We start from the raw sequence: 72,089 nt of genomic DNA, 5'->3' as shown, positions 1-72,089 counted from the left end.
TGGGAGAGGATTTAGTTCTTGCTTTATGTATTAAGTCAACATAACCTCTGCCTATACAAACGTTTCCCCGTTAGAGTAAAGGCTTGGTTTCTGAGAGTTTGCAGAATGAGCTCTACTCACAATATCACTTTTGCTGTCAACAAATGTCACTAAGGTGAGAATGATCTATTTCTATTCTATTTCAGCCTCGGTCTCAGCAGAAAACCTAAGAGAAAATGCATGAGCAACCTGTATCAAAAGGCCTGTTTACTGAGTATTCTGTACCTGCTTTCTGAGCCTCTAGATTAAGTTCTGTAGGGTTTTGTTCAAGCTTAAGGTTGAGCATCTATTTGTACTACTTTGAAATTGTGCCGAAACCGGTTTGGTTCAGTGGATAGAGCGTCGGCCTGCGGACTGAAAGGTCCCAGGTTCGATTCCGGTCAAGGGCATGTACCTTGGTTGTGGGCATATCCCCAGTAGGAGATGTGCAGGAGGCAGCTGATCGATGTTTCTCTCTCATCGATGTTTCTAGCTCTCTATCTCTCTCCCTTCCTCTCTGTAAAAAATCAATAAAATATATTTTAAAAAAAGAAAGAAATTGTTACAGTCATAGCTTTTCCAAAACAACCTGCCTATTAGGCCCAGGCCTTTCTACCCTCCTGTCTTGAGGGAAATAATCAGAACAACTTTCTTGTCTTTTTTTTTTTCACTTTATTATGTATATCGAGGTTGAAAAAAATATAGGATAATGATTTAGCTTTAAAATATGACAGCACTATTTCTTGCCCACAGAGTAAATAGCATAGATTTTCCCAGGGCACTGGTTGTGATACTAGGTGAAGTTGGTCTTAATGAATTGGTTTGAGGCTACATGACTCCTCTACTCTTTGTAGGAGTAATTCATTTTTTGTCTTTACATATATTCCTGCTGGCACTTTGGTGGGTTTTTTCCTTTTAAGCAGAGTACGCAAAACCAAGTTCAGTACTAGTTTTATTCACCCAGAATAAGTAAAAACAGAAAAAAATTAAAAATCTATCAGAAGGCATACAGCAGCAACTCTGGCTTTACCTTGGTTACTATTTAGACATTAGGAACAACATTGACTATTTGTTATTATTGTCATTGGAGCTTTTTGAATTTTAATTTTAGTTTATTTTGGTGACATATCTAAGAGCAATATTCCTACTTTTTTGTATAATATACCCAAACTTGTTAATCTATGTTATAGAACATGAATTTTCAGGGCGCTCAGGCTTTTGTTGGGCAAAGCTGAGCCACTCTTCTTGGTATTGGGAAAATAACATCTTTAATGCAGATGAACATATAACCAAAGCAAAAATATTTTCTGATGGTGGCTTATAGTTTCCAGTGTTATTAACATATTGACTAGCACATTGAAGTAAATGACTTTTTAGCAATATTAATCCCAACTGAGGCCAGAAGAGTTCCAAGGCACCTCTGAACTCTGAGGAAGGAAATCATTTTCTCTTGTTTGAAATAAAATTGGTAGCATTAAATGCAGAGTTTAAGAGCACAAATTTTGAAGTCAGCTGGATTTTGCCAGTTAATAAATGTTATTTAACCTCTGTGAGCCTCAATTTTCCTGTCATTAAAGTAGGGATAATAATAGCTTGTTGGAGATGACTCATATGATATAACATGTGACTTGGAACACAGTAATGCTCAATAAACTATTGATACTACATTGTATTTTCTAAACATTTGCCAAGAGCATAGAAGACTTTCTCCGGGTTTACTGAAACTGGATAAAACCTAAAGCTCATCATTCAATAACACAATAACCAGTGGATGTTCAAAGCATTCCTTCAACTTCGCATTCTCTACGGATAGAAAAAGGAATCTCTACAGATAGAAAAGGGAGCCATCAGCCTGCTAACATTCCCTTTTATCCATTTTCTGCACCCCGGACTGAACTCCACTTTGAACTGTGGTTACTGAACAGTGACCAACTTGAGACTGTTCTGCACAGTGACTTTCCTCCACGTTCAAGTTCTTCCAAGTTATGGGGTTGATGTCTAGTAGGAAGGTCCAGCGACCCATCACAAGTGAAGATTCCCACAGTGAGAACAGCAGAGACCATCACAACACCAACCTCCAGAAAAAGACCAAGGTCCACTGTGTCTCCTCTGGGTTCAGAGTCCCCAAAGAGAACTCAAAACACAAAGTGCTAATTGGGATAAGCTTTACTCACAGAAAAACAAAATACATACACATAGCGAGTCCAACATCTGCAGTTTCACAGGTTTCCCCTGACCAGCAGATGCCTCCCGATGGCCAACACAGGGCAGTGAACTGTAGTTCTCCTCTTGTTGTACTGCAGGTGAAGTCCCTTTACCTTGGGGGTGGGGGTGGGGGATGGACTGGCCAGGTGCCACATGACACACACATAAGCAATACGAGGAACTTACCTGTGTTACCAGAACATGGGGAAGGTGCCTTCTAGTCAGAAACAAGAATCTGGGGCCTGATGATAGCTCAGCACCTGTCTTCCATATAGGAGAATGTGTCAGGCTCAGGGCACCGAATGGGCAATCCCAGAGAGAGCTGGCAGGTTGGGCAATGGCTGCTTACCCCAATAGTTTGTTTAAAACAAAATGGTGCTGGAAAGATGGAAGTTCTATGACTTAGAAGTGAAAGTCTTTGTATTAAATTGTCAAGCCTTTGAAATAATGTCTTATTTAGGATAAGCAACTTCTACCATCAAATTTTATTTTCTTTCTTTATGATCATATTTCACCCATCACTAATTCCCTATTTCTCTTGATTCTCATTAACTGCTTGTTAAATTTATGTTTGCTTATCACTCCTTTGCAGAAATTACTCTACAAGATGTTTTAAGCAGTAACAAGTTCATATTTATTTACTCACTAAGCAATCATTACAAAAGTTTCTAGTATATGCAAAGAAATATGTTAAGGATGGGCAAGTATACCAGGATAAACAAGATAAAGTTGCTGTCCTTAAGGACTTCACATTTAATAGGGAAAATAGAAAAGTATACATACCCAAGAACAACGTAAGGCAGATTCTGATAAGTTCCATAAAGTTATCATGATTGGCTTATGGAAATTGATTTCACAGACTCTGATCTTGACTTGTTTTAATGTATTCCTCATCTTAGAGTAATATCGGTCTTTTAAAAAATTATATCATCGCTTGCCTTAAAATTATTCAATAGGTGCCTTCTGTTGTCAAGGAAAGCTTAAAACTTCATAACATGATATGATCTCAGTTTAACTCTCCAATCTTCTGTGTTGTCTTCATCTATCCCAACCCCCAACCCACTTTGGGTTTACTCAGCTTTACCCCAGAAACAATGTCCTATTTATCACCCTATTCTTAGTATTTAACAGTATATGGCTCATTGAATCCAATTGATAAATATTTTCATTAAGGGGAGAAATAATGTATCTTTTAATATTGAATTCAGAGTTCCAGCATAATATTCAGACCAAGATACCAAATAGGTAGCTGGAACTATTGGATTAATGCTTGAGATGGAAACTTAGGCTTGTTATAGAGCTACCTGCAGACACATGATCTTTTAAAGTATAGCAACAAACAAGAAATTGAAAATAGTGCTAGATGTTGAGTTAACCACAAGTTTCTTTGTTCTAGGATTTAAAAAATATCTAATATGCTATGTTAAATCTTCAAGAAGAGGTTATAGCCCTAGCTAGTTTGGCTCAGTGGATAGAGCATCGGCCTGTGGACTGAAGGGTCCTGGGTTCGATTCCGGTCAAGGGCACATGCCCAGGTTGCGGGCTCAATCCCCAGTATGTAATTTATAGTATTTTCCACATGTGTTTGACCAAAGAACACGTTTCTCACTGACCATGATTGGTTTAAAAATCTTTTGAAAGAGAGAAAGAAACCAAGAAATGATCAGAAAGGCAGAAAGAAAATTAAATGAAGCATCTTGAAAATAAGATCAGTTATCAGAATAAAGTGGTGCTCGATAAATTAAGCAATGTTGGGAGGTCAAGGAAGATATCCTTGGGATAATAAGTGTTTCTAAGAAAATAAAATATAACCAGTTTAGGAAGTGGGATAGAGTGGCAGTAAATGGGAAAAGGGTAGTAAGTGAGAAATGTAGACACAAAATGAGACAGTGTCATACAAGGCAAAACAGTTGTGGCACTTCAATCCAGCCATCCCAGAGTGTCCTAATGATATGAGTGATGTGAAACCACTTTTACTTGCCAGCTACATGAACCACACCAACCTGGGCCAAGAACTCTGCAGTCTTAATTCACTCAAGACGTACAGACATAGCCCAAAATAGAATGTGGATGATGGTTGTGCCTGTTGGAATTATATAATTGACTAGAGGCCTGGTGCACAAAAATTTGTGCACTCGGTGGGGGGGGAAGGGGGGTTCCCCAGCCCGGCCTGTGCCCTCTTGCAGTCTGGGACCCCTCGGGAGATAACGACCTGCTGGCTTAGACCTGCTCCCAGGTGGCAGAGGGCACACCCAATCCCTAGGTGCAGCCCCTGGTCAGGCTCAGAGCAGGGCCGATTGGGGAGTTGCGGTGCCGCCCCCTGTCATGCACAGAGCAGGGTGGATCGGGAGGTTGCGATGCCACTCTCAGTCACGCTCAGGGTAGGGCCGATTGGGGGGTTGGGCACCGCCCCCTGTCACACTCAAGGCAGGGATGATGGGGAGGTTGCGGCACCACCCCCGTCACTCACAGAGCAGGGCCGATCAGGGGGTTGGGGCGCTGCCTCCTGTCACTCACAGAGCAGGGCCCATCAGGGGGGTTGGGGCTCCATACCCTGTCACCCACAGAGCAAGGCCCGTGGAGGGGGGTTGGGGCGCCACCCTCTATCACCCACAGAGCAGGGCCGATCAGGGGGTTGGGGAGCTGCCCCGTCATGCACAGAGCAGGGCCGATCAGGAGGTTGAGGAGCTCCCCCTGTCACTCACAGAGTAGGGCCGATAGGGGAGTTGGGGCACCGCCCCCTGTCACACACAGAGCAGGGCAGATCAGGGGGTTGGGGCGCTGCACCCTGTCACACTCAGGGCAGGGCCGATGGAGAGGTTATGGCTCTACCCTGTCACACACAGAGCAGGGCCGTGGGGGGGGGGGGGTTGGCGCACCCTATCAAACACAGAGCCACAGGGGCGATCAGTGGATTGGGGAGCTCCCCCCTATCAGGCACAGAGCAGGGGCTGAACAGGGGGGTTGGGGCGCCTTCCCCTGTCACGAACAGAGCAGGGCAGATAGTGAGGTTGTGGCCCCGTCCCTGTCACACACAGAGCTGTAGGGCAATCAGGGGGTTTGGGCGTGCCCCCTGTCACGCTGATCCTGGTGCCGGGAGCCTCGCTGCTCCGCTGATCCCAGTGCCGGGAGGCATATTACCCTTTTACTATATAGAATAGAGGCCTGGTGCATGGGCGGGGGCCGACTGGTTTGCCCTGAAGGGTGTCCTGGATCAGGGTGGGGGTCCCCACTGGGGTGCCTGGCCAGTCTGGGTGAAGGGCTGAGGGCCGTTTTCCGGCTGGCAGGTGACTGAGGCTCCCAACTGCTCCTTTTTTTCTTTTTATCTTTTCTATTCTGGGCCAGCTTTAGCTCTGAGGCCTCGCTGCTGAAAGCAGGTTTCTGGCCTTTACCTTCTTTATTTGATACAATGTTGCGGTCAAGCTGGCTGAAGCCCGGCTGACTGAAAGCCGTTTTCTGGGGTTTTGTTTAGCTGCTTATTTGCAACATAGTACATAGTTGCTTAGAGTTGCAGCTGAGAGGCCGACAACTCAGGTGGGGAACGTTGGAGTCCACAGTCACTGGAGCAAGCAAGCTTCCCTGTTCGCTTCAGTGCATGGCTGCCGGCCGCCATCTTGGCTGACAGTTAATTTGCATAAGGATATGCTGATTAGCCAATGGGAAGGGTAGTGGTCGTACGCTAATTACCATATTTCTCTTTTATTAGTGTAGATGGACCGTAAGCCCCAAATTGAGCTTATTTATTTATTTTTGACAGCCTAATTCATTAGGACAAGCACATTGACTGTTTAATAATTCTAGAATCATTTGCTAAGGAACAAATATTAGCCCAGAGATATGAGCCCAGAGAGACTGCTGACGACCAATATACCTGTGCTTATGCTGCACTCCCCATGCACTCACCCCACTTCCTTTCCATTTTGTGTCATTTCTCTGTTTTACTTCACTCTTTCCCTTTGGAATCGAGCTTTAAGTGAGTCTCATTTTCTGCTTATTTTCCACCCTCCTTTTTTTCCTCCTTCTCTGTGACCAATAAATGCTATATAGCAGACAGACTCATTCATTTCTAGAACCTTATCTCGGGGAGCATATGTTTCTTTTCTTTGAGGTCAGATTAACTATTCCTTATATGAAACACAAAGAAGAAATATGCATTGGCAGCAAATTCTGCTAAGGTAAACCATCATTTCTGTCCACTCTGTTAAGCCAATTTAACATGCTTAAACATGCCTTTTGTCATCGACAACAAAAGCAAAATGCAGCTGAACTCTGGTTAATAAATCATTTTCTGAGGCGGAAAGACTGCTTGGGAAATATGATGCCAGACTTTTAAGACTATTCTCCGAAGAGTTTCAGTCATGAGTTCGCTCAATTTCCTCATGATTAAAACTGTTTTAACAAAAAGACATTTAAAAGAACATGAGGAATAACTAAATTTGAAAACAACTTACTAAATACTTGAGGCAGACTTTATATTTGCAGGAAGGTTTACTGGATAAATTGTTATTCCACAGAGAGAGTGAGTAATGGGAAGATATTATAGAGGTATTTCATGAAGATATGAATTCTAAGAAATGTTAGCTTGCATATTTTTCCAAAAACAACCCTAAGCCTTCAACCTTTCCCTACTTGAGCTTCTAATTTTATTAACTTAAATAAAATACATTCATTCACTTTTAACAGGGTATACGTACAGTAATAAAATTAATGTGGTTTTCTCTAAGACTACATTGTAAAGTACTGACTATAAAAGGCAGATATCTTAGCAGAAAAAAAAAGATTCAACTTGAAATGATGATAAAAAAAAAAGCAAATGTCTGGAAGACTATATGTTCACCTAAAATTATTTGACCACACACACACACACAAAGATACTATAACTATGGTGGCAAAAACTTGCCAATGTCAAGATCTATAATTATCACTGCCAAATATTTGACATGATATGCATAAACAGGATTAACTACTCACTCACTTGTATTTAATTTTATTACTCTGTGGGGAAAAAAATTGTGCAGAATTATACATCTATTCATGTTAGTTAGTACATGCATTCATGAGAGGTAGAGCATTTTTAGGTCAGTTGATACATTTAGAAATACATTTTCAGGTGATCTGGGATGAAGTTTTCTAGCCCAATTTTATCTTCTCCTCCCACCCAGCTGGTGTATGACTTTTAGAGCTTGGTCATGCTTCCAAACTGAGCAATCTCAGAGCAAAGGAGAATAAAAGCTTTTGAATGCACAGGTGCTGCTGAATGCAGAACCCCTTGTTGCCATGCTTACTGATGAATACAGGGGAGTTACAAACAACCCTGGCCAAACAGCATAGGCATCTCCAAGCTCTGAAAATGACATTGTTTCCTAATCAGATGAGTAACATTGCAAAACACCATCATCCATATGGACACACAGAGGAAAACTGGATTGAATGGCTTTTAAGGAGATACAGCAAGCTCTGCTTTGAAAATATCTGTCTAGAGCCAGTAGAAACAAGTAGCAAACCTCTGGCTAATGTATACCTTTCTGCTATCTCTCTAACAACATGATATATTTATATAAATAATTTAGCCTCAAAATAATCAGGTCCTAATTTAGCTAAATGCACTTATAATAACCATGACACTCATGTGCCAGTTACTGTACTAAATGCTAAGTATTTATTATTTATCTCTTATAGGAGAACATTGAGCTGGTATCCCAAATTATTTAGCACATTTTTTGGGATTGTACTTTTATTAGCTTTATTTAATGAAAAGAACACTACTGTGAGACAACTTCTAAGTCTGAATTTAGTTCAACTCCATACAATTAATACTACCCCCACCATCTTTGTAAGCAAATATTTATTGAACACATACTATTTTAAAGGCATTGTTCTAAATCCCTTACTCATTTAATGTTCACAATAAAATCATGAGATATTATTATCTCTATACTGATTAGAAAACTGGAGGGCAAAGAGTTTTGTTGTGTGTTTTTATGTGTGTGTGTTTTTTGTGGGGTTTTTTTTGTTTGTTTGTTTGTTTGTTTTCCAGCTGTTATACAGACTTAAACTCCGGCATTTGATTGTCCTTAATCACTTTAATATATTGACTCTGTTAGAACATTGGAATAGCTCACTTCTTAGATTATTTATTACAAAAATTGTTGCAAGTTTTTAATAAAATAATGTTAGTGAAAGGAGTTCTGTATCCTGAAAAAAAAAAGTCTGCAAATGGTGATTTATTCATCCATTGATCCATCCATCCATCCATTCATCCATCCATCCATTTACTTATTACTTCTTTGTTCTACTAAAGAATGAAAACCTCTAAGTCAGTAAAATGTTATTTTACCAAATCTCTGTATTTTTTCAGATGCTAGATTAACTTATCACTTCCCGTCTAGCAACTAAGGTGAATAATAGATTGCTACCTATTCATTTAAAAACTATACCTTGCCAATCCAAATGTAGTTTTACATTTTCCAGCTCTTTTTGGATCATTTTTAGGTATGCTTCAGACATAAGTAATTGAAATATTAAAATATATATCAATAAGATGCTCATTTTAAATTGTGTTTTAACATCACCTGCCTCAGTTTCTCTCAATTTCCTGATAAAGATTGAGAAAAAAACCTTTTTCATTAATGTAAATGTATCAGAAAAAAATAATAACAATTTAAGAAATAAACTGTCTGTGATACCCTATATAATTTAGTGAGTCTACTCTAGGAATGCATAGGTGGTTTAATATCAGGAAGTATATCAGTATAGTTAATATTTTTTTAAAGTAACCATCAGTAGACTCCAAAAATCTACTAAAAAGAAGTATTGAAATATTGTTGCTTAATGATGTACAATGCAATACCATTTATAATGATATTGGATAAATAGAGCAATAATGTAAGATAATAGTCTTACAGTAGAAGTATACCACTAATACACATCACATTTTAAAGAGTAATCATATGAGAACTCACAAAATAAAATTAAGTGAAAGTAACATAAGGAAGGATATATTACAGGATTTAATTTTCTAAAAAATAAAAAAAAATTATTTGTTGAATAAATATTTTTCAGGCTATTTTAAAAAGCTGCAAGTCAAAAAGAAAAACATTAACATGCTCATTGGAAAAATGGAGAAAAGACATAAAAGAAACAGTAAAATTAATTAATAAACATATTAAAATATACCTTTTAAAATCACATTTACAAAAGATATAACCTTTATATATAAAACTAAAAAAACTTTAACACCTTAATGTCAACAGTGGCATCTCCAAGTATTGCAGTTCTTATAATCTTTTTATTTTCTTTGATTTATTTTCACTATTTTCTCATATGATTATAAGCATCTATTAATATTATAGTATTTTAAAAGAAACAGTTACTTTGACTAAAATAAAACAATTCAACCTAACTGAAACAATAAGGATATTTATTATACATAATAATAAGGTCAGAAATAGGTAAGGTTCCCAGGCTGATAGATTTAGTAACTCAAGTACCCAGGTTTTACAAATTTCTGTTATCCTTTATCTGTCAGCTTTCCCTTGATTTGGGCCCTCATGGTCCCAAGATTGTTGCCACAATAAGTGAATCGCTGTCCTTTGTTCACATCTTGTGAAAAACAGAGAAATTTCTTCCCCAATCATGGACTAAAATTGGGTAAACTTAGTTCACATGCCCACTTCTGGATGAAATTTCACCAGGGCAATGCCATACATTTATTGGCTTAGATAAATCAAGTTCTGGTGGCTAAATCAGCTTACCCTAAGTCACATGGGGGAGAAGCAGACACAAGAACAAACTTGGAGTGTTACAACAGAAAAGGAAGAGGTGAGACATAGAAACTAGAAAGGCAACTAAGACAGCCTGTATGAACCTTTATTGGCACTAATTAGAATGCTTTGGTATTTTTGTTTTTTTAAGAAACATAGAAGCAAACAAAATATGGTAAAATGTGTCTAATCAAGCACAGTAATAATGCCTTGTGCACATTTTTACTTTTCATAATTTATGTATTAAGAGACTACACATAAATTTTATTCCAGTCCAAATGATAAATATCAACTTTATGTGTGCCCTAGATTCACAGGCTCGTTCTGGGTAAGCAATAAAAATTTACATTTTAAAGTATACAGAGCTGCTCTGTATGCTACACATTTGATTCAGCCCAGACATCTATGAAGATCTAAAAAAAATAATAAAGTGGAATGTTAAAATGAGCATCCATTTGGTACAACAACATGGTGCAAATAACCTAATTAAATGCACCCAACCTACTTTCACAGCTGTATATGATAAAACTAATGCTTCTGCACAGATTATAAGCTTGTGTCCACTTGTCTCTAATGCACAAAGGACAGATTTCCTGACTTTACAAAATTAATACAATGGACGAGTGGCAGTATTTACAGTGCATTCACAGTCAGCTGCACATTAAAACCTTAGGAATTAGGCCTTCTGAGGACAACCAGAAATCCAGGCCAGGTTCTTCAGTAGTTTAGTGTGTTACAGAGTTAAGAATTTCCTTTATATTTAAAGACATCAATTCATAGTCATATAAATTTGGCTGAAAGATATGCATAGAAATAGTGTTTTTTTTACAAAATTTGTATAGTTGCTTGTGTGGGTGGCTTGATTAGTTATTTGCACAGTGTAATAGCTCTAAATTCTTCCTGTCACTGAGGAATTTGTTGATATAAAGGGTTGCCACATTTTCCTCTGGTGTATTTGGATCAAATGAAGGAGCACTGTTGTCAAAGACAATTTCAAGATTCTAGCAAGATCAACACATCTTGGATTTTCTTATACTTTATGCAAATAGGAAAAATGAATATTAGTTTTTACCCTCTCCTCTGGAGTTTTTCCATGCAAACTCAGATTCCTAAGAGATCTCTCAAGGAAACTGATACAGAACATCCCTGGATTTGGATATGTTCTCAGAGCATCTTACCCTCTCTTGGTCTTTGAAGTCACATATATGACTTCAATCTTTTACTTCAAGCTTCAGCATTAAGCCAGGGGCGGGAGGGTCAGAAATGCATACATTTGCGAGGGCATCTAATTCAAAGGAATTGTACTTCTTCGGGGATCATTGAGGAGTGGTGCTTAATTGCACGATCCAATCAGATCACTGGGCAGTGAGCCAGTGTCCACAGTGCCTCTTCTTACAGTTACATGAAGGGATTCTCTCAACTTAGTGTTGGGGAATGGAAAAAAAATACTTAAGAAGAATAGATTGCTTATTACGGGATGAACTGGCTTTCATCATATGTCACAATGGCATAAATATGTACTATAGATATCCACAGGCTCCACATGATTTTAATAAATCTAGACAAGGAGAAGAATAAATAGATCCTGTCAAGTTCTAGGAAATCATTGGTATATATTAATAAACATTTTCATAAATATTCTAGTGAAAGGGGTTAATATAGTATGCAACATATCTTTAGGCAAAATATTATTTTTAGTGAACTAAATATTTCTCTGAATTTTTCTGGAAGAGGCTTCCATTTTGCCTTTTTTCTTCTCCCTCATTGGACCCTAAAATCAAATGTGATAACACTAACATGCTGTCATCATCCTAGGGACAGGAAGACTCAATCTAACAAGGCTTCTTTTGTACAAGAAAGTAGTAAACTCCTATTTTGTTTATTTTACTGCCATTTAAAAAAATGCAACCACACCTAAACCAACAACTATAATAGAAACCGGGAGAGATAAGGGGAGGTGGGGGTTCCTGCCTGGGGCACAGATGAGAAGTTTTCTCTGCATTGCTGTCTTGGAGAGCAGATGAAACTGACCATATCTGCTCTCAGGAATTCACCATAGAGACAAGAAATATGCTGAGCAAAAATATTGCTTCTTGTCTTGATATCTCTAATATTATCTTGAAGGTGCAATAACTCGGATTGGCTTGGGTTCTTTTTGCATAATAAGCTAGAGACTGATCTCACCTGTCAGGTTTATCATTATGTACTTTGTCCCACACGTTCAAAAAATGTCAACAAATACTTTCAAATTGGATTTTATGTAGTAAAATAGGAGCATATAAAAATAGGAGCATATAAGGAAAATTGCACATATTCAAAGAATTTGACAAATGGTAATGAGAAATTAAACTTTCAAAAAATATTAGTAAATGGAAAGCACATTTAAAAACAATGAAAATAATCTTTCAACCACTTATACAATATGATTTATTTTAGGGAAGGAATCTTAATAAGCAAACAACAAAATGAAGTAATTCTTAGGATTATTTTTTTTAATTTGCTTTTTGGAACAGATGTTTCTTAAATATTTAAGAGCCAGAATTACTAGATTATACTTTCAGTGTGTGAAATATTTTACATTATCTTCAGAGTAATTCCTTAACTGAAATAATATGCATAACTTTAGCAACTACAAAGATATTTTTCTGCTTTCTGTTTTGCCTTCATTCCATAATGTGTGTGTGTATATATATACATATATATATATACATATATATATACATATATATATATATATGCAAAATCTTCTGTAATAAAAAACAAAAAGTAACCATATATTTATAAATTCAAAACAAGCATGGAAGATTTCACAATCCATGGATGTGAAAAGGTACAAAGTCCAAAGGCACTGATAAAACCAGAAGAGAAATGTAATAAATTGCCAATCCAGTTTGCCTTCCTTAAGGTTTATAAATTTATTTCTGAATATCTGCAAAGAAAAGGTGCAAAAGAGTTTTCAAGGATCATCTTACAATCCTTTTCCAAATGCCATTTTCTTCTGTCCTAGAGTAAAGCTTTAATTTAGAATTAGCACAGCCTCCTTGCTTAGATTTAGTTTGGATACCTTCCCTCTTTACGGAGCTGACCTTTTCTACAAATAGTTAAGGGTCCTATATGAAAAGCAGTTGGCAGAGGGAATTCCTCCCCCTAGTGTGTTGAGTACAAGGGTCTATCAATGTCAAATGTAATTGCTTTCAGTGTTTTCCACAATTGATAGAGTTGAAGCCAACAAGTCCATAACATATCTCATCATTATAGCTTTCTCACTGTGGGGTTGATTGGTGCACCTGCCCGTGTCTGACCAAGGACCATTCAGATTTATTTTGTCTCTCTGCTGCTTTTATAGAGTATGGCTGCCTCCTACTCCAAACATGGGTTCACCTATCATTTATATGAAACCTGGATTCATTACAAAATTCATATACCAATATGACAAAAAATTTTATTGAATTTATTGGAGTGACATTGGTTAATAAAAACCATAGGTTTCAAGTATACAACTCAATAAACATCATCTGCATACTGCATTGAACACTCATTGCCCAAATTAAAGTATCTTTCCATCCCCATTTATCCCCCCTCTGCCATAGATATAGATTTGGAAAAATGATATGGGGAGGAGAGAGAGAGAGAGAGAGAGAGAGAGAGAGAGAGAGAGAGAGAGAGAGAGAATATATCTTAATCTCTATTCCAACATGACAAAACTTAAACATAATACAGACAAAAAATCCTAATCTTTTCTGTATAAAAGCCATAGACAAACTATAACATAAACTAACCATACCTAATAAGCCAGAGATCAACTTAGATGAAACAACACACCATGGAGAGGTGGTTAAGGAGCACAGAATGACAGCTCTGATGACTGTAGAATCCAAGTGTCATCAAACTGCAGCCTTAGAAGTTCATGAAGATAAATTTATGTAATATCAAATAAAAATGAAAATCACTAAGCTCATTCTGTGTTCTTGGTGCTAAGCTAGATCAGATCTGTGATCCCTTTGAAAGGGAACTATATTAAGAGGTATGCACTGATATGGTTAATAGGCATAGCTTCAGAGGTCATTTTTCTTAGCAGAGGAATGATTGCTTATTAGGACACTATCTCACAATGTTCAGGTAGGTCATAGTACAGTAAGTGTAAGCACACACATGTGTGCATGTGTCTGTATGTGCATGTAGTTATAGAAAACTACAACATTAGCATTATCTCTTAAAACCTGGCAGCATGTAATTAATAATTTTCATAAACCTTATTTTAGAATCAAATATCTGAGGATATAGGTATTTTACTGTAAATGTGAATTCTAAAAGTATAGCATCTTAATAAGTAACCTAAAATCATTTTTAGCATAAAACTTAAGATTGTAAAGAAAAACACAGGATGAACTAACATTTTACAATTTTTTTCTCCCTTTATTTGGCTTGTAATCTTGATTTTAACATCAACAATTAATCAATGTAACTTAACGTGGTCAATTGGCTTTTCATCCCAAAGGCCATTATATAGGATGGCAGTATGTTTCCTCTTGGAGACTGTGCCAGGCTCGCTGTGGAGCAGATGGCAAGTCAACTGGATTCAGGTTGGTAGTCTAGATAATTCCATATTAAGTGACATCTTCCAGCAGGAAGTCAATTTCATTGGACACTGCTGTGCCACCTTAACACAAGGCTAGCCGAAGCTTTCCATCAGACCTGTTGCCATTGACACATGAAAATAGGGAATCTTGGGCAGTCTTTGGGATATTTAAAAGTGCATTCCTGGAAACATAAAAAAAAACCTGGCTCCCAGTTGAGTTTTTTCCCTTTAACTGTTCAAACAGAGGTGGGAGTATGGTTCTAGACCAGTGGTCGGCAAACTGCGGCTCGCGAGCCACATGCGGCTCTTTGGCCCCTTGAGCATGGCTCTTCCACAAAATACCAGCTCTTCCACAAAATACCGACTTCTGCGCATGGGCCACGAAGTTTCAATCACACTGTATGTGCGCACCCACACATGGTATTTTGTGGAAGAGCCACGTTCAAGGGGCCAAAGAGCCACATGTGGCTCGAGAGCAGCATTTTGCCGACCATGGTTCTAGATCATCTTCTGAAAGAACTATTATTGGGTTTAATAGATTAGAATGCATCTGCTCCATATCATCAAATACACAATCCACAATTTTTTTTCTGGCTGAAAAAACAACAGTGATACTATATTCCCTTTATCCCCTGCAATAAAGTTGCCTAGAATAATGGAAGATCAACAATTTTACAGTAAAATAGTAAAAATATGAATAATATAAAATCTCTTCATCAGTATTATATGTTTACCAAATGTGAACATATCTGAGACCCAACTCAGTCTAAATACAGGTTGGATTTGGAATGAATTTGTACATTCTTAGCATGAGGTTGGAGCAGAAATAATTTTCTCTTCTACTTCCCTGGAGCTCTGACTTTTATTTGACTTTAGCTCAGCACTTCCATGTTTATACCAGAACATGAACCCTCACTGGTACTCAGTGCCTCTGAGTTGAAATAACGTCTCAGCCAACAGGCCGCTTCCAGAAGGGATCATGTAACTGGCATGGCCATGGCAGAAGCAACACCCTCCCCTGCCAAGTCCCCGCTTCATCTGCCCTGGGTAGCTTTATTGTTGTTCGTGTTTATGGACATGAATTTACTTGTCTAGAGATGATAATACCATAAAAGCATGTCTCTGCCTCTGAAACAAAAACTAAAGCTTTAGAATGCGGTGCCTTTGATGGGAAAAATTGTAGCTGGGCAATTTACATCCTAGAGTAACAGTACCCGCATTTTTGCAGATTGTAATCAGTTTTTAAACGGTCTCTATTTTTATCACTTGAAAGAAATACACAAATTGCCTTTCAATAGCGTCTTAAAGTTACATTAGTGCCAACTCTCTTATTATTTTTTAATAGAATGAGTAAAACTTTTCCTGCTTTCTGTGCTTAATTTTTTATACCATGAAGAAATTATTGTGAATAGAAGCTTTTTTTTCCAGTCTAGTATGCCTGAGTTCACACCATAAATCATCAAGAGAAGGACTAAGAGAAAGAGAAGAACAAAGCACTTTTAGAGAGAGAACAAAGAACTTTTAGAGATAGAAGCATAAAGCATTTTTCACTGGCATCTTTTTGGGTTCAGCTTTATAATCCATCTTACATACATGTTCCATGAGTCTATGGTTTGTAACATTCCACTAAAATGTATCTGTCTTCAGGCATAGGTTATAAAAACCATGCCCTGCTGAAAGAAAGGTGGTCATTTTGATTTATGAGTTTCCTGACACACTTCCAACTTATCCTCTACCCCCAATCAAGGCTCAAACTAGATTTATTTCTCTACTTCTTTGCTTGGCCAAGAGGTTAAGGAAACCACTCAAGATAGACAGATGCAGACACTGTATTAGGCACTCTGTCTATGTGGTCTTATTTCATTCTCACAAAACTATTTGAAATAGGCATTCTTAACTCAGTTTTATGGTTCAGAGAACAGAAGCCAAGAGAGTTTAGGTAACTCTGTAAGTTGAATTATTCCTCTATTTCTTAACCATTTAAAATGTGGAGAACTATGTTACCATTTTTATTAGATTCCTATCTTTTCCGAATGTGTTAGAGACATACTGCTATGTCTCTAACCTCATTTTCCTCATAAGCTCTGTGATCTTCACTGTGTGTGTTGAGATATTAGCTAAACTACTCCAATGATATTGCTGCCTTGGCATTTATTTTGTGTGGCCTGCAGGGGGCTATGACCTGACATGAGCCCCTCATATAAGTCAATGCCCTAGAAAACAGCCTTACAGAGTCACAAGTAAATGTAAGTTCCTGACATGACACCAACCTCCTTTGTGATAAAAACTCTCCTCCTCGTCTCCCAGGGCCTTCCCCTTGTATGCCTTTAGATAAGACTACCCATCGAAGCTTACTAAAATTCCACTCTTTTTGGTTTGAATTGACCAACCTGGCCTTAGCCCTGAAACCCCAAAGCACTCCACCTGTAGATCCTAATAAAGACATGTACCCTAGAGGTCCTGCTGTGCTCTCTGCTTGCACCCTGAATTGACTTACCCAAATGGCCCCTCAAGATGTAGTGTGAAAACTCTTCCAGTGCTGCTGTGGCTGACCAGTGGACCTTTAGCGACAGATGAATGATTACTCTGATACAGGTTAGCTGTGAAAGAGAGGGCTAAGGGACTGCCTGGTTAAAGGAACCAGACAGCCTTGATCGCCTACCTTGTTAGGCTTTTATTGTAACAGCAGTTTGAGATAAAGTTTATCTTTTAGATACCATCAGCAGGGTAAGTAATCTTGGGAGGACACATGTGTTTGTACTGTCCTTTAAGCAAGGACACCCAAAGATTAAGCATAAGGATTCCAGTAAACACCTGGGAGTCTGCACATGCACAGACTTGTTTAGAAAGGTCAAGGAATAATTAGGGCACAGCCTTTGGCACTCCCCTAAGTTGAAATTCTGATAAACAGGGCAGGCCGCCTTCAGCACACTTCCCTTATCTCGGAATGTCCTCCTTACAAACTTTCCAACCAAGTCTCGTGTGCTCCCCAACACAGTGCCCATTAGTAATAAACTCAATTTTAATTACTTTGTGGTCTTTTATTGAACCACTAGAGTCCTGGTGCATTAATTCGTGCAGCAGTGGTGCCCCTCCGCCTGGCCTGCGGGATGGGCTGAAACCGGCTCTCCAACATCCCCCGAGGGGTCCCAGATTGCGAGAGGGTGCAGGCCAGGCCAAGGGACACCACCAGTGCACAATTGGGGCCAAAGATGGACACAGGAAGTTGGCCAACCAGGGAAGGAGACATGGGAGGGCTCCAGGGCGTATCCGGCCTGTCTCGCTCAGTCCCAATCATCTGGACCCCAGCAGCAAGCTAACCTACTGGTCAGAGCATCTGCCTCTGGTGGACGTTATAGTGACTGGCCGACCGGCCAACTGTCTACCCCCTGGTGGTCATTGCTCATCATAGCGAGTGGTTGAGTGGCCTTAGCATATCATTAGCATATTACGCTTTGATTGGTTGAACGGCCAACTGAATGACCGGACACTTAGCATATTAGGCTTTTATTATATAGGATGGCTCCCCGTTCAAAACCACAAGGCTGTACTTAACAAATGTTATTTAACAAATTCACAACAGCATGAATTGTGTAGTTATTTTTAGGAACCCATGTATGTCTCATTATAGTAGCACTTACTGTACTTGAAATACCCAGGTTAGACTTTGATAAGGAAGCATTGAAAAATTATACCTGGAAAGAACGTAATTCATTCAGTGGCAAACCAAAGTGGGGCAGCAGGAACAGTCCCACTGAGTACAGACAATGAAGGGATGCACATTGGTCTGCTTTTTCTTGTCACTGTGTCCAAGCACTCTAAACAATGTTGATGGTAAACTAATCCTTCATGGAAAAGATGTTCTTAAATGTTCTAAATTTTGAACAATTGTTGCAGTTACTGTTGAGTTGCGTAAATGCGTACAAAATAATGTTCAAGTAAGTTTAACATTAGCACATTTTTGTTGCTTATCCTTTAATATTTTCTACCTTAAAGTTATTTCAGGCAAGTTCCAATTACACAAGTGGCCTTGAACAGGTGAGCTCCACTATATACAAATTCATTTCAAGTGTAATTTCATAGCAGTTCAGAATGTTTCAAGGTTATTTCTGGTGCCATTCATTTCTCTCATGCCTATAGAAAAGCCCTGTGTTTAATAAATTAAATTAGAAAAAAAACATATTTTTGTATTTAATTGTTTAGGTAGAAATAAATGAGTAGAGCACAATGACTATAGAGATAAAAACAACAACTTGAGTTCCTTCATTTCTGTCCATTCATGTGAGCATTTGGAGTTTTTATTTGTGTTTAAACATGAAACGGTGAAACAAAGGGGAAGCTATCAGATATAATATTTAGATTTAACCCCTGAATCTGTGAACATGTTACCTTCCTCAGCTGAAAGGACTTTGCAGGTGTGATTAAGTTAAAGATCCTGCGATGGGGAGATTATCATGGACTATTAGCTTAGGGTCATGTAATCACAAGGGTCCTCATAAGTGCAAAGGGAGGGAAGAGGGAAATGGGACTCGGGAAGCAGAGGTTAGAGTGAGGTGATTGGGGCTTTGGAGAGGAAGGAGGACAGCCTCTAGGAACAGAGAAGGCAGGGCATTCTGCTCCCGAGTTTCCTGAAGGAACATGGCCTTGCCAACGGCTTGATTTCAGTCCCATGTGACCCAGTTCATACCTCTAATGCCCAAAACTGTAAGATGATAAATGCTGTATTAAGTCACTAAGTCTGTGGTAAATTGTTACAGCAGCTACAGGAAACTAATACGATTGGTTGAGTGCAATTTTAGTTCACAGGAAATATTTGAATAAAATTTATCTTTAAAATGGAAAGTAATTCTATTTTAAAAGCATTAATTGTCTTCTTAATAAGTAACAAGTCAAAAAAAAACAATGATTATTATTAAATATTACATAATTTTACTCAAAATAATTTTGTCACAGAGAAGAGAGGAATATTAACAACAACAAAAATGTCAAGTATGCTAGATACCACAGAGCTGGTGCTCAAGTTCAAGAATTCTTCTCTTCCCCATTCTATCACATTTACATGCTATCAGCTTTGATTTATTAATTTTCAATTTCTACTGCCTCTATATAATCTTCTCCACTTATAACCATAACTGACTGGTTAAACACAGTTTTTAAAAAATTTGTATCAATATACTTACACTACAGAAGGAAAAGGGAAAAAGATAAATCGTTTCCATAACATGAACAATCATTATTATTTATTTGAGGGCAGAGATCATGCCTTATTCATTCTTCCTCCCAGCATCTAACACAGTTTCTGGCATATAATAGAATAATCAATAAAGTTTGATTAATAAATGAATAATAAAAAGAGGTCTGTATTTTGAATGTCCCTATTCCACAGATATCTCGTATATAACTATTGGGTGCCTTTTATTATTCTGCTTCAAAGCTATATGTTTAACAAAATTTTCCTAGATACCCTTCCACCCAAAACTAAGTTTTTACTTCCCTAAATCCTCATAGGCTATTTGCACCACCCACCATAGAGCTCTTTTGATGGCCTGCCACACTTTAAATTTAATGATATATGATTTTATTTCCTCCACTAGATTATAAACTCTTTGTGGTTGAGGACACGCAGTTTATTCATACCTGTGGTTACCATAGAACCTACAGAGTAATTTTCATATGTCACCTGATAAACAAATCATTGCTCAATTTAAGTTGAAAGTGTCATCTTATCATTACCTATTTCATTTCCATCAATTCATATTTTCAAAGGTATAAGAATGTCAAATATTTTTACATATTCTTTAAAACCCATACATGTAAGAGCATGCCTTTACCTTATTACCTTTACTTATTTTATACTGTAATGCATCAAATGAAGAAATTTCCTCCAGGGAACTGATTCTCTGAGATTTCAATAGATGTTACATGCACTTGTTCATGGCCCTGGGGATAAATGCGTTATTTTTTCTTTCCTTATCAAAACTGAACAGTTTAAATGGGTCTCTTTGATGTAATGGGTTTTCAATACAATTTCAAAACATTTTCCTTCCTGCCTTTTCCCCTTCTCAATCCTGCCCTCCCCCTGCCCACATTATATCACTGCATGTCACATCCTGATTTTCTCCATCTCAGTGGACTATTGAGATTTATGGTAATGACTTTAATAAACAATTTGATGTGAAGCTGCCTTTATCATTTAAGCGTGTATCTCCCACGGTCTTTCCTGGAAACTGAAATAACCTGGGCGTCACCCTTTATTTCTCCGTACACAAAGGAGCAGACAGAATTTCAAGCTGTCTGCATTTCCCCTGCTTTAAGACACCCCACGCTCAAAGCCAGTGGCGCTGGTACCTGCTTCTGACGCTAACATGGTTACTCCAGAGGGCCCCAGGGAACAGCAGTGTTTCCAGAGTCTGAGGTGTAAACATCAACAGAACAACTGTCAAAAGAATAGCGTCCGGTGGGCCCTCTAGCATCCCGATCATAAGTAATCCGCCCTTGGTATCTCAGATAAACCAGTCCAAGATGTGTTGCAACACCAAGTGCTGAGTTTTTAGCGTACAGTAAAGGAGCTTTTAAAGCAAACCTGGGAAGAAAATTCGAGAAGAGTGAATTTGTCTGGAGGACACTGAGAAGATAAGTCTTCTCTCAGATGAGGCTACTTTTTGAAGAAAAAAGAAACAGTCTCAATGAAATGCAGAAAACATGTCATCAGCAGATAGAAAACTGACACATCTATCTTGTCACAAAGTTTGTTTTAAATACACACAGTGGTTGAGGGTATAGTGTCATAGGCTAAGGATTCCAATATTCTACATGACATCTGTAGATCTTTTTTTTTCTAACAAACATATGAAATATAAGACATTTTGAGACTTGAATTGTTTATAAAGGAAACATCTCCATCTCTCTCGCCTGTAACTGGACGGGGAATGGAAGTAGTAACTCTTAGAGATAATGAAAGAGTGCATGCTTTTAAAATGTAGACTATGGTTTGCTGAAGCTCTCTCATACTGATTTGTGAGGATTAAGGACATTCTACAAATATTTAGAAATTCTGTTAAACTGTTGGTATCTTAAAATTGTCCACAGTGGAGGTATTTATACCATAGAAATGATTTATGCATGATTATTTAGTACATGTTAATTTATGGAACACTATTTAGCCTAATGTGAGTTATTTTATACTACAGACCCAGTGCATGAAATTTGTGCAGGGTGCGGGGGTCCCTCAGCCCAGCCTGCACCCTCTCCAATCTGGAACCCCTTGGGGGATGTTCGACTGCCCATTTAAAAGGGCAGTTGGGCATCCCTCTCATAATCCAGGACTGCTGGCTCCCAACCTCTCACCTGCCTGCCTGCCTGATTGCCCCTAACCACTCCCCTGCCAGCCTGGTCACCCCTTACTGCCCTCCCCTGTCGGCCTGGTTCCCCCTAATTGCCTGCCAGCCTAATTACCCCCTAACCACTCCCCTGCCAGCCTGATCAACACCTAACTGCTCCCCTGCAGGCCTGATCACCCCCAACTGCCCTCCCCTGCTGACCATCTTGTGTTCACATGGGGGTGGCCATCTTTGACCACATGGGGGAGGCCATCTTGTGTGTTGGAGTGATGGTCAATTTGCATATTACCTCTTTATTAGATAGGATACTTGAGATTAAAAAAAAGTTTATACTTAACTAATTTAGATTAGCTCATTTCTTGTTAGCTCTCATTACAGAGGTCTTGCTACACAGGTTGATATTTGTTTCACAATTGCTATCATGTCATTTCATGTGCCTATTTTTTATTTCCTCAACTAACTTCTAAAACCCTCAGAGTCAAGAATTATATTTTCTACTTTTTACTCCTGTCTAAAGGGCCTGTGTACACTACTGTTTGTAAGAATACAATGAATGCTTAATTGATGTCAGATAATTGGATACATCTTTTTAAAAATCTACTAATATTTTTAAGAAGCCAAGAAATATAATATTGTTTTGTGCATCTTGAGTCAAAAACTTATTTCCCAAAGCAATAATGTTAAGAAAAATATGCTTTATTATTGTATTAGTGATTACACACAAACTTACCCTTTGGTACATATCCTTATTTATGAGGCTGTTCCCTTGAAAAAGGCTATTTTATCTTTTTGACAATTTTGTATGCTGATCACCAATGATGGTGCTTTGCTACATTTGTTTATTAATGAATGTTTATTAAGTAACATATTAGATCTCTCTTAATAGCCACGGCAAGAACAAGATACCGAAGGTCCCTAAGTGTACATGGGCCAGTTTATATTCTCAATTATAGTTTCTAGTTGCTTACTAATAGATCAAAAGTGTTAACAAAGTTTGTGACATAATTTTGTATTCAGCAAGCTCTATTTTTAGCTTTAATAATGTGTATATTCTGTTGTATACAGCTACAGTGCTATAATGCATTATATCATTTTTTATCTTTTAAAAAATATATTTAGCATGATGTTTGCTTAAAATGCTTTAGTAAATACTTTTTATCAAGTGAAATGTTCCTTAGTTCATAATTTTCTAATAATTTTATTATAAAATCGATTTTGAACTTTATCACTTATATTGAGATCATCATTATTTCAACAATTTAGAACATTTATGTGTTAAATTGCATTAATATATTTTCAGATGGTGAACCATCTAGGCATTCCAGCAATAAATTCTAATTGGTCATGATATACTGATTTTTAATGTCATGTTATAGTGATTTTTCTAACAATTCATTTAGGAATTGTCTGTGTTTAAGTCGGGTGATCCTATATAATTTTGTTTCTTATATAGATTGCTCAGACGTCATTAGCTTTCTACACAATACCAAACCCTACATCTCCTTTGCTAATAAAACTCCAATTTATTCAATGCTGCAATCTTCCTAGCAGTTCAAGGATCTTGATTAGTATAAGCCAGCAGTTTTCAAACCTTTTATCTCGGGCCTTTACGCATTTTTATAAAGTACTGAGGACCCCGAAGAGCTCTTATTTATGTGGGTTAGGCCTATTGAGAAATGTTTAGAACACAAAAAGGTATGAGCATACATTCTACAGTCACCAGGTCATTAACATTATAATTATCACGTATCATTTAGTCTGGAAACTATACCAATGGGAAAAGAAAGATTGATACTTACCGATTTACTGATTATTAAATAGTGTTGACCTTTCCGATCCCCTGAAGTGGGTGGAATTCCCAGATCACATTTTGAACACCAATGATCAAAGTAAATCAAAATAGTCATGTTCCTTGTTTTCTGAATCTCCTTATCGCTAGGTGTGCCTTTGGGATTTGATTTTGGCCAGGACTTAAACAGAAGTCAACTAAGGAGGTTTCTGAGGGAACTATTATTTTTTAGTGACTTCTGGGTGAACTTTCTTTTTATTGTCTTGAAGGTGGTGATGGGATAGGAAGCTGCCACAGCCCACTGTTAACCATGCAATCTCCAGGCTGAGGAGGAAAACCAAGCTGCTAAAATGACAAAAGTGGGAAGATAAAAACAGCCTGTTTCAGTTCAGTGGTAAGTGGATGAATAATTAAAAGAAAAAATACCTCTGGATGTTTTGTTATGAGGGAAAATAAATCCCTATTTATTTAAACTGTTGTAAGTTAGGTCTGCTGTTACTTGAAGCTCGAACACACTCTCATTTGATCTATTGTCTTTAACCAGTTTAGAAATCAAAGTTTTCCTAAGATTATAAAATAAATTCAGAGTTTTCCCACTTTTGTGCAATAACCTGTGGATGCTAGAGATGAGTTTTTGCTGGAAAGTTTGGTTGATATTACACATAAAGCTTTCTGAATCTGAAGTCTTTGCATAGATGTTTCTTATAAGGTTTGCCCCCTTAAATTATATTCTTACCATTTAACTCCTTTAGTGGTTTTGATATATTCAAGGGTTCATTTGTTCTCATACAAGTTTTGACATATATTTAGGAACAAAGTTATTCATTTTATATAGTTTTCAAATATATTGCTGTTCTCAATATTTTTTGTCACGTTTCTTTGAATCTCATTGTCTGGCATGTTTCTTATACCCTCATTACGTTAATTCTCTAAAAAGTTCTGTATTTTGTTTATTCACATTTTTTTTCTTCATCTGACTTGCCATAGGGTTGCCTAACCTATTACACTTTTAAACATGAGTTTTCAATTTTTTTGTATATGTTCCACATTTTTCTCTATTTTTAGCTTATTTAGTTGTTATTTTCTTATTTCTGGTATTAAACATTTGGCTCTTTTCTTTTTTATCTTATAAAGCTAAAGCTACAAATTTCCATCTACATACTGTTTTATCTGTGTTTCATAACATTTGACAAGTGCTTTCAATATTATTCATTTTAAATTTATCATTTTCTTTAATCCTGAAGTTAATGCTTTTCTTGTTTCCAGATATATAATCTTTCTTAGTTCTCACTTCCTTATTTCCAGTCTTATTAAATTGTGAATATAAGTATCATGTAATAATTTTGTCATTATTTGAGACTTTATTTATAGTCTTAAACATGGTCACCTTTTTGACTAGGCCATGTATGCTTGAAATAAATCCATATTTATTTGAAATAAGTATTTTATTAGTTTGATTTATACGTGCAACCCTATATTTTCTTTTGGATGATATTTTCCTGGTATATTTTTCCCATATATGTATTTACAAAGATATTCTGAATGCACAGTTTTATTAAATAGAGAATGGCCAAATGTGAAAATTAATGTTTGATCAGGATTGAGGCAAAAGTCAAATATGCCCATCAATAATAAATGAAATAATCTAATATTTCATTCCTAAAATGATCATTTTATTGCAACTTTATTTATCGGTCAAATTTGAAATGTTTGCATGTTTAATGTAGAAACAATTTCGCAGCTTAGTCATACAATCATAATAGCCTGCTCCTACAATCATAATACTAAACACTTAAGATACTGAAATAGATGTCCACTCTCCCCTGAAGCTGTGGAGAAGCAAAAGGATCCAATGGTAGATTTTTTCAGTTGTTGATGTTAAAGTTAACAACAAATTGTTTTACCAAAGTAAAAACTCATCACATTTTCAAATACAGGTTTAGACAAAGTGGTGCTGTAATATAATTTATGCAATTTCACCAACATAGGCTTGGTGTATTTTTTAATAAAATTTCTATGTATTTACAATCTATATTTAATTGTTTTTCGTAACCTTCATATTGTATATGGCAGCAACCTAAGTGCCCATCAGTAGACTACTGGATAAAGAAGATGTGGTACATATATACAAGGGAATATTACTCAGCCATAAAAACTAAAATCTTAACATTTGCATCAACATGCATGGACCTAGAGGGTATTATGCCAAGTGAAATAAGACAGAGAACGACAAATACCATATTTATACCATTGTAAATAACCCAGTTATAAATAACTGAAAAGGAGCAAAGTGAAGACAAAATATTATAGGCATACTCAGTAAAGTCTGGGAGACATGGGGAAGGTACTTGTCTGTCAGTCACACCTGGGAGTGTTCATTGGCCAGAGAAGGGGTGGCCACTTTAAATGCATGAAGATTTGAGATACATAAGCTCCTAAACAAAGTAGTTCTCTCTCTCTCTCTGTGTATATAGCAGAGTATGATGGACTCCTGGCTCTCTTGTTACATGGGGCACGCTCCTCTGCATTTGCCCACATGACTCAGAGCCATGTGGACCAAACACAATGGACTGATGGACTGAATCTAGCCTGATGTTATATAGGACCCAGCTCCACCATGAAATGGAAACAATGGACACTGGTTTTGCTTCTAGCTCTGCTAAATCCTGGGCTACACCTCTTCCAGGACTGATTTAAGGAAAATGGGATTTTTCAAACCGAGGGATGTAACTCCACACAAATAAAGCTTTCAACCCCATCTCCTCCTCCCATGGGGGACTCCAGAAATCCTTATTCAAGCGACACCGCAAGAACCACACTCCCACTAGCAATGGAGAAAGGCCATCCATTCATTTCTCCTATAACAATATGATTTAACTTATATGTGGAATCTAAAGAACAATATAAATGAACAAACAAAACAGAAACAGATTCATAGATACAGAGAACAAACAGGTGGTTGCCAGATGGGAAGGGAATAGGAGGACTGGATGAAAAAGGTGGAAGGATTAAGAAATACAAATTGATGGTTACAGAATAGTTAAAGGGATATAAAGTACAACAGAGGGAATATGGTCAATAATATTGCAATGGCTATGTGTTATGCCTGGTGGATATCGGACTTATCAAGGGGATCACTTCTAAAGTTATATAAATGTTTAACACTATGCTGTACACCTAAAACTAATATAAAGTAATATTGAATGTCAACTGTAATTGAAAAAATATGACTAAATAAATAAATAAAAATAAAATCTATATTTAATACTAGAGGCCCGGTGCATGAAATTTGTCCCTCAGCCCAGCCTGCACCTTCTCCAATCTGGGACTCCTTGGGGAATGTCTGACTGCCGGTTTAGGCCCGATCCCGCAGTCGGACATCCCTCTCACAGTCCGGGACTGCCGGTTCCTAACCGCTCACCTGACTGCCTGCCTGATTGCTCCTAACCACTTCTGCCTGCCAGCCTGATCACCCCCTAACCGCTCCCCTGCCAGCCTGATTGACACCTAACTGCTCCCCTGCTGGCCCGTTTGCCCCCAACTGACCTCCCCTGCAGGTATGGTCCCCCCCAACTGCCCTCTCCTGCCAGCCATCTTGTGACAACGTGGGGCAGCCATCTTGTGACGACATGAGGGTGGCTATCTTGTGACATGAGGGTGTGAGGGTCAATTTGCATATTACCTCTTTATTATATAGGATTTCTGTACATAAAATGTAGGTAGATAAAGATAGATGATAGATTATAGGTAGATAGTTGATGATAGATAGATAGATAGATAGATAGATAGATAGATAGATAGATAGATATTAAAATTGAATCAGAATCTTTTCTGATATACAGTGACAAAACACCCGTGCAGCTGGAAGAAAGAACTGAACTACCAAGGCTAAGAAATGTCAGCAGGTACCAAAAACCAAACTACTTTTCATATAAGCAACAATTCATTGTTAATAAGTTCTGTCAAGCTAGACTACATTTCCCTCAAGCAATCTTTTACATATGCAAAACCTGATATTTCATCTTGTTTGAAAATCTTATATAAATATAAATCAAGCAGCTCAAAAAATCACTTTTATGACATAATAGAATTTTTACCCCAAGTTATATCCAGAGTATCAAAGTAAAAAATTAGATTTCATAATAAATCTAGATGACACACCTTTCAGTATTTCTGAAGTTGTTTTCCTGGATCTACAGGGAAGTAGCTTACACTATCACATGATCATCATTCCCATGTAAGTTCTGGGATGGCAGAACAATATTAAGATGAGCAGTCAGTTATTTGCCCTTTCAAAGTCTGACACAGAACCCTATCTATAATAATAAAAGCATAATATGCTAATTAGACTGGACAGCCGAACGACCTTCCGGACATCATTCTGGACGTCTTTCCAAATGAAGCCACAGCAGCAGGGCCGAGGCAGAGATGGTTAGGGGCCATCAGGCAGGCAGGTGAGAGGTTAGGAGCCAGCGGTCCCAGATTGCAAGAGGGATATCCGACTGCCGGTTTAGGCCTGATCCAACTCTGTGCACAATTTTCATGCACCAGGCCTCTAGTGTCAAATAACTGATTTTGAGAAAACTATGAAAGCTAAAGCTGAACTTAAGTTAATCTTTTATTTCTAACCTTTCTTCATCCTACTATTTTAAATCTGTTTCTCCTGATAAGTACATTGCTAGATCATGCCTAACATCTGATATGCCTAACATCTGCTTCTTGATTATTGATTCTAAGCTGAACTTGTTTATTGTAATTATTGTTTGATTGGGATTTAGTTTTTTTTAATCTTTATTGTTGAAAGTATCCAAATATTTCCTTTTATCCCCTATTGACCTCTTCTAGTCAGCCCCTGCCCCCAACCCCAGGCCTTCACCAGCCTATTGTCTGTGTCCATGGGTTATGCATATATGCATACAAGTTTTTTCATTAATCTCTTCCCACTCACCCACTCTCCCCTGTCTCCCCTCTGAGGTTCCACATCTGTTCCACGCTTCTATGTCTCTGGAATTTAGTTTTGATATAATATTTCTTGCTTTCTATTAACCTTTTGTTTTTGTTTCTATTTTTTGTCTTTTCTCTCTCCCTTTAGAGATAACATATTTTTACTGACAGTTTGAATTATCCATTTGCTCTGTATTCTTGTGATGGTTATATAATATTCATATTTGTATTTATGCTCTCCTTAGTTTGTTGAGCTATCTATCTCTTCACACAAAACACGTATCTTTGCATACTTTCACCTTCTTTTTCTACCCATCGCACTCACCAAGCCAACATATAACTTTGAATTTCTACCCTCCTCTTCAAGGACTCTCATACCTGGAAGTTGACCCTTTCAAGTTTATCTTCCTTCCCTTTCATTTTTAAAATTTATTTCTAATGTTCCTACTGCTTCTGTGGGAAGTCTTCAACCTAATCTCCTAAGTCACTAACTTCTTTGTTGGTTTTATTTGTCCTTAGTGTTTCCTAAAAAATTATTTTGTGTTGTAATGCACATGCCATACAACTGACCCTTCTAATTATATAATTCAACTAGAGGCCCGATGCACAAAATTTGTGCAAGGGGCTCGGCCCTCGCAGCCCCAGCTGCCTCACAGCCCCACGGCCCCACCCCCTGCCCACTGATCATTCCAGAAAGTCATTCCAGAAGGTCATTACAGAAGGTTGTTCCACCATCCAGTCTAATTAGCATATTAACTCTTTATTATATAGCATAGTGTTTAGTATGGTTGCAGTTGGGCAACCATTGCCACAATCAATTTTAAGACATTTTCAGGTGGAGGAAGGTATATGGGGGATAAATGGTGATGGATGGAGACTTAGCTGGGGTGGTGAACACATAATACAATATGCAGATGACATGTTGTAGATTGTGCACCTGAAACCAGTGTCACCCCAATAAATTTAATGAAAAGGAAAAAAAGATATTTTCATCACCCCAAAACAAAGTATGTGCCCATTGCAGCCACTCTCAATTTCCTTCCAACTTTCTCAGCCCTAGGCAACCACTAATGTACTTTCTGCCTCTATAGGCCTGCCTATTCTGGCATTTCATATAATACTAGAGGCCCGGTGCACGAAATTTGTGCATTGGGGGGGGGGTGTCCCTCAGCCCAGCCTGCACCCTCTTCAATCTGGGACCCCTCAGGGGATTCCGACTGCCAGCACAATCCAGGGTTGCTGGCTCCCAACTGCTCACCTGGCTGCCTGCCTAATTGTCCCTAACCGCTTCTGCCTGCCAGCCTGATCACCCCTAACCACTCCCCTGCCAGCCTGATCAATGCCTAACTGTCCTCTGCCAGCCTGATTGCCCCCAACTTCCCTCCCCTGCTGGCCCAATAGCCCCCAACTGCCCTCCCCTGCCAACCTGGTTGCCCCTAACTGCCCTCCCCTGCCAGCCTGGTTGCCTCCAACTGCCCTCCCCTGCAGGCCTGGTCCCCCCCCAACTGCCCTCCTCTGCAGGCCTGGTCCCCCCCAACTGCCCTCCCCTGCCAGCCCGGTCACCCCTAACTGCCCTCCCCTGCTGGCCATCTTGTGGAGGCCATCTTGTGACCACATGGGGGCGGCCATCTTATGCGAAGGCGTGATGGTCAATTTTCATATTACCTCTTTATTGTATAGTATGTGATCTTTTGTGATTGGCTTCTTTTACTTGATATAATGTTTTCAAAGTTCATTCATGTTGTAATATGTATCAGTACTTCATTTATTTTCATTGCTGAATATTATCCTATTGTGTGGATATACCACATTTTATTTATCCATTCATCAGTTGGTATTTATGTTGTTTCCACTTTTTGGCTATTACGAATACTAATGCTATGAATATCCATGTACATGTGTTTTTATTGTTCTTGGATATACACCTAGTAGTAGAATCGATGGGTTATATGCAAACGCTATGTTTAAATAGTCTGTCAGACTGTTTTCCATAGTGACTGCATTATTTACATTCCCACCAGCTAAATATGATTCGTTTTCTCCACATCCTCACCAACACTTGTTATTATCTGTATTTTTGCTTATAGCCATCCTAGTGGTTGTGAAGTGGTATCTTGTGATTTTGACTTACATTTTCCTGTTAAGCATTCTTCATTTGGATATCTTCTTTTTTTATATTTATTACTGAAATTATTACAGATATCCTACCTTTTCCCCCCATTGCTCCTCTCCACCCAGTTCCTTCACAGCCCTATTATCTGTGTTCATGGGCAATACATATATGCATATAAATCCTTTGGTTAATCTCTTCCCACGCCCCTCCCTTCCTCTATGCTTGCCTCTGAGATTTGTCAGTGTGTTCCATGTTTCCATGCCTCTTGTTCTACTTTATTTGTCAGTTTATTTTATTCATTAGATTCCACATTTAAGTGAGATCATGTGATATTTTTCTTTCTCTGACTGACTTATTTCACTTAACATAATGTTTATTTAGATCCTTTGCACATTTTTTAATGGTTATTTGTTTTTAGAGTTTTTTATATACTGTACCACATTTAATAATCAGATTTAATATTATTTAATAATCAGATAGACATTTTGTAACTATTTCCACTTATCCTATGAGTTTTCTCTTCACGTTTTTGATGTACTTTAACATGATAAAAATAAATAAATGTTTATTATATAAATGTATTAATTTGTGAATCTATCTAATTATTTCTTTGTATCAATGAATGCAGTCTTCATTTCTAAGCTACTATTTTCTTGTGGGCTTACATCCCTCTGGGCATATCAGCTGCATTGACTGGTTATTAGTCATATAGGGGAGGAGCCAAACATGGCACAGAGTGAGGATGTGGAAAGAGAGTCTCTGCTATTCCAATCTGCTCACCCACCTCACTCCACAAGCCCCTCCCGGGCTCAACCCTCACAGCTTACCCTATCTCAAGCAAAAATCCCCATTCTGCGACCAACATGATGTTCTTCTTTTAGATTCTAACTTGGTTAAGTTTAAAATCAGTGTCACAGCTTTTCTTTGAATTGGTATTTTCCTTGTATAACTTTTTTGATCCCTGGCATTGTTCTTTGTTTGAGCTGCTTCTGTCAGTTAAAAATCACTTAGACAAAAAGTGGGGAGAAAAAAATTCTCAGGAGCTTGCCCACTTATTTGCTCTAGATACTCTGATTTCCACTTCGGCTGGGCCCCAACACTGTACAGATGTTACCCTGTCACCTCTGGCTGGTTCTGCTGTGGTTGCCCTGTTTTCCTGTGCCGCAAGAGTGCAGATGCAGGCAATTACCCTACCATGGCTAAGTAGGGAAGAGAGAATGGCATAACTATAAAGCTTTCCCCCAGTTTGAGGTATCTATTCTTTTCTCACCTCAAGTCCCAATGTCCCCATTGCAGATGTGCTCCTCAATGTCTTCTCTCTCCCCTGGATTTGTTATCATTTGTTTTAGGTTATTGAACCCATCAGAATAATTATCTATTTTTTATTTTTTTTATTTAAAGGGTAAGCCAGCAGCCATGCTAGATCATCTCATCAGGAATCAGAAGCATTTTTTTCCTTTAAATTATTTGTAAGTGGAAATTTCCTAATATTTAAATGTTTCTTACTCTGTATCACTGAGTGCCCTTGCCACTTTTTCTAAAGGCTTAATAGCATTTAACTACAATCTAGAAATAACCTTTAAAATACTGTTTATAAAGAGGTCACCAGGGATTCACTGCAAACTTGCAACTTAAAATACTTATATTAATAATGTAGAAAATGGAGTAAGCATGGAAAGAAAGTATTTGGGGGAAAAGTGCAGAGAAGAAGAAGAATCTTATCAAACACATATTGTGGATAAAAATCTAACTGATGATAATATTTGAGAGACAACGAAAAGATTAGGGGAAGTAAGGACAATAGAGCAAAAGAGATTTGTAGATACATTGTTATCTCAATGTCCTTCAAACTTTACATGGTGCTACCTTGTTAATGCAGGGTTCTAGTTCTGTTACTACATTTGGACCAAGCTAGAAAATTATCCTATATAATAAAAAGCTAATATGCAAATCGACTGAATGGCAGAATGACCAGTCGCTATGACACACACTGACCACCAAGGGGCAGACACTTAATACAGAAGCTGCCTCCTGGAGGTCAGTGCACTCCCACAGGGAGAGCGCCACTCAGCCAGAAGCCGGTTCACAGCTGGTGAGCACAGCGGTGGTGGCAGGAGCCTCTCCTGTCTCCACAGCAGCATTAAAGATTTCCAATTGCTGGCTTAGGCCCGCTCCCCTCAGAGAGTGGGCCTAAGACATCAGTCGGACATCCCCCAAGGGCTCCAGGACTGTGAGAGGGTGAAGGCCGAGAGGAGTTTGACTGACCATGAGTTCGATCGCTGACTATGAGGTGCACTAATCACCAAGGGGTGGCGTGGAACAAAGGAAGGTCCCAGCAGTGGCCAGGGAAGGGAGTCTCTGGTCGGCAGTTGGCAGTCTCTAGGGACCCTACTCGTGCACAAATTTTGTGCACTGGGCCTCTAGTTGAGATATAAAGACAGTCCTGTAGTGTATTTATGTTCTGTGTTCAAGAAGGGAGGAGAGGGACCTACCAGTTAGAAATTCAGATTGTCTCGCACTACAATAGGTGAAAGATGAGTTTCAGAATTGTAACCATATGCTGATAAAATTAACTTCTAAATATCCTGGAGTTTACAAACAGACTTGAATCTCTCCCTTGGTACAGAGTGTACTTGGCTATTTCTATACCTGCTTAACATGACAGAATCATTTTCATTCATTGCAAATATCTTCATGTGGAAGGCATTCATGTTCGGAATCCCATGAATGTTATTTCTGTGATCATTTTCATCTGCCCTATGTGATCTAAAAATCTAAGGTAAATTATAATCTGAACAGATTGAAAATGGAAACCATTAGGATGTTCCACTCTAAACCACTCTGTGTCTCTTATTCAAATGACACATACTTCTTAATCTAGTTAACATAGGACCAAATCTTTACATTTTCCAAAACTGTGTAATTATAATAACATACAAAATTTAGGTAATCTACCTAAATTTATTTCCTTCTGTCTAGTTCTGGATCTAAAGAACTTAACAGATTTTTCATGAACTCAACAGATTTTTGTTGAGCCAGAAATTCTTCCAATTTCTCAGATTTGGCATTGTACAGCACCGTTAGAAGGTTCCTTTCTCATAGAACTTACATTTGAATTGGTGACAGATAATTAGCAAGCCAGTACACAAATGAAATAATTTTATATCATGATTATAACTATAAAAAGAAGAAACAACAAAATGATATATTGGTTTGGGTGGGGACTGGGGTGGGAGGCATTAGGAAAATGTTCTCTAAAAATGGGTATTATAGTTAAAATTTAAGTGATAAGAATTCAGCCATGTGAAGATCTGAGGGAAAAAAATATTTCAGGCAGTAAGAAAGGCAAGAACAAAAAAAGAAAGAAATTTTTAAAAAGCAAACAGTTAAACAAAGACTTGAAACTTGATTGAATTAAGTAATTATCTCTTAGTTACGGAATATGTGTCTGCCTGGCTGGAACCATCTGTGTTTACGCCTATTGCCCAGCATAATTACCCATTGCTCACCCATTCACTCTTAAAATGTTCTGGTTTCAATAAGAAATGATATGGTCAATCTGCTTATAAATCTGAGATAATTGAAGCTACTTATAGGCCAATGTTGGAAAATTTGAATATTGATTTTGCTACAGTTATTAAACTCAGAAAACTGCTTACACTCATTACAATCTATTATTATCTTAGTATAAGTCTTTGAATTCAGAACAATCCATTTTATTTGTCATCTTTCCTTATGATTCTTATATTCTCCTCTGTTAATTATCTAACTCTGTGCTCTAAAGCTGCACATACACAAAAAACAAAACTAAATACAAAAAAAATTAAATGCCTTCTATACTTGGGTTTCTTTCACTATCATTACTTTGTTCTTAGTCTTTGGAATGTACTTGGGAAGTAGGACTATGCAAATAAAAGTGATTGATTAGACTTTTACTGTGCTCCTTCGTGTGTGCTCATCCGTGGGTTTATTTCCCAGTTTTCTGCAGTCTGCACATAGAAAGTCTTGCATGATCTGAAGCCAGTTTGAAGGCTGATATCACAGATGCCCCAGGACTGGACATGGAGACCAACAGTTAATGAGTAGAATGTTTGTCTAGCATGGTGCCAAGGGAGCATTTTTTAAAAAATTTTTAAGCTCTCTTAAACCATGATTTTTAGGAGAAAAGATTGTGATATATACTTGTTTTTAAAGCATTGTTTAATATATGTGTAAAATATGTTATCTCTATGTGTATGCAGTTTCTATCAGACCGCAGGTATAATAAAAGGTAAAAAACATTAATTAGTTACTTTTATGTTTGAAATACTCAACAATCCTTAGAAACTAAAAAACACAAGTAGGGGGTGTGGGCAAAAGTAAGTATTTCTTGTGACACTTTAAGTTTTGATTTATATCATCAGTCAAAACATTTTCCACACTTACATTTTTTATCTTCTTGTTTTCCCCAGGAAATTCAAGAAATTCAAAGGCACTCAAATGTGTACTTGTCTTAAAGAACCCCAGGGGCTAAAGATGGCAAAGTCACACAATTTTATATCCTTTTCACATTCCATTTGTGTTTGTGCTGGATATTTAGAAGCTAACTTATAAATAAGGATCTGTAATTAATTTAACAATATAATGGGTCTGTAAAGGGCTAATATGATTTAATCTGCATTGATTGTAGTACATTCATCAAAATAACAATTCCTTGAATTCTGTGTACCACTTTTTAAGAGAAACATGAACATACAGGGAAAAAATTACTTGCATGGAGATTTAAAAATACAGTATTTAAAATATTGAATATATAGTATGCTGGAAATATAGTGAGTTAAAATTCATCTTTCAAATTGTTCAGCATCTACTATATACACCAGATATTTTGGTTATCACACTTAGTAAATTCAATACTATTCACACAGAGCTTACATATTAAGAAATTAAGTGTCTTTCATAGGAATTAAAACTGTTTTAAACTACATAAAAGGCTACATATGGAAGAGCAATTAGATTTGTTACGCATTGTCTTGGAAAGGAGAATAAAGCTTAAGGGAACTAAGCCAGGATTGATAGGAGGGGATGGAGAGTACAAGCCTGCATTTCACCTTCAACATCAAGGATTTCATCAACTTTGTGGAAAAGAGCTGTGTGTGTGTGTGTGTGTGTGTGTGTGTGTGTGTGTGTGTGTTTCACTTATTCAACATACATTTTGGGGGCACTTATACATTAGTTTCTTTGGTATATACCAGGAAAAAAATTAATACTATTACATTTGAGAATTATCTAATACTTACTTCTAAAATTAAGTTCTTAGTTCCCAGTAATAAACATCTTAGCCATAATTATTAGGCTGTAGGTGGTAACAGAAGTACACCTTTTAAGACCAGTTTTAGATAAGCTTTCTGCTATAATTTCACTTTCTTGAAAGCAAAAGACACTGAAGTAATGCACATCACCTGCAATTGCTGTGCTGTCCACATTAGAAGAGTCCAAGGTACACCAGGAAAAACATGTCAAAGGAAGCCAGGGGGCACCTCGTGAAGTCCCGGATGTGGCAACTTCCAATGGCCTTTGTTACTCTACCAGAATGATTTGGTGAATTGGAGGTTTTAATATTATTCCATGCTTACCTGTTTAGCTTAATTAAATTCTAAATTAATACAATTCATACATGTTTGGAAAAGTACAATCAATAAGCTATCCATGCTTACACAGAGTACTGGTACATTTCTAATTATGCCCAAACCTAGCACATTACTTGACACTAGCAAGAATAAAAAGAAAATAAATAAGTAGAAAAAATAGTCTACTACCTGAACATTTCACTAAAAATTAGAGATGTGGCTGTCAGGCTTAAGATGATTTTTTTTTCAGAGTCAAAACCCTAATTGGCCCTGGCCAGGTAGCTCAGTTGGTTAGAACATGTCTTCATTTGCCAAGCTTTCAGATTCAATCCCAGGTCAGGGCAAGAACAAGTTGATTTGTACAGGAGTCAACCAATGAATAAGTGAAAGAACAAATCGATCTCTCTCTCTCTCTTCTCTCTCTCTCTCTCTCTCTCTCTCTCTCTCTCTCTCTCTCTCCTCTCTCTCCCTTCCTCTCTCTCTGTAAAAATCAATAAATGTTAAAGAAAGCGCTACTTGGACACAGGTATATAGCTCCAAGTCAAGGCTGGGGGGTGGCGGGGGGTGGAGTGGACTCAGCCCCCACCATCTGCACAGGCCAAGCATGCTCAGACATTTATACAGAGCTGCCTTCCTAACCCAGGCTCCTCCATTTGGGGCCTCAGTTGAAGTACTTTGATCCATTTTGACTCAGTACTTTTCTACCCCTAGCCCTTCCCACCTCCCTCCCTTGGCTCACAGAAGCCTTTTGTTTGGGGCTCCTCATCACTGAGATGATTCCCTCCATCTGTACCATTCCCAGCTGACACTCCCCCTGTGCTGTTCTGGGGAGAAGAATGAACACCAGGGAATGCAGAGCCAGGAGGGCTGCCTCTCTCTCCTTGCCTTTTCTTGCAACAAGTGAATAAAGGCTCCACTGTTACTTTCGCTTTGGCTCATTGCCCTAATTGACCAAGTGGACACCTGATTGTATGGCAGCCACTAAAATGGCTTTTGAAGCCAACCTCTAAAGTTGTATAAGAATAGCACTTTTTCTCCAGGAAGTGAAAGGGGAATTGTAACATTGCCTACATGGCACATGTTATTTGTTGCTGTGAATGGAAATTAGCAAATATAAAACATTGAACAAGAATTTCAGCACAATCCAAATTTTCTCAGAAGCATTTATTTGCCAATCAGCATAATAAAATAAAAATATTTGTATAATTAATTAAGGAAATCCTTCTGATTGTCTGAAGTCCTGCTCAGATCATACCATCTACTTTCCTCCACACCTAATTCCTATGCCATTTCTGACCCACAGGTGTAGATAACCTATCCATCCCGTGATATTTTAGTATCTTTTTCTCAGATTTCAACCACCACATTTTCTTTGCTACTTTCCTTAGAATAGTTATTTGTGCACGTCTCTTCCTCTCTCCATAGATTGCAAGCTCCCAGCATACATATTTGCATTCATTAGCACACACCAGCCATATTCACTAGCACTATGTTTTGATTATAATAGCACACAGAAACATTTGGTAAACTGAGTCATTAATTTGGATTTAAAGTTGTAAGAGAAATGCATCAGCTTTATGTAAATTATGTAGCTACAAAGGTAAGCCTCATCCAAGCTGCCCTCCTGATGGAGCCACCAGTTAAGGCCTTTAAAAAAAAATTTAGACTTTTGCCCTGGCCTGTGTGGCTCAGTTGGTTGGGTGTTGTCCTGTGCACCAAAGGGTTACCTGTTCTATACCTGGTTGGGATACATGCCCAGGTTGTGGACTTGATCCCAGGTAGGAGGCATTCAGGAGTCAGCTGACAGATGTTCTGCTCTCACATCGATGTTTCTCTCTCCCTCTCCTCTCCTCCTCTCTAAACACCAGTAAAAAAAATCTTAAAATAAATTTACACTTATTATTTTGAGTTTATTTTGTCATAGATTCACACACAATTGTAAGAAATAATAGAGAGGTAATCAGTTTTCCCCCAGCGGTACCTCTTTCAAAACTATAGTACAACATTACAATCAGGATCTTGATATTGATACAATCAAGAAGCAGACAGGTCCACCTCCACAAGAATTCTTCTTGTTGCTCTTTTATACCCATACCCACCGCTCTCAACTACATCCGTATGCCCTGGAAACCAGTAATCTGCTGTTCATTTCCATAGGCATGTCATTTGAAGAATGTTACATAAAGGAAATCATAGCTTTTGAAATTGTATACTGTCTTTGAGATTGATTTTTTTCACTCAGAATACTTCTCTGGAGATTCACCCAGGTTGTTGTGTGTTTCAATAGGTGTTTTTGTTGTGGTTGTTTTGTTTTCTTTTGTTTTCTGAGTAGAATTCTATAACATGGATATACCACATGTTCTTTAACCATGCATCTATTGAAAGGTATCTAGATTTTTTCCAGGTTTGGATATAAATATTCATGTACAAGTTTTGTGTGAGCATCAGTTTTCATTTCTCAATGATGAGTGCCCGGGAGTACAATTGGTGGGTTATATGGTAATTATATGTTTAGTTTGTTAAGAAATTATCAAACTGTTTTTCAGAGAGGCTATACCATTTTAGATTCCCACCAGCAATGTATGAGCCATCCAGTTTCTCCATATCCTTGCCAAATTTTGGTATTATTGATATTTGTTTTTAATTTTAACCATTCTGATGAATGTTTGTAATATCTCATTATGGTTTTAATTTGAATTTTCCTTCCCTAACAGTTAATGATGTTGAACATTTTTTCATGTATGTATTTGCTATTTGTATATCCTTGTTGTTAAAATGACTTTTCATATCTTTTGTCCACTTTATAATCAGATTGTTTGATTTTTTAATTGTTGCTATTTAAGGTATTTTTATATATTCTAGATAATAGTCACTTATTGCATATTCATTTTGCAAATATTTTCTCCCTGTCTGTAGTTTGCCTTTCCATCACCTTAGCAAGGTCTTTTGTAGAGCAAAGGTTTTTAATTTTGAAGTCCAGTTTATCATTTTTCCCCATTATGGATTGTGCTTTTGATATCCAATCTAAAATTTCTTTGTCTAGCCCTAGAATCTAAAGATGTTCTCCTATGTTTTTTATTTTTTTATTTTTACAGTTTTATATTTTATAGTTAAGTCCAAAATCCATTTGGAGTTAATTTCTTATATAAGGTGTGAGAATTAGGTTTTTCTTTGTTATTTATATATTTATGTATCCTATGAATGCCCAATTGCTCCAGCACTGTATTTTGAAAGCCAATCTCTTCTCCAATTAATTTTTTTTGCATGTTGTCAAATATTAGTTGAGATTATGTGTGGAGCTACTTCTAATTTCTCTGTTCTTATATGTCTACTAGAGGCCCGGTGCACAAAAATTTGTGCACTCGGGGGTCCCTCAGCCCAGCCTGTGCCCTCTCGCAGTCTGGGACCCCTCAGGGGATGTCCACCTGCTGGCTTAGGCCTGCTCCCCGGGGGATTGTGCCTAAGCTGGCAGTGATACATCCCTTGGGGGATGTCCACTTGCTAGCGGGCCGAAGCTGCAGTTGAACATCCACAGAGCTGCTGAGGAGGCAGGAGAGGCTCCCACCATCGCCAATGTGATGCCTTCAGCCTGGCTTGTGGCTGAGCAGAGCTCCCCCTGTGGGAGTGCACTGACTACCAGGGGGCAGCTCCTGCATTGAGCATCTGCCCCCTGGCGGTCAGTGTGTATCATAGTGACCAGTCATTCCCAGTCGTTCTGCTGTTAGGGTCAATTTGCACATTACCGCCCTAACGGGTTTGGCTCAGTGGATAGAGCATCGGCCTGCGGACTGAAGGGTCCCAGGTTCGATTCTCGTCAAGGGCATGTACTCTGGTTGCGTACACATCCCCAGTAGGGGGTGTGCAGGAGGCAGCTGATCGATGTTTCTCTCCCATTGATGTTTCTAACTCTCTATCCCTCTCCCTTCCTCTCTGTAAAAAATCAATAAAATATATTTGGGGAAAAAAATTGCATGTGCATATTACCCTTTTATTATATAGGATAGAAGCCTGGTACACGGGTGGGAGCCAGCTGGTTTGCCCTGAAGGTGTCCCAGATCAGGGTGGGCAGGGGACCCCCAGCTCCCTACGATCGCCCACGCCGCCTATGCAGCCTCAGCCCGCAGCTGCAGCCTCCCCCAATCGTGGGCTCCGCCCCTGCCCGGGCCATATGCCTCTGGCCAAGGCGTTGGGCCCGGGCAGCGGGGACCCCCAGCTGCAGCCGCCCCTGCCTCGGCCTAACGCCTCCTCTGGCCGAGGCGTTAAGCCAGGGCAGGGGACCCTCACTGCAGCCTCCCCCGAACCCAGCTCAACCGCTCCCTGATAGTGGGCTCCGGGCAGCGGAGACCGACAGCTGCAGCCACCCCAGGATCGCGGGCTCCACCCCTGCCCAGCTCCCATCGCTGGCTCCACCCCTACTTCCCACTATCACTGGCCAGTGCGGCAAAGGCCAGGATTCTCCGATCATGGCTGGGGGGGCAGGGCAAAGGCGGCCCTGTCCCCCGGCTCTTAGCTCCCCCCTGGGTTTCCGATCACTGTCAGTGCCAGGGGGCTTCTTCTGTGCTTTCACTTTTGCCTTCCTGCATTGTGCCTACATATGCAAATTAACCGCCATCTTTGTTGACAGTTAACCGCCATCTTGGCTGGTGATTAATTTGCATATCTCGCTAATTAGCCAATGGGAAGGGTAGCGGTCGTACGCCAATTACCATGTTTCTCTTTTATTAGTGTAGATTCTTCTGCCAATACAGTGCAGTCCTAATAATATAGCTATGTCTTGAAATTGGGTAAAGTGATTCTTCCTACTTTGTTCTTTTTTGAAATTGTTTTATTCTAATTCTTTTGCTTTTTCATATAAAATTTTATATAATTTTGTCAATACCTTAAGAAAACAATTTTATTGAAATTTTGATAAAAATTACATTAAACCCATATATCAATTTGGGGAGAACTGACATATTTACTTAGGTTGAACCTTCCAATCAAAAAACAGACTATGTCTCTTCACTTATTTAGTTTTTTTCTGATTTCTTTCATCAGCCTTGTATAGTTTTCAGCCTACAAATCATATACAGGTTTTGTTAGATTTACACCAAAGTATTTAGTTCTGGGTGGTGATTATCAATGAAATTATATGATTAATTTTTGTGTCCATCTTCTCATTTCTAGTTTATGGAAGTATAACTGATGTTTATCTTGTTTTCTGTGATCCTAATGAACCCCCTTATTTTTCAAAATATGTTTTTTATTGATTTTAGAGAGAGAGGAAGGGAGAGGAAGAGAGATTATAGAAATATCTATGAGAGAGAAACATTGATATGCTACCTCTTGCTTGCCACCTATCAGGGATCAAGCCTGCAACCCAAGCATGTGCCCTGTGCAGGAATCAAACCAGTGATCTTTTGGTACATGGGACAACGCTCAACCAACTGAACCACACAAACCAGGGCTGAACCCCTTTTATTAATTCTAGGAATAGCTCAGGGATTCCTTGAAATTTTCTCTATAGACAATTATGTCATCTGAATGTAAGCACATTTATATTCCTTTCCAATCTGTATTATTTTTACTTTTTACTTTCTTACACTGGCTAAACCATCCCATATTATGTTGAATAAGAGTGATAAGAGTAGATATCCTTGCCTTATTCCTAATCTTAGAAGTAGAGCACTATCTTTCAACATTAAAGTTAGCTGTAGTGAGTTTTTTGTTTGTTTGTTTGCTTGTTTTGTAGATGATCATTATCCAAGTGAGGAAGTTTCCCTATATACTGACATTTGTGAGAGATTTCTTTGTTTTTGTTTCTTTTAATCATGAACTAGAGACTCGGTGCATGAAATTCATGCACTGGGGGGGAAGGGGTTCAGCCCAGCCTGCACCCTCTCCAATTTGTAATCCCTCTCACAATCCGGGACTGCTGGCTCCCAACCACTTGCCTGCCTGTCTGCCTGATTGCCCCTAACGGCTTCCGCCTGCCAGCCTAATCAATACCTAACTGCTCTCCTGCCGACCCAATCACCCCAAACTTACCTCCCCTACCAGCCCAATCGCCCCCAACTGCCCTCCCCTGGCATCCCAGTCACCCCCAACTGCCTTCCCCTGCTGGCCTGGTACCCCCTAACTGCCCTCCCCTGCTGGCCTGATCACCCACAACTGTCCTCCCCTGCCAGCCATCTTGTGGCTGTGGGAGCCGCCATCTTTGAGGGCATGGCAGTCAATTAGCATATTCTCTCCTTATTGGCTGTGGTCACCACCATCTTTGTGACAGTGTGAGGGTCAATTAGCATATTCCCTCTTTATTAGATAAGATGGGCATTAAATTTTGTCTAATTATTTTATACATTAATTAAAATGACCATATAATTTTTCTTCTTTAGCCTATTAATATGGTGAATTATGTTAATTGATTTTTGAATATTGAACCATTTTTACATGCCTAGAATTAACCTCACTTTGTCATGATATACAATTATTTTTATGCATTGCTAGATTATATTCTCAAATATTTTAAAGAATTAACATTGATTTCTACAAAGGGATATTGGCCTGTAGTTTTCTTTTTTTAAAAATATTTTTATTGATTTCAGAGAAGGGAGAGGGAGAGAGAGACAGAAACATCAATATGAGAGAAAATCATTGATTGACTGCCTCCTGTATGCCTCACACTGGGATTGAGCCCACAATTCTGGACTGTGCCCTGGCTGGGAATTGAACTGTGACCTCCTGGTTCATAGGCCGATGCTCAACCACTAGGCCAACTGGCCAGACTCTTTCTTTTTTTAAGTACTCTCATTATCTAGCTTTTAGTACCAGGGTAATACTACCTTCATAGAATAAATTTCTTTTCTATCTTTTTTAAAACTCATAAAGAATTGTTATTGCCTCTTTAATCTTTGGTAGAATTCTTCAGTGAAACCATCTGAGCATAAAGATTACTGTTTAAAAAATTTTTAATAATGTATTATATTTTTTAAATTTGATATAGGTCTTACTGCTTTAGCTGTGTCACACAAATTTTAATATGATTATTTTTATTTAGGGTTTTGTATGTTTTAGTCTTCTTCTTAGACTCATGGATTATTTACAAATATGTTTAGTTTCCAAGTGTTTGGAAGTTTTTCTGTTACCTGTCTGTTACTAATGTCTGGTTTGAAGTTTTGATTCCATTGTGATCAGAGAACACATTCTATCTGGTTCCATTCATTTAACTCTGATGAAGTTTGTTTCTGAGTTGCCATGTCTGGGAGACAAGAGACAAAAACAAACAAACAAAAAAACAAGGGCAATCACCACTGTACTCTTTCTCAGATCTGGGGTCCTTCACCAATCCACCTCTTCTAGATGAGGCTTTGTTTTATTAATGGCATTTGTGTGACTATTTTGCTGTGGTAGTGGTGGTGATGGTGGTGGTTGGCATAAGGAGGAAGCAAAATGCAGAGTGGGACAGAAGTAGGTTTACAGTTATTCGTATGGAAAATAAAACAATTTAAAAATAATAATTCAAGAATAAAATCTGTGTGTTGTGTACTCACAACTGTAGATGTGTGTGTTTGTGTTGACTCACACCAATAAATTATTATATAAATTCCATATGTATTAGTAAACAATTAGTAGGGAAAAAATCAAATAATAGCACACTATAAGAAAATACAAGTTAACAGAAAATTACAGGATAGATTAGGAACTTTTAGAAGTGTACGTGATTGAAAAAATCATAAACAGAAATACAAATAAGTATTTGTACTAGCATAAAAATATATTTGCTCTCTACAAAGAAGCATAGCACATTAAAGCAAATACTCATATATAAATAATGTTTATAAATAGTTATGAGGAGGTTAGTAAGACTTAAAGAATTCACAGAAGAGGAAGCATGCATAGCTAATTATTAAGTAATCAAATTATAAATTTGTTAAAATAGAAATTCAACAATGATTTTCCAGATAATTTGTATTTGAATATTTATTGTGCCACATATACAATACACTCTATATCTGATTGGGACTTAAATTAAGCACATTTAACAAAAATAAATTGTACAACAATGATACAGTGACTTTCTTTAAGACAAGAAAAAGCTATCTAGATTCTCATTACTGGGTACCTCAAGGCCAACATGGCAGTAAACAAGCTTATATATTTTCTTATTCATCTATGTGACTATTTGAGGTGGATAGGAAATATGGTTGTACCCTTCATATTCATTGTGAAATGAGCTAAAAGGTAGTGAAGGTCTACATCCCCTTTCTGAATAATCTTTTGGCCTCCTCAAAGGTCCACACACTTTCTCTGAAATGCCAGATAGCCAATGTCCTAGGATTTGTAGGCCACAGAATCTGTTGCAACAATTCCAACATTGCTTTTGTGTAGGAGAAAAACTTCTCAGTCCTATTAGGTTCAGTACTTGATGACCTGCAAGTTTAGCAAGAGAAGAGACAAAATTTATCATGTATATTCACAGGACCACCTACAGAAAATGTGGCAGACAGAGCACTTATGGGAAACGATATACTTTTAGGAAGGATAAACGGGCCTTTAGGAGAATAGATGAGAGATGTGATAGCTTTGTAACAATTTATGTTTAGGCACTTTCTTATCCCAGTGCCAGCTTCACGTCTCTGTTGATAGAGTCGATCTTCCTTGGTTGTGAAACTCCAGGGAGAACAGTTATTGTAGCTGAAATCTTTGGGGAGGCTGTGCTTTTAGGCAGATAAAGGACATTCAGATAAAGTCTTTATTACATCTCTTGACTCTCAAATGTCTTCAGCGTTAAATAATCCTTATGCCACAGTGGTGTACCCTGGAGCCCTACAGTTTACCATAAAAGCAGTCCTAGACAATATGTAAATGATGTTCCAATAAATCTTTACATATGGGAACAGGCTAAGAGACAATGGTTTGCAGACCCCTACTCTAGACTTTCTGTATATTTTCAGGACCCATACATTAAATATAGAAATTACCTTGTTTTAAAAAGGAGGTAACTAACGTAATTTCATGTACTTAGTTTGTCAAGAGCCACCAATGCTATATTTTTACAATATTTATAAAGTTCTTTACAAAAGAGTTGAAAATGATAGCATAGAATGTTTAGAAAATTAAATAACTGTCTACTTAAAAGAATAAGACTTTGCAACCTGGCCGGGTAGCTCAGTTGGTTGGAGTGTCATCCCAATATGCCAATGTTATGGGTTTAATTCCCAGTCAGGACACATATAAGAATCAACCAATGAATGCCTAAATAAGTGGAACAATAAATCAGTTTCTCTCTCTATTTATTTCTCTCTCTCTCTCTATCTCTCTATATCTTTCTATCTCTCTATTTCTCTCGCTTTCAAAAGTCAGTTTCTGGCTCTGCCATTTACTAGTTGTAGGTCCAGGGAAAATACTTCCAAGCCTCAGTTTCTTCATTTACAGAAGGGATGGAATAACATCTATTTCTCATTGTGAAAATTAAATGGCAAATACATGAAAGGAGCTAGCATACTCCCTGGCATGCAATAACCGCTAACTAATGGTTGTTATTGTTTTTAGTTTATTATTATTAAACTAGAGGTCCAGTGCACAGATTCGTGCACCAGTGGGGTGACTCGGCCTGGCCTGTGCCCTCTAGCAATCCGGGACCCCTCAGGGGATGTCAGACTGCCGTTTTTGGCCAATCCTTGCAGGCCAGGCCAAGGGACCCCACTGGTGCAAGAATCCGTGCACAAGGCCTCTAGTATACATATAAGATCTTTGGTTAATCTCTTCCCACCCTCCACCCTCCCCACTTCCCTCTGAGATTCATCACTCTGTTCCATGTTTCCATGCCTGTGCATTGAGCGTCTGCTCCCTGGTGGTCAGTCGCTTAGGCTTTTATATAGAGAGATAGTTTTATTAAACAAACAAGGGAGAAATGAGCATTTGGGTTTGCTAATATCACTGTAATAGATTTGATATCTGCCTTTGAAGTAGTTCACTTTTAATGATGATAATGAAACAGGAATTTTAGGAAAATATAGGGAATTTTTAGAATTGGGGTCCATGGAAAAAACATAGGGCTACAGAAGGGGAGAAGGTACATTTCCATGACACAGGGAAGCCAGGTGCAGTTACATCTCCGTAAGACAAGAGAGCAGCAACAGTTGCATTTACATAATAAGACAAGGGAACTGGAAGTAGCCAAGAAAGGTCTATATTTACAAAATAAAGAAGGAAGAAAGCCCAGAAAGAATAGGTGGACAATGAGGGAGGAGGGCCTCAGGAGTCACTATAGTAACCAAATTGAAAGGGAATATTGACCAATTAGAGGGGATGTCAGGATACAGAAACTACAGCCTTTATAAACCATGGAAACAGGAAGTTGGTGGGACTCTTCCCTCTCCCACGTGGGAGTCTGTACTTGTTCTTCAATAAATCTCCACCTTTGCTATACTACCCTCTGTCTGTGGATTCATTCTTCGACTCCGGTGGACAAAGAATCCGGGTTCCAGTCCAAAAATTCCGTATCAAAAATTACTACTTAAGAATGCTCTAAACTTTATAACAAGGAACATATCTTTATTATTTTGTTCAGAATTCTGAGCAGAAACACTTCTCCTCAACCCACTTAGATTCAGCACTTAGAATGAAAGTACTGAAGCAGTACTGAAGAAATGGGCACAGTCATGCCTGCTTTATCATAAAATAGGCACAAGTGACAGTTTGGAAAACTTATCGTTTGAAAGATGCAGAAGAGTCTAACGTGACTAACAACTGACTGGGAACAGTGCATTAAACCGATTACAATATGATGAAGTAAGTGGCTATCAAGCATGGGAGGAGCTGATGACATCACAGTCTCAAAACATGCACTAAACATCAAAAATGCTTTTTTCACCCTTACCTCTCACCAGGGAGCATTGACAACAGTAATGACATCTGGGTTCCTTTCCAACCAGTGGATTTTGGACAGGGATGAGAGTTTTTTATACTTTGAATGGTCCACAGCCCCCAATTAGGATCAAAATTAGCCACTATCAAGGTTGGATGATTCTTTTCACAGAAGATTTCTTCTGAGCATATTTGCATTGCAAATGTAAAAAACCCCTGAAAGAAAATGAAGGCAAAATAAGTAAATAAATATATGGTGGGCATTTTCTTAAAAGCAGCAGCAATTCATTATCAAGCAATTAGTCTTGCAATAAACTCCCATTTCTCAGTTTAGAATATTTCGGTCAATATTGGAAATATAATTATGATAAAGGTTGAAGACACAGCGCAGTACTCAAATGTTAACCATTTACAAACAATTTGTCTTTAATGCCAGACAGGAGAGCATCTAATTACACTCAGCATTTCAAGAAAGGCTGACTATTTGCCAAACAGCACTCCGTTTGATTGCCTTTAAAGTGCAGCCCTGGGTTGTTAAAGGGAAAATAGGATTTTTGGCTCCAGGTAATTAACTTTCCTGCTGTTCCTTTCTGAGGCCCTAATGAAGGCTTTTTGAAGTCTTCATTACCAATGGGTATTTGTCAAGGCCAAGAAAATAATGCAGAGCTCCAAGTCCTTCAAATAACAGTTCCTTTTTTCATTCCTCTGTAAAACCTTTGAAATGACTAATGATGTCCTGAGAGGTGCAAAGGGCAAGGCTCACTAACTGAAATGGGACTAATCATCCAGAGGGGCTGGGAGAGGACAGCCCAGGAAAGGAAAGTAACACTGAACCCAGGGAGGAGAGAGAGGTAGTATTTGAAATCTAGATTCTTTGCAACAAAGGCTCATTCCTCAAAGCTCCGTGAAAAAGTGTAAAGGAAAAAAATGTGAAAGCATGAAAAGTAAAGGTAAGTGAAAAAAATTAAAGCACATTTTAACATAGATGCATGATCATAGGACTTCATTGTTGACTGAATGGGCCCACATTTAGTAGCATGTGCCTTGAAATAGGAATAAGGAAAAAAATCAGTCACGGAGTTGGTCTCCTCTATTTGCCTCAGAGATCACTAGATATATTTCTAGCACTTCTTTTTCCCTTTTCTCCTAAGGGTCTAGCATTTATAGAATCTATTGGAAGAATTCTCAGAAGTGCTGCATTTCATGGACTCTTGATAAGCTGTCTGAATCATGTGCCATTGTGCGGTGAATTTCCTCCAGCCCCTTCCTTTATTAAGTAAGGTGCATGAAGAGACTTTGAATTATTGATTTGCCTTTGTTAAGACGTCTCTGCCCTGTTTCTATAGTGTCCTATTTGAGACAAGTTTTCTTAGAGCTGGTAATGAGCAATCTAACTTTGAAACATTTGCGGGGGCGGGGCGGGGAGTACCTCATATTCTTATATCTTTTTCTAGAAGAGAACCAGCATTAATGGGACACTCACTGTGTGCCACATTACTATTTCCTTTTTCACTTCTCACCTTTGGTGAAAGATGAAAGGATAATTTGAATTAATCAATCATCCCTTGGTTTCAATTCCTAGTAGCCTAGATTTGGTTCACCTAAACCAGTGGTCGGCAAACTGCAGCTCTCGAGCCACATGCGGCTCTTTGGCCCCTTAAGTGTGGCCACGAAGTTTCAATCGCACTGTACATGTCCTCCCACATGTGGTATTTTGTGGAAGAGCCACACTCAAGGGACTGCAGTTTGCCGACCACTGACTTAAACCATTACATTAAACCACTCTTCTAACAGATGCAAATATTCTTCTAGCAAACTCACTAGGAGAAATCTAGACCTTAGAATATTGGGAACATCTGCTTTCTCCAATACCTCACTCTATCGTATATTCTATTTGCAGTATATTCACACTATACCTCTTAAAACTTGCTTCTCTACTCAACACCCATTCCACAGTCTCTGCAACTTATAATTGTTAAAAACCAATCCAATCAAAAAATGGGCAAAGGACCTAAATAGACATCTTTCAAAAGAGGACATTCAGAAAGCCAAGAGACATATGAAAACATGCTCAAAGTCACTAATCATCCAAGAAATGCAAATCAAAACAACAATGAGGTACCATCTCACACCTGTCAGACTGGCTATCATCAACAAAGCAACAAACGACAAGTGCTGGAGAGGATGTGGAGAAAAAGGAACACTTGTGCACTGCTGGTGGGAATGTAGACTGGTGCAGCCACTATGGAAGACAGTATGGAGTTTCCTCAAAAAACTAAAAATGGAACTCCCATTTGACCCTGTGATCCCACTTTTAGGAATATATCCCAAGAAACCAGAAACACCAATCAGAAAGGATATATGCACCCTATGTTCATAGCAGCACAATTCTCCATAGCTAAGATGTGGAAACAGCCTAAGTGCCCATCAGTAGATGAATGGATTAGAAAACCGTGGTACATCTACACGATGGAATACTATGCTGCTATAAAAAAGAAGGAACTCTTACCATTTGCAACGGCATGGATGGAACTGGAGAGCATTATGCTAAGTGAAATAAACCAGTCAATGAAGGAAAAATACCACATGATCTCACTCATTCATGGATAATAAAGACCATTATAAACTTATGAACAAAAATAGATACAGAGGCAGAGCTGCCTCGTACAGACTGTCAAACTACAGCGGGAAGGCCGGGGAGGGTTGGGGGACGGGAGTGACGGGGGGGGGATAAGAGATCAACTGAAGGACTTGTATGCATGCATATAAGCATAACCAATGGACATAAGACACTGGGGGGTAGGGGAGGCCAGGGGAATGTCAAGAGAGGGGGAAAAGGGAGACATATGTAATATCCTTTGTAATACTTTAAGCAATAAAACAATTTAAATAAATAAATAAATAAATAAATATGAATTACAGACCCAGGAAATATCTTCTTAGATTTTCTGTCCCCCCCAAAACATATTTCTTTTTTATTATCCATAAACCTGATTTATGGCGCCATCATCCACCCAAGAGCTAGTCTGGTAGCATTTGAAAGCTTAGAGATGGTGATGATTGGGCTGGTTTGTAATTTCCTCTGGTTTATTATTGAAGCCACAAAGGACGTGCATAGGATATAAGTGGTAGACATGGCTCCCTCTTCTTATGAGAAGGGGTGCTCAAATTTGGTCTTCTTGACTACCCACAGGGAAGGAGATGTCTTCCAAAACAGAGAAACAGAGAACTCTGGACTCACTGGCTCTTTGTCTGTTGCTACATCAGCACTCTACAACACAGTATCATTTAAGGCTATTGAACCACCTAACCTAGGTCTTCAGGCCTTAACTTTCTCGCTATGCCTGAATGTGAGCAATCTTCTCTGATCTATGCCTCTGCTACCAGCCCCAAGGAGTTTTGTGTTCATGGTCTCTTCAGAGCAATTTGTGGACAAGCCCAGTCATGGCCCACCACAACCCAATTACCCAAGTTAGAGAATTTGAACTTATCCTTGTTTTTTTCTTTCTCACCGTCAATATTTAACTAATGGTGAATTAAGACTTGCCATTTCTATTCATTAAATATATGTTATCTACCTATTCCAATTTCCAGTGTCATTGCCACCATCAACTCTAAGAGATGATACTGCAAAATCTCCAACCTGGTCTCTAATTCTAAGCCCTGCTCTTCCTTCAGTTTGTTGTCCATTCTACTATCAGCATGAGCACCCTAAAATATGAATATGATAATGCCTCACTCCTAAAAATTCAATGATTCCTCACCACTTTCAGGATAAACTCCAACCTCCACAACACAGCAACAGAATTGACATAAGTTGGGTCCCATCAGACTCTGAAATCTCCTTTACCACTTGCCTTTTCTTTTCCTCCTCCTGCAAAACACCACAATTCTTTGAGCCCCCACTTCTTCTAATAGGTAGGCAATGCCGTCCTTTTTGCTCTCACCTTCACCACTCCCCTCTTCACCGCCTTTACTCATCTGGCAAAACTCAGTTCAGGTTGACCGCACACTGCATTGGCCAATCTTGGATTCCGTTTTCAGGACACATCTGGACTCCAACCAGTTCTCACATTAGTTCAAGTCACCATGACCTTTCAAACAGATTAGTGCAATCTCCTTCTAACTAGTGTGTTGACTTCTACCCTTGCTCACCCCATGGGGTATCTCCCACAGAGAAGCCGGAAGGACACTTGAAATCCTGTGTCATATCATATTACTCCTCTGCTTACAACCCACCAATAGGCTCATTCAGAGGAAAATAAAATTTTCACGGTGGCCTTCATAACTGACATGATCCAGTCTCCAATTATCTCTCTGATTCCATGTCACATGTGTCTCCCCATTCTTACATTATGGAGACAATATTGGCTTCATGTTATTCCAATAATATACTTCTTCCACCTTATGATGTGCTTCTTCTGCCCAGTCACTCTATTTGCAGATTGTATAGATATATGTATACATATATACACACACATATAAATATGTATATAGCTGATGCATACTTATATATACAAATATATACCATTTAGATCCACCATTCCACCATTCCCTCATTCTAGTCAAAAGCTACATTATGAAAGATACCTCATCTGACAACCCCAACTAAAAGAGCAACCCCTCTCCAATATTCTCCATTTTCTTTCCTAATTATTGTTTTTTCCATAGTACCATCCATGTGTCCTATTTTGTGTTTTTCCTGCTCTAAGTCAATAGAATATAATCTCCAGAAGGGACCTTCATTGTATTGTTCATTGTTGTATTTGTGAAACAAGGGATATTAAATAAATGAATGAATAGATAAATAAAAAATTAAAGATTCCAAATAAACATGTATGACATTTATTTATGATTCTAAAGACAGTTTGCTCCCAAATTTGAGACATTTGATAACAAAGGACATTACATTATACAAGTTACTAATACCCAGTAACTTGTAAATACATGTTCATCATTTGTTTGTTTTACTTCAGGGAGCTTATATTTCAGGTAGATGCCATGTTGGGAGACAATTAACACCATATAGTACCTTACAGAGCAGAGGCAATCCTTAAATATCACATTTCTTTTTATTCTCTTGCATAGCCCAATTCCACTTTAGAGATAACCCTGAGTAACAAAATATATGACAGTTTAAATATACTAGGTGCATTAGTTTCCTCGCACTGCCCTAACAAAGCACCACAAACTCAGTGGCTTAAACATTTATTTTCTCCCAATTCTGGGGGCTACTAGTTCAAAATCAAGAATTTAACAGGGCCATACCCCCTCAAAATCCCCCAGAGGAGGATCTTTCTTCGACTCTTGCAGCTTCTGGTAGCCTCAAGGGTTCCTCCCTTATAGCAGCATAACTCCAATCTTTGCCTCTGCCTTCATGGCCATTTTTCCTCTGTGTCTGTCTCTCCTCGTCTTACAAGGACACCAATCATATTGGATTAACGGCCTACCCTCCTCCAGCATGATCTCACTTTAACTAGTTACACCTGCAACAAACCTATTTCAGAATAAGGTCCCGTTCTGAGGGACTGGGAGTCAGAACATCAGCATGTTATTGGGGGGAACACAATTCCACCAATAGCACTAGAGACAGAAAACCTTATATATTTCCTGCCATGGACGTTGCTCTTTTATTAATTTCACAGACATTTACTAAAAAGTTCTTTTTTGATAGCCACAATGCTAGATTCTGAGCACTAAAAATAAACTAGACCTAGTTTTTATCAGCAAGGAGATAGAGATCTAAGCCTGTTTAAATGTGATATGAGTGGTATGACCTGCATGCCATGCGTGCGTAGCTTAGTGTGATTAATTCAGCTGTGAGAACAGGCTAGACATTACAAAGGTAATGTTTAACTTAGTACTAATGGAATATAAGATCTAAGCGCTCAGAAAGATCAGAGGTGGCATTCCAGTTATCAGTCCATTCAATGCACATATATTGAGCACCTGCTGTGTGCTAAACTTACAAGTTCAATGCTAGCATACAGATATAATTTGAGTTGGTTTGGGGTAGATAAAGACATTAAATGCTCCTGTCTTGATGGAATATTAATTGAGTGGGGAAGACAGAAAAGTAAACAGATAATCATAATAGAACGTGACAGCTACTGTGATGGAGCTACAAAAGAGCAGAGGAAGAGAAATAATTAGGCTTGAATGACTTGGCAATATCATGAAGAGTTTTACATAGGGGAATGAATGATTAGAGATTTTGCTAAAATGAAAAAAAAAGATTTCTATAGAGCATCCTATTGAAGAATGAAGAATACTTCAGATAGTACAGTGTCAATCTTTTCAAATTTTAAGTCCAGATTTTCATATATCTATACCCATATGCCCTTTGGTAGGAGTTGTTTGGATGTTGTGGGTTTATTTTTTTTTTTATCACTACCATAAATTAGCCACCCAAGGTCTAAAACAAATAGATGATAAGAAATATATTAAAAGTTTATATCTTCCTCCTAGGTATCAACCTATAAAATAAGTAGAAAGGGAAAGAAAGTATCAAACTCAGAATTCTTTGATGATATAAACTTGAATTTAAAGTTTCTTTTCTGCATTATGAAACATTCAAACTTCTTTTGAATCACTGGATTCTGTATTAAGAAAGGATTTGGAGCTATCTCTTTTTTCCTCTCTCTCTCTTCCTCTCTCTTTAAAAAATCAATAGAACATATCCTTGGGTGAGGATTAAAAGAAAAAAAAAGAAAGGATTTGGGAGAAATCCTCATTTACTTGAGTCAATGGTTTTTACTAAACAAAATATTTTCTCATGATTCCTTTTGTTTTAAGAATGCCTCAGAAACAGCAGTCTTATATAAATGGTCATATGTGAAAATTATAAAGTATAAATTTGTATATACATCTGAGTATACTTGTTATAACTTCATCTTTATAAGTGCATACACATAAAATTCGATAATACATTGATCTCTGGAAGCCACTGTAAAAGGAATGGTACAGAGATCTTCTGCTAAAATTGTTAAGCATAAGCATAAAACCCTGTCTTTGAGAAAAAATCTCTTCCTCTACCCCTTTAGGTTGAGTTCTTGGGGGCCTGAAAATTAAACTGACAAAGGACAGATTAGCATGATAAAAGACATATTTTAATCACCTGTGTACATAAGGGAATTCACCAAGAATTGTGACCCAAAATGATGGTTAGAGCCCTGGCTAGTGTGTTCAGTGGTCAGATCGTCAGCCTGTGACCAGAGGGTCACGGGTTTTATTCCTGGTCTAGGGCATGTACCTAGGATGAAGGTTTCATCAATGCCCCCGACCTTGGTGTGTGTGGGAGGCAACCAATTGATGTGTCTCTCTTACATGGGTGTTTCTCTCTCTCCTTCCTCTCTCTCTCTCCCCACCTCCCCCCTCCCTTCCATTCTCTCTAGAAATCAATGGAAAAAGTATCCTCATTCCTCAGGTGAAGATCCTATCTAATAATAGACAAACATGGTAATTAACCATACCTCCGCTACGCTTCCCATTGGCTAATCAGCAGGATATGCAAATTAACTGCCAACAAAGATGGCGGCCGGCAGCCACGCAGCTGAAGCAAGCAGAAGGCTTGCTTGCTCCAGTGATGGAGGAAGCCAAGGTTCCCCGCCTGCCCCGGCCCAGCTCTGAGCTCCGGATGCAACAATGTTGCAATTATAGAAGCTAAACAAACCCCAGATACCTGCTTTCAGACAGCAGCATCTTTTCAGAGCAAACCAGCCGGCCCCCTCCCATGCACCAGGCCTCTATCCTATATAGTAAAAGGGTAATAAGCAAACTGACCCTAACAGCAGAAAGACTGGGAATGACTGGTCACTATGACACACACTGACCACCAGAGGGCAGATGCTCAATGCAGGAGCTGCCCTCTGGTGGTCAGTGCACTCTCACAGAGGGGAGCTCTGCTCAGCCACAAGCCAGGCTGACGGCTGCCAGTACAGCGGTGGTGGTGGGAGCCTCTCCTGCCTCCTCAGCAGCACTAAGGATGTCTGACTGAAGCTTAGGTCTGCTCCCCACTGGCAAGTGGACATCCCCCGAGGGCTGTCGGGCTGCCAGAGGGATGTCTGATTGCCATCTTAGGCCCAATCCCCCAGGGAGCAGGCCTAAGCCAGCAAGTGATCACCCCCAAGGGGTCACAGACTGCGAAAGGGCACAGGCCGGGCTGAGGGATCCCCCCCCCCGAGTGCACAAATTTTTGTGCACCGGGCCTCTAGTTAAAAAAATAATAATAACAACATGGAGGTTAGAATTTAGAGCACATTGGTGAAGGGGATGGGGAGAAGAATATTTAATAGGAAAACAAATTCCTCTTAGAAAAGGGGTGGGGGAAGGTAGAGAAAAGCACTTATGGGAAAACACATGACTTTTGGAGAGATAAATAGACCCTCAGGAGGATAAATGGTATATATGATAGTTTCGTGACGATGTCTTTTAGGTGTGCTGCTGACTTCTCATTGTTTGTCTCTGGTGATAAGAATCAATCTTCTCTGGTTGCTCTTGGGAGGGGATTTATGATAGTTCTTTTGGTAGCTCTGCTTTTAGGCAGATGAGGGATTTCAGGAACTCAAAAGCCTTCCGCTCAAAATAATTTTTATGCAGAAGTGGCATATTTTGGATTCCTGCAATCTGAGAATAGAAAAATGGATACAGAGTCTCCAGGGAAAAGGAGAGATGATAGGATCCTCATTCTGGGCTGAGCACCCTCAGGCGAATAATAATAATCTAATCTTTCCGTGTTCTCACTTTGTAACTGGGTGGCTCCACAACCAGGGGAGTTTTTAAGGCTAGATAGGTTTCACTTTGGAGTTTTAACTCAGCTTTTGTCCTTGCCCCTCACCTCCTTTATTTCTCTTTGCTTTTCATAGGGAAAAACAATAGTTTGTTAGGCAACATTCTCTTTGCCTCAGTTGTTTCCTAACTAATTTTACAATTTAAAAATGTCTGCTTCGGAATTTTAATTAGGACTTTGAAGTCCAAACATAACGCAGCCCTGTGCGTGATTAGTCACTAAGGAGACGGGAAGCATCCAGATACTACAGTGAGTCCGGGAATATTAGGTCAGGCAGAGGGATGGGACACAAGACACTCACCTGGACAGAGCTGCCTGTACTTCTGGGCACTGGTGGAGGGGTCACCTCAGACACAGTGACTCTAGAACCAGTGTGGGGCAGTGGGGAGGGCAGATGCCTGCCCGATCCAATTATTCCGTTCTCTCCTCACAGGCCGATTATGATACCACTGCTATCAAACATCCTTTTAATTATCTGTACTATGCATGTGATGCACATTGAAATCAAAAGGTGTTTTTTTCTACAAAAATATTAAAAATGCATTTCTCTTTCTCAAAAATCATCTTGCTCTATTTCTATTATAAATCCTGTGGCTGTAGTTTCTGTTCACTCCTATACTTTTCTCTTTTTACTCACTTTTATATACAGATGAGAGGTTTTAAAGGCATTCTTATTTGCTGAGTATAAAAACTGAAATGTGACTGAAATCCTTAGAAGAGCAAACTATGTCTATCACGCACCATTACCTCCTGCATTGTTTGTGATTACTGGGCTTGAACTTAACAAAAGGCTTCCTCAGAAACCAAGGGCAAGACCCCACCTTTTCGGAAGAATCTATTAAACAAAACAAAACCAATGAGATTTGAAAAAAGAAAGAAATATCTGACCCATTTTTAGCATACTAAAATAAAGCACTAGCACCATCTATCAGGAGGTTTCAAACAATGGCACAAGCACAAAGACGAGTCCTAATGGGAGGGTTAGAGTTGGAACGTCGGTGTGCCTCACAGCCTAATTAATTGTAGCCTAGTTTAAACTCAAAATGTATTGCCTGTATGAAAATATACAAAATATAGGTGCATGTGTGCATGTGTGCATGTGTGTGCATGTATGTGTGTGTGTGTGTGTGTGTGTACATACAATGTCAAGTGAGGCAAACTCAAGCACACACACATATACAACACAGCCATGCTAAGGTGAGTCTAAAAACACACATTACAAGGACTTTTCACACAGCTAAATGTGGGCTCTCAGGTTTCTAATGGCAACAAAGGACATATGAGCAGTTAAAAGATTCACGGAGGTCAAGGATTTATAAACCTATTTCAATGAAAATATTATGCCTACTTTGAACAAATAAATAAATAACTTCATAAGGCCCATGACTAACCAGTGCTGTGCTCTGATTGTGTTATCCAGTACATCGGCATATTTCTATGTATGTGCTCCTATTGAAATAGAAAAGCATGACTAAAAGTGACAGGAATTACATGGATAAAAATCTGATGATTGCAGTCTTCATATGAATCCTTTGCAGAAAATAAGGGTTTGCCAAAAGTGAGTATATGATGGATAAATCTGAATCAAAAATAAGAAAAAAAAATTTTTATTGTTGTATAAGTAAAACTTTTTGGTCTTACTTATCTTCTCAGTGGACTTCTCTAAAGGTCCAATTTACATTCATTCTAACAAAAAGGCACGGCTGAGTAACTTTATAAGAACGTTCCTTGACCCAGTCCCTACGCTAGCTATCCTGGCCCATGTCAGTGTTTTGAAGGTATGATTTTAGGTGACAAGAAATACGTGAAAATGGAAACCCCAAGGCAAAAATTCTATCCTCTCTATGAATGAACTTCTTGTTATAATTGTCCGTGGCACTCAGAGAAGAGGTGTAGATTAGAACTACAATGCAAAGAGTTATACTGTTAGTGTAAGTACCCTTCATGGCTGCAGCCTCTATTGCTGCAGCTGGTGAGTCAGCACTATTCCTCTTAGAGAAAGATCAAACACAGTGCTTCTTGTCTTGCTTTGGTTCTATATTAAAATGAGGCATTTTCTTCAGCAATTTCCCATCTAGTCATGACAGACGGGACTCATGATGGGTGATGGACAGGTGGATGATTGAGTTGTTTTTGAGATAAGAATTGCTTAGTGGAAGAGTTATGGAGCAAAGCAGCCAATAAAACCATCTACAAAGAATAATGGCCAGTGATGACAGAGCTCCGAGCACAGCAGGAAATGTTTTTCACTCCCTTTCCTGTCAGAGAGGCGCACTTTCCTCTGCATTAGCAAGGGTTGGGTCAACACCTGCAATGTAATGCATTTTAAATCTCAAATGTGAGAGCCCCTGCTCAAGAGAAAAATCTTCTTTCAGATTCCACCTCAGCTTTGTGGAACCCTTGTGATTGTGTGACTACCTAAGGAAACACACAGTGCTGGGCATCACGGGAAGAAAGGGAGCTCAAGTCTGACCATTTGATTACCTATAGAGACACCATGATCCAATCAAAATGAAAGAACCATCCTTCTCCCTCAAGAGCAGATACAGAAAAAGTGCTGAGTGTGCACATTTTATTCCTAACTCCTAAATTCAGTTTTGTTTCCACCATCATATTTCCAAGTGATTATTGAAGTGAAGTGGAGAGAATTAAGGGGAGTAGCTGAGAATTCCTGGCTTGAACTTAAGGTAGACAGGATAACCCTAATTTCCATATTACTCATGTAGGTTAGTACTCTTGGGCAGAACTAGAAAACTTAAAGAGCAGAGAAGTCTAATTTTATAAGAGACTGAACATTTCCTAGGAAATAACTCAGGCCTATAGACACTACCCAACGCTATTCTTTGGAGGACAAGAACAAAGAAGGTCAATCATTAAGATTGCCCCAGTGGAAAGGTAGCTAAGTGGAGTACCCCATAAATAAAAACCAAAAATGCTGCTTTACTAAGAACTTGATAAGACACAGACTGACAAGAGTGGGACATAAGAGTACCCGGACTGGTTTTATTTGTGTGTTCTGTGTATATTTAATGGGGGCAAGGAGAAATCAAGTTTCTGTTCATATTGCTTAAAAAACACGTTCACTTATTATTTCATTCCCATTGTCTGAATCACACATGGTGTTCGAAAAATAGTTGCAAACCATCTCACTTTTGTTTGGTCCTTGTTCTGCACCACTCTTGTGATTTTCCAAAACTTCTAGGAAGGCACATTAAGCCATTTACAGCTTAGATAATAAGAGAAGAAAATTAGTCTCAGTAAACAGCACCATGCCAGGCATTCTTATTTTCAGTTAACTGTGCTCACTGTCTTTCAGCTAACCAAGGGATATAACCTTGCAAAAAGAATTGACAAAAAATAGATGTGTTAGCAGGGAATTGTTGCTATTGCCCGATTGTGGTGCCCTTTGATATACTGTAGTTTTATCCGTTTCTAGTTCATGGCCTAGTCCATTTCATAGATGTAAACATCACAATATCCCAGTAAAGTTTTATTTCTATACATATAAGTAGCAGAGCTGCACACTGGCTGACCCATTCTTTCCTCAGACTCTTCACCAGGACAAAAGCAGCACTGCTTAGAACCTTCTACCTTAGAGCAAAGGTGAGAGACCAATTAGTCCCCAACTTTGCTGGAAAGCACTATACGGTGTCAGGGGCTATGCTATTCCATTTTCCTCAGGTTTCTTCTGCCAGTCATTCTGTCCTTCCTTTAGTCCCACATCCCTACAGGAAAAGGATTCACTGATTTAACTGGTGAGATGCAGAGGATGTGGCACCATGGGTCCGTGTTCCTCAATTGATCAGCGCCCATAGGGGCTCACTCTCTCTTTCTCTGCTTTGAGGCCTCAGTGCATACAAGACTAATGTCCCCTTGCAGCTTATCTGCACAAACAACCTGCACACCCTGTATTCCTAAGAGAAGTTTTCCAAGATCAGAACTCGGGCGACCGCTATTAGAAGTCCCTGGTTAAAACCCAAGTTGTCTTTTCTGATCTAACGATAAAGCTGATATTTTAGTCTGTGCTTATCAAGCTCCTGTGTCTACTTTTCAACTGACTCTGAACTTGGGGAGTAGGGGGAGTGTGTACTATATTGGCCTTATTTACACCCTCAACTCACAGTTTAAAGCTCCAGGGCACTGCTCCCAGAGAAGATAATGAACTTGGCAGGTTCCCAGGACCCCACACAGGGAAACCAGGGCAAGAGAAGCAGAAATTGTGGTTGGCATTTGGCAACTGATGAAGAATGTTCGTGACAAAGTGAGAGACACTCCTTGGAAGATCACAAAAAAGTTCAACGGAAAAATTCAGGAAGAGGCATGGTGAACTGGTGACCTGTGGGATCACGCACTTCAAGTCATTTTATATGGGCTCTCAGACTAGTGAAACCTTGGAAATTTAAGTTATCCACACATATATTTTATGGTTATAGCCAACTTACTGTTTAAAGCAGTTTTGTGGAAGGGGGTATTCATTTAAGAATAAGACTATATCTGTGAGGTAGACAGGATAACCCTAATTTCCCTATTACTCATGTAGGAAACTGGGGATTAAAGGCCAAGAACTACCCTATATTATATAGCTGGTGAGAAGTGGGGGAAAAAATAATATATATATATATACATATATATATTTTCTCTAATTTCTAGACTGATTTACTAATATATCACTTAGAATTCCTCAAGCCTATGAATTCTCCTTCACAGAAATACGCAGAATTTTTCAAAAATAAAAATTTATTTAAATGTAACTGGATTTAAAAATAGAGAAACAGCCTGGCTGGCATGGCTCAGTGGTAGAGCATTAACCTATGTACCAGGAGGTCACAGTTCAATTCCAGGTCAGGGCACATGCCAGGGTTGCAGGCTCGATCCCCTGTAGGGGGTGTGCAGAAGGCAGCCAATCAATGATTCTCTCTCATCATTGATGTTTCTATCTCTCACTCCCTCTCCCTTCCACCCTGAAATCAACAAAATAATAAAGAAATATAAATAAAAAATAGATAAACAGCCCAGTTGTCTTGGCTCAGTGGATTGAGCATCGGTCCACAGACTGAAGGGTCCTGGGTTTGATTCTGGGCAAGGGCACATACATTGGTTGCAGGCTTGATCCAAGGCCATGGGAGGTAACCAATCAATGTATCTCTCTCACATGATGTTTCTCTCTGTGTGTCTCTCCCTCTCCTTTCCACTCTCTCTAAAAATCAATGGAAAAAATATCCTCTGGTGAGAATTAACAACAGCAACGACAACAACAAAATAGAGAAACACTTTAGGGCTCAGTAATGGGTCGATTCTCAGATGACACCCCCCAGCCCCATGATCCCTGCATCCTGGTACTCACACTGTTGTGTAGTCATCTCCCTCTGAGTTTGAATGGGATCTGTGACTAGTTTCTAGCCAATAGAATATGGCAGAGGTGATGGGTGTCACTTCCAGGATTGTAGTTCCCGTCTACTAGCAGAATCTTGTTATTGGCTCTGTCTCCTGTTGGCTTTGATGAAACAAACTGTCATATGAAAAAGCCTACATGGCAAGGAATTGAGGGGGACCATCAGCTAACAGCCAGTAAGGAAGTGGATCTTGCCAACATCCTTCCTCACCCAAGCCCATCCCTGGTGGACACCTTGTTTGTAGCCTTGTGAGAACCTAAAGCAGAGGTCCAGCTAAGCCATCCCCTGATGACCACAGAAACAGTGAGGTAATAAATATGTGTTATGTTAAGCTGCTAAGTTTGTGATAATTTACTATGCAGCAGTAGATCACTAAGATAGTAATTGATACATTTTCTTTTCAATAAGACAACAGGAATTATCTTGTAGATAAAAGCTACAAACAGTCCTAACATTACCTTTCCGGTCATCATCCTATTTCACATGCTACCCTAACTTGTTGTACCGGGTAATATAATAAGCAGGTATGCCTTATGCAGCAGAAACAAGTTGTGTTATCTCTTACCTCCCTGGCAGAATTTAGTGCTCAGTTGTCTACCACCAGGCACTGGTAGGCCAAAATCATTTATTACAGAGAGTTTAAGAATATTTCTGTGCTCACAAGTCCTTGTGAGATAAACATTAATGAAAATTATAACTCAGTCTCAAGGTACTTTATGGAATATTTATCTGAAATTGCTTTATCAAGGCCTGGAAACAGATGATCAAAATTCTCCTTTGATGGCATACACAGTCCGGGACTATTGTGACAGAGAAGGAAGTGAGGGAAAAAGGGGGAAAAGAAGATATCAACCTCTTTACATTGTTCCCTGGCAGCTTTTCGTTTGGATGTCTTTTTTATTAAATGCCTTGTATTCCTCTTTTTCCCCATGAAAGTGTTGGAAATGAGGAAGAAATTGGTTTAATGACTTTCTGAGAAATCAGCTAAATTATCATGTTGTTTGATCACATCCAGTTGCAAAAATGTCAAATGCATTTCCATTTAGAGTGCTTGCTTAAACAGCCGTGCAAATGGGGAACACCCGGAAATCAGCATATATCATGAGAGCGTTTTGAATTTTTTCAGTACGCACTTGCATTAATCCAGTCTGTTACTCTTGAAAATAATGCATTTTTCCAGCACATCATTTCTTAAATGAGAGTGATCCATCACCACGGGAGACTCACCGCTGAGGCGCATTAATAACAGCAGACAGCTTCAGGTGTGTTTTCTTTGGGAAGGTTTGCTTCTCAGGAGTGCAGCGTTTTGTTACTTATGCCAAAAATCCAACCCAGATGTTTCTACAACTTCTATTTTCCTAGTTAGGACATTTCCCTCGATAATTGTCTACCACTATTCTCATTCTACTCTTCATTAAGGAGCTGTTCATCTCAAAACATTCTATGTGACATAGTGAGATGGGATTTTTCTTCCCTTTTCTGAAAACTGAGGTATTAAAAAAAGCTATAGCAACTCTACTAGACATTTTATTCTCTGACTAGTTCAGGGCTATAATATGATTAAAACACACATACATACATACATACACATTCAAACACCCATTTGAATAGTAAGCAGTGAAGCGCAGAAATATGGAATTTAGACAAATTTCACCTTTTTATCACACATTTTTCAAATCTTAAATATTTCTGGATCATTTACTTTCTGCAAATGAGTAATAATAGGTGACATGAGAGACTAAATATTTAAATTTTAGTATTTAATTAGATTAAGAAGAGAGACTAAATATTTAAATTTTAGTATTTAATTAGATTAAGAAATATCTAAGCGTTGTTTTATTGAATAAAATTATATGGCATTTTTCCCCTTAAATAAAATTCTCCTTTTTTTATTCCAAAATATGTATAAGCACATCCCATATTTAGGCAGCACCACTGATTTTGTGCAGTTTAATCTCTAAATCCTGCTGCTACATTTTAGAATATGAACTTTACATAGAGTGAGGTGAACTTTCTGGCATAGCTATATTTTAGCTTTAACAAAAGATTTAGTCTTCTCACATTCATTTTGACAATTTCACACTTGAACTATATATAATGATTGAAATGAGTGTCTATGCTTGTAGTATTGCATCAAATATTTAATCACCTTAATAATACCAAAAATTAAAATTCTTAATATGTAAATGACAAAATAATCAGTGCTCAACTACATGATAATGAGATTAGAGAAATATAAAAATATAACAATGGCTATATAGAAACTCCTGAGAGCAAATCACCTTTTTTGATGTTATTCTCAATAATAGGTTAAGGCCATGGTCGGCAAACTGCGGCTCTCCAGCCACATGCGGCTTTTTGGCCCCTTGAGTACCCTAATTAAGTTAATAACAATGTACCTACCTATATAGTTTAAGTTTAAAAAATTTGGCTCTCAAAAGAAATTTCAGTCGTTGTACTGTTGATATTTGGCTCTGTTGACTAATGAGTTTGTTGACCACTGATCTAGACCAGTCTCAATTGGGCTGAATGGGCACTTCAAGTCTCTGCCAGGTATCTGTTCCATGCCAGTAGGCTACCTCAGGAATGTCCTCATGGAGATGACAGAAACACAAGAAAGAGCAAGGCCTCTCGAGTTGTAGACTTAGAAGCACTGTACTTGCACTTCTGCTTCATTCTATTACCCAAAGCCAGGCACATAGTCAAGTCCAGAGACAGAGGCAGAGGACACTTCAAAGTTAAATGCCCAAGGGGGTGGATGCAGAGAGGGTAAAAGATTATTCAACTCACCAGCAAGACCTATCAATTCTACCTTAGAAATACTTTCCACACCTGTCCAATACTCCTTCTATCTCATTGCTACCACCACTTCAGTTCACCATGATCTCTCTTACCTATCACCACCTGGCTGCTCTGTCCAAATCTTTCTTGTCCATTCCTTCTCAGACCATTCTCAATGCAGCAATGAGAATACACTTAAAAAGATAACCTGCTCTGACCACTCATTTAATTAAGTCTGCCAAATGGTTTCCTATTGTTCTCAGGATAAAGGTGAAAATCCTGACTAAGGCCTGGATTGTTTTCAATTTTCAATTGAGGGGTTATTTTAAAGCAAGTAGGTGAACCTGGTGAAAGGGAGAAAGAGAGTGAAGAGGGAGTGTGGGAAAGAGAGGCTTTGTAATGACTTTCATGTGAGGACAGCCTGGGACCCCTTTCTCCTACCTCATCTCCTTCCATCCTTTCTTTCAATTTATGGTTGGAACACATCATAATTCCCCAACTTGTACACTATTTCAAGCCTCTGGGGTCTTACTTGGACTGCTCTGTGTCCAAGTAGAGTTCTTTATCCCTCCTTTTGGTACGGATTCAAACCCCTCTGCCTTTCCAGTTTCCTTCTTCTATGGAGAAAAAAGAAGAGAGGAGAAGAGCCGTGAGTGGTTTGGCTGAGTGGATAGAGCATCCGCCTGCGGACTGAAGCGTCTCAGGTTCAATTCCAGAGAGAGAGAGAGAGAGAGAGAGAGAGAGAGAGAGAGAGAGAGAGGATGAGGGAGAGGATGAGGATGTTTTTAGCAAAGGCCAGCTTAGGAGTACCCTAATTAAGTTAATAACAATGTACCTACCTATATAGTTTAAGTTTAAAAAATTTGGCTCTCAAAAGAAATTTCAATGGTTGTACTGTTGATTATTTGGCTCTGTTGACTAATGAGTTTGCCGACCACTGGGTTAAGGGAATTAAATCAAATGAAAACAATTGATAAAATATGTACTGATTAATCATAGCAATATACTTACATGATAGATTGATGGGGCCATGCATTATTTGAATTATGATTTATAAAAAAATTCTCAGCAGAAATGGTGCTGAGTATCTAATTACATGAAGTTGCCAAGAGACTAGGGATTTAAAGAGCAGAGAATTACCATGAGACCCAGGTTTAAGATCAGGAGGAGTCACATGTCTTTATATAAAGAGAAGTTGGCCTAAGGACAGAATCTATAACTTCAAACAGAGGAATGCAACACACAGGAAAATACTAAAAAATAATGAATTGGAATTTTCAAAGGCAAACACTGAGTATGAAAAAAGGAACATGGTGTGAAACAAAGGAGGAGACTGGGAATTAATAAATTTTCATGTTCAGTTTTTCCTTACAATTTTCTGAAGTTGGCTGTGAACTTCATCATTTCAAATTAGTAGTACTAATTTTTTCAAATCTTTATTGTTGAAAGTTTTACATATGTCCTCTTCTTTTCCCCATTGACCTCTTCTAGTCCTAATTTTTAATCACCAACTTGGAGTGATTGTCACTCCATTCAAAGATCTAGAACAACCTGGATAAGCCACAAAATCAGTTTTTAAAAAAATCAGAGCCCTGGCCAGTTTTTCTCAGTGGATAGAGCATCAAACCATGGACTGAAGGATCCTGGGTTCGATTTCAGTCAGGGGCATGTATTTTGGTTACAGGCTCCATCCCTGGCCGTGTCCGGGCATGTGCGGGAGGCAATGAATCAATATGTCTCTCTCACATCAATATATGTCTCTCCCCATCCCTTCCACTCTCTGTAAAAAAAAAATTTTTTTTTAAAATAGAAAAATATTCTCAGGTGAGGATTAACAAACAAACAAGCAAAATTAGAGAATTGAATATGCAAAGAAAACAAAATAAACTTAAATCCTGAAAGTACTGAGCATCTGGGCAGCTGCTAACAGAAGGATGAGTAGAAATGTGCCAGAGATAAGGGCAGGGCATGTAGAAACCTAACTCACATTCAGCACCATAGACAGTATAACTGATGAGAGTCACACAGCACCTCAGCCACAAAGTGAGCCAGCACCACTTACCAGTCTTTCCCCAGCATTCACCATGGTGGGCTACACTGAAGCCTGGAGACAGCAGGAACATTGGGAGAGATACCCCATGAGGTACAGGGTCCTTTTCTAAGGGCTAAGCGGCTATCTGTAAAAGCTGGTCTCTGGCTCTATTTTTGTTCATCAGTTTATGTTGTTCATTATATTCCACAAATGAGTGAGATCATGTGGTACTTATCTTTCTCTGACTGGCTTATTTCACTTAGCATAATGCTCTCCAGATCCATCCATGCTGTTGCAAATGGTAAGAATTCCTTCTTTTTTACCACATTGTAGTATTCCATTGTGTAGATGCACCAGTTTTTTAATCCACTCTTCTGCTGATGGGCACTTAGGCTGTTTCCAAATCTTAGCTACGGTGAATTGAATACCTTAATCAATAAAAAAAAATTAAAAAATTAAATTAAATTTAAAAATTAAATTAAATTAAAAAAAAAAGCTGGTCTGGGGAGAGAGTGATAAGAGGACTTCATAGTTACTCTGGGCTTTTGCAGACTGCACTGCGACAGCGTGCCAAACACTAGGGACAGGACAGAAGACAGAGAAAACATTCCTCTGAGAAATTCTGGCCCTTCCCCGAGTGCTCTGCAGCAGGCCTCCAAAGCCTCAGGCTGGGCTGCAGGGCAGCAGGAGATTTCCCAAGGAGCAGAGAACTCCCAATGACCTGGGGAGCCGGAAGCTGGATGAAACTGAAGGAGTGATTACCAGACTGCCAGTGCTCAGATCCCCAGCCTTGCTAAAGGGAAGCATTTCGAGTCAGTTCTTTAATGTGTTTTAACTCAGTGATTAAATAATTTAACTAAAGATGCAGGAAAACTCAGACTGAAGTCAAAAATGGATTTGGCTGATTTAGCCCTCATCACTAATGACATACGAAGTCTGTCATAAGAAAACAATAATACTAATACGAAAAAATAAATAAGCAATATGACCTTCGGTGAAGAAAGGAAATAATGGAAACAGAGCTAGAATTGGGCATGATGTTGGAATTTTTGGAGACTTTGAAATAACCAGGAGAAATGTGTCTAGTGGAAAAGATGGACAAGATAAATACACAGGTGAGGAATTTTAACACAGTGGTAGGCACTATGCAAATGAAGAAAATGAAAAATACAATATCAGAAATAAATTTTTCTATGGGAATAACAGCAGGCTAAACAAGACAGAAGTAAGAATTAGTGAATGTGAAGACCTATCAATAGAAATTATCCAAAGCATAACCCAAAGAGGAAAAAAAGGTACAGAACACCTGAGGTCTGCGGAACATTATTAAATGATGTAATTTATGTGTATGTATCATGAACATATCACATATACATAGGTATCCTATGTAATAAAAGCCTAATATGCAAATCAACCCAATGGTGGAATGACAGGTCACTATGATACACACTGACCCCCGCCCCGGAGGGAGGTGACCTGCAGCAGCAATCAGGGTTGGGGCCAGCCAGAAGGCAGTGCCAGGCTGACAGCCAAGGTGGGTGCCAGCGGGGGCTCCACGATCGCCCCACCCACCAGTAGCCCCACAGATGGCCCTGATGGCCGGCCAGGCCTAGGAACCCTACCCTATATACTGGGAAGAGTCTCTTAGATTTAAAAATTAAAACCTGGAAAGGCTACTCTAACACTGAAAAAACAGGATGATGCAGTGATGACATGCATGGACTCTGGCTTGCACATTTTGTGGTCAGCCCTGATTCTGACACTTATAACTGTGTGACAAAGCCAATTACTTAACTTCTCTCTGCTTCAGTTTTTCCACCCATAAGATGGGGAAAATGGTACTACCGCCTCAGAAGGATCACGTTATGTATTACTTTTTATAATCAGGGCAAAAAAATGTAGCTGCCCATACAACAGCAAGATGCCTTTCACCTGTATGAAAAGTATGGTCACTGGTGCATGCAGCATCCTGGATTGTGAAAGAGATGTCCAACTTTTAGTTTAGGCCCAACATCCCCCGAGGGGTCCCAGATTGTGAGAGGACACAGGCTGGGCTGAGGGCCCCCCCTCCCCACCCCTGTGCACAAATTTTGTGCACCAGGCCTCTAGTATGTATATAAACATAAAATTTTACATCACAGTGTATATTTTTCCTTATGAACCCTTACCAATAATCTTAGCAAAAAGCTCTACCAAATTGTGTTGTTTTTCTTCTCCTATTAGTGATATTGTACATCATTTTGTAAAGTTTATTAACTAGTGTTTCTTTCTCAAGAATATTTGTTTACCTCTGCCTGGGTGACAATTGTGTCACATTTGTGGTTGAAGTTGGGTAACTATACTTCAAAGCTACTCAGTGCTCTCAAAAGGAAAACACGTGTTTCCTATAATTTATCTATAGTTACAATAAAAGTGCCTGAGAGTAGGTCTCTGTGGGAAGAACACCTGCCTGGAATGCAAGGAAACTAGATGCATAAGCCCCCACGTGTGATGTGCCTGCCTCCATTTGTAATGCAAAGTTGGTTAATAAGAGCCAGCTGTCTCTTACAGAGCCAGAGAGTTCCTGCTCAGAACATGTTTACTAAAAGGCCCTCTCACAATGACAACCAACTGGGCAAGTATCCTCAAGCTGTTTATAGATGAGAGAAAAGGAGGGAAAATGGGGTTAAAGATAGATTTTATAGAACACCTGCTGAACAACTTCAGGAAGCTTTCCAATAAATTTAAGGTAGTACTCAATAAAGAAATAACTTAATTCCACTAAGAAATTGCTTTCAATGTGAAGGCTAAGCAGTTTTTGTGACCCTTAATATCCTCCATTTTCCCTTTATTTGGACCATTTCACCGAAGCAATTTCTAATTTGATAATGATGCAGATCTCTTTACTTACTCAAAATATGTCTCAGTTATCCATTTTTCAGTTTCATGCAAGAGTTTAAAGATCATTATTTTAGAATCTAAAACTGGATGCCTTGAAATGACTTATTTCAAAATCAAAGGTTACTCATACTTCTGCGTGCGTGCATGTGTGTGTGCGCGCGCACACGTGCACACATGTGTTAGTTAAAGCATTTTAGACAAAGACTAGCATCTTTTATCAGGATAGATTTAGGATGCCAGTGAGGAAAATTGTGAATAGAAGATAAATTAAGCAAATTGCTTAATGTATGGACTGTAATTTGGAATACCCTGAGAAACAGGAGCTAGGTGGAGGAAATCCTTCATAAGGAATTCAGGTGTTAAACCATTTCAACACAAGCAGTATTTTACTTATTTGGAAGTCACAACTTTTGAATAGTCTAAACTGGTAATTTCCAACCTATAAAAACTGCAGAATCCTCTGGATATACTGAGTTATTGAACAAAGTTGAAGAAAATTCAAATGCAACCCAAAGTGTAGCATAACAGTTGTTGCCTTACATTTAAAGACTTCTTGCAAATCAATAATGAAAAATTGATGGTCCAAAGGAAAAAAAACAGTCAGCAAAAAAATACAAGTAAGAAATAAGTTATGTTATAAAATACCAGTAGCTAGGACATGGAATTTTGAAATGTTCCTATTCAGTAAGAACTGTTGAATGATAGATATAATGTTGAAAGCACCAGTTCATGAGTGAGAAAGGTTTAGGTTCTAGCTTTGTGACCTATGGCAAGATATGTAAAGTATACTGAGTCTCAGTGTCTTTGTTTGTAAAAGAAAAAATATACCATTTGTTCTTACCTTAAAGCATCCTATGAGAATTAAAAAAGAGAATGTATTAGTGATTAATAATAAAACAGCTTTATTTATTATTTAGTCAAATAATTAAATGATGCTATTCAATGTTTGTGTGACTTTGAGAAATAAACCATCACATTATATGTAGACCTCCAAACTGAATCATCTTGCCACACTGGAGGAGAGATGGTAATATGAATCAACAAGACAATAATTTGATATGGAATCCATAATAAAATATATAAAAATAATGGAAGTATATGTACAGATTGTTTGGTAAAAATTTCCTCATATAGTTGACCCTTGCACAACCCTAGTTTGAACTGGGAAGGTCCACTTATATGTGGATTTAAAAAAAAAAACAGTATTTTTTTTAAAAAAATACTGTTTTCAGTCCACAGTTGGGAATCAGTGAATGTGAAGGCTGACTGCACTGATTGACACCATCTACACTAATAAAAGAGAAAAATGGTAATTGGTGTACGACCGCTACCCTTCCCATTGGCTAATCAGCGTATCCTTATGCAAATTAACTGTCAGCCAAGATGGCGGCCGGCAGCCAGGCAGTTGGAAGCGAACATGAGGCTTGCTTGCTCCAGGGACTGCAGACTCCAACGTTCCCGCCTCACTTGCCGGCCTCTGAGCTGGCAGTTTGAAACATTCTAACAAATATAGCCGGCTGGGATCTCAGAGCTGAAGTTATACATTGTTTCGATTATAGAACGGCAAACAAACCAGCAGCGGAAGCCTCAGAGCTAGAGCCAGAGCTAAAGCTGGCCCAGAAGAAAAAAAAAAAGAAAAAAAGGAGCGGTTGGGAGCTTCAGTCAGCCTGAAAGCAGCCCTCAGCCCCTCACCCAGACTGGCCAGGCACCCCAGTGGGGACCCCCACCCTGAAGGGTGTGTGACCAGCTGCAAACAGCCATCATCCCCTCATCCAGGCAGGGCAGGCACCCCAGTGGGGACCCCCACCCTGATCCAGGACACCCTTCAGGGCAAACCAGCCAGCCCCCAGGCCTCTATCCTATATAGAAAAAGGGTAATATGCCTCCCAGCACCGGGATCAGCAGAGCCGCGAGGCCTCCTGGCACCAGATCAGCATGACAGGGTGCAGCGCCCAAACCCCCTGATCGCCCTGCGGCTCTGTGTGTGACAGGGTGTGGCGTCCCAACCCCCTGATCAGCCCTGCTCTGTGTGTGACAGGGGGTGGCGCCCCAACCCCCCCCCACGGGCCCTGCTCTGTGTGTGACGGGGTAGAGCCATAACCTCCCCATCGGCCCTGCCCTGAGTGTGACAGTGGCGGCCCCCCAACCCCCTGATGGGCCCTACTCTGTGGGTGATAGAGGGCGGCGCCCCAACCCCCTGATCTGCCCTGCTGTGTGTGTGACAGGGGGCGGTGCCCTAACTCCGCTATTGGCCCTACTCTATGAGTGACAGGGGGGAGCTCCCCAACCCCCTGATGGGCCCTGCTCTGTGCGTGACGGGGGGTGGGGGCAGTGCTCCAACCCCCTGATTGGCCCTGCTCTGTGAGTGACAGGGGGCAGCGCCCCAACCCCCTGATTGGCCCTGCTCTGTGCATCACAGGGGGTGGCGCCGCAACCTCCCCATTGACCCTGCCTTGAGTGTGATAGGGGGTGGTGCCCCAACCCCCCAATCAGCCCTACCCTGAGTGTGACTGAGGGTGGCATCGCAACCTCCCAATCCACCCTGCTCTGTGCATGACAGGGGGCAGCGCCCCAACTCCCCAATCGGCCCTGCTCTGAGCCAGACCAGGGGCTGCACCTAGGGATTGGGCCTGCCCTCTGCCACCCAGGAGCAGGCCTAAGCCAGCAGGTCGTTATCTCCTGAGGGGTCCCAGACTGCGAGAGGGCACAGGCCGGGCTGAGGGACCCCCCTTCCACCCCCGAGTGCACAACTTTTTTTGCACCGGGCCTCTAGTCCTATATAATAAAAGCCTAGGTGGCATTATGCCCTTGCACAATGTTGTCACAAGATGGCCACCACAAGATGGCCGCATGCACAGTGGAGGCGGGGCCTAGTGGCCGCTCCATGAGGTGAGGCCTGGGGGTCCTGCAGATCTGTATGGCGCAGAGGAGGCCAGTCCTGGCGGATGAGGTGGGTTGCAGCAGGGGAGGGCAGTTGGGGGCGACCAGGCCTGCAGGGGAGGGCAGT

This window comes from Myotis lucifugus, unplaced genomic scaffold (assembly GCF_000147115.1).
Source record: "Myotis lucifugus unplaced genomic scaffold, Myoluc2.0 scaffold_357, whole genome shotgun sequence".
Lineage (NCBI taxonomy): Eukaryota > Metazoa > Chordata > Mammalia > Chiroptera > Vespertilionidae > Myotis > Myotis lucifugus.
The sequence above is the reverse complement of the archived record's forward strand: the minus strand, read 5'-3'. Positions refer to the sequence as shown.